This window comes from Mustela nigripes, chromosome 10 (assembly GCF_022355385.1).
Source record: "Mustela nigripes isolate SB6536 chromosome 10, MUSNIG.SB6536, whole genome shotgun sequence".
NCBI classification, from domain to species: domain Eukaryota; kingdom Metazoa; phylum Chordata; class Mammalia; order Carnivora; family Mustelidae; genus Mustela; species Mustela nigripes.
Genome location: NC_081566.1, coordinates 47,548,412 through 47,620,500, shown reverse-complemented (window position 1 = coordinate 47,620,500; position 72,089 = coordinate 47,548,412). Strand labels below are relative to the sequence as shown.

General features: G+C 35.3%; 1 protein-coding gene across 1 annotated transcript; it reads left to right on the top strand.

Annotated features, from left to right (window-relative positions):
- Positions 1-28,266: 28,266 nt before the first annotated feature.
- Positions 28,267-52,711, top strand: RGS21 (regulator of G protein signaling 21). The gene is made up of 4 exons (XM_059414108.1): positions 28,267-28,277; positions 33,369-33,445; positions 38,322-38,488; positions 52,508-52,711. The coding sequence occupies exons 1-4, from the start codon at positions 28,267-28,269 to the stop codon at positions 52,709-52,711; spliced, it is 459 nt and encodes a 152-aa protein (XP_059270091.1).
- Positions 52,712-72,089: the final 19,378 nt, after the last annotated feature.

Genomic DNA, 72,089 nt, shown 5'->3' with positions numbered 1-72,089 from the left:
CATCTAGGAGTCCCTCTATTTAGTTTTTTGATGTAATGTTAGTGTTATAGCAGATTTTCTAGTACTACAGTATCATCTTCCATAAATTAATCATCAATGCCTCTAATTCCTTGCCTAGGAGGGCATTAAAAATGATCTCACTACAACAGCTATTTTGTTGATACAAAAAAGGATCCAAATGATTTGGCAGATGAAATGGCTATCTTTTCCTCTCTCTACACTTCAAGTGCATCTTCCAATTCATTCATTTCTTTAAAAAAAAAAATACTACGGTGTAACAATTTCCCTTCTATTTGACTTGACAAAGATGGTGTTGATGCATTAAAAATTATTTCCTGATTAGCTGGAACCATAAAAAGAATATGTAACTTTTAAGCATTTTAAATGACTTTCAGGTAAGCTTTGAATCATTGACACTAAAGCTGATGAGCCAGGCAGATGTCGAATGAAAGATAAGTTTTCCATGCAAACATGTATACCATATGAAAGTCACGCAAATGCTGCTTTCAGAAGAAGAATAAGACTTGTTTTTGTTTTGTTTTCTCAAATTACCTTGTTTCCTCAGAGTACAATTGCAAAGTAAAGTTTTACATATTTTTGACTGAAAAATAATTTACATATCACAAGGTAAGTGACCTCACAATGTGAAGATTTCAGGACACTGACATGTTTAGGTACCAGGTTATTAAAAAAAGACACTCAGATAGTCAAGGTTATTATTGAACTTGATTTACTATACCCTAGGTAGAAATATCACCCAAATCTTTCACACTAAAACTAACTAAAATCTAAATACTTTGAGTATGGAATGGATTCAGTGGTGTTTAGATAATAAACCTGACTTCAAAAATAATGCAGTTATATGAAGGTTATTCAGGGGAAGAAAAAAATATATATATATGATAGGGAATATGTCAATATAGAAAAGTTAGCATCTAGAAAAATATTCATCTAAAAGAAGCACAGATTCTTTCATCCATTCGGTCAACAAAGAAGAAATCAAGAGAGCAAGAAGGAAAGCATTTTCCTCTGTATTTCATCTATGTGAGTATAAAGAGATTTAACATTTGTTATATAAATGAATTTGTTAAAGATTAAAATGATGGCATTTAAAGAAAAAAATGCCAAATATTAGATCTTATTCATCAGACTCAGCAAGTTTCGCATCATAAAAAGAAAAACTTTTACAAGCTATTCATTTGGTAACATTTGCACAAAATAATGTATTGTCACAGATTGTCAGTGAACTGACACTGTGCCAAGTAGCCTTTGATTCAAATTTGTAAAAGAGTGAGAGGAACAAAGGATATCCAACTCCACAGGGAGAAAAAAAAGAGACAAGACATAAGATCATAGAACCCATAGAATTTTTGAAGCCAGACAGAATGTAAAAAACTATCTTATCCTTCTCCTATATCCTATATCTTTTTAGAAAAGCAAATAGAATGAGTAATAATAAGACTTTACTTGAGGGTTGATTACCCTGCTCTAAAGTAATAATTATATAAATAAAGAAAATGTAAGATGTTATATATAGCACACAAAAGCATATTGAATATAAAATTACCCCTCCTATAGTTGTATTTATAGAGAATTGAAATAACTTGGGCAGAACTTGAAATATCCTTTCAAGTCTTACCTTTACAATGTTTGAAGCTTAAAGATATATTTAGATTAGTATTTTCACCATTCTTCAACTCTTTATTTTAACAATACTTTTTAAAAATGCATGCTCATACCATCTTGAATAAAATTATGTCTTATGAAATATTGCACTTTTTTCAAGATAGTTTACACATTTTTGATTTGGAATTTAGGAAGATTTTGGTAGTCAGTGTGCACATTCTAAACTCAAGAAGTGGTGACACTATATTTGTACATTTACTAGTGTATGATTCATACTAGTATATATATGCATGTTAGTGGCTGGCACCATGCTCTAAAATTTATGACATTAAATGCCAACAGTTCTTTTCCTTTGTTTGTTTCCTTTGTCTCTAATATTACCATATTGTAAAATGTCAATAAATATTAATATCTCCACCATATATCTGCTTTTAAAAGAATTCAATGTCTTACTATTTATAGGCACTTTCAAAATATAGTATTATCTATAAAACATAGTCATTAAACTTAAAAATGTCAAGTATGCCTTTGGGTTGTTAAGGGGACACTACAATTTTCCATTTGATTTGAAAATAAATCAAGCAGCCACAGCATTCTCAAAGTAACACTATTAATTACTTTTGCTAATTACCTCTGAGCCGAATAAATGCTTTGTGGGGAAAGACTAAAAGAGTCTTCTATGTGGTTTGATTTGAGGGACATCACAGAATTTCACCCTATCAGCCTGCCTCTAACTTTACCCGTTCTTGGGGCTAGACTCTGACCTTCCCAGAACAGCAAAATCTGTCAGAACTTTTGTGCTGAGCTCAAGTCTCTTCTGGTCCTTCTGTAATATTGTCCTCTCCCAAGATTAATCTTCTGGTGGAAATAAGGGAAGAAAGGCATTTCTAAAAGAAGAGACACTCTTGTTCTAAATGTAATTTACTTCTAAATTTTGGCTAAGTTAGTTTTGTCTTTACTAGTGAGTTTTATCATTCAAGAGACATTTTATTTTTATTTTTAATTTTTTTGAAGATTTTATTTATCCAATTGATAGAGATCACAAGTAGGCAGAGAGGCAGGCAGAGAGAGAGGGGAAAGCAGGCTCCCCGCTGAACAGAGAGCCCGATGTGGGGCTCGATGCCAGAACCCTGGGATCATGACCTGAGCTGAAAGCAGAGGCTTTAACCCACTGAGCCACCCAGGTTCCCCTCAAGAGACATTTTAGAACCTAAACTGATAGAGACTCATTACTATCTTAGCTGCTCAAGCTTAGAAGAAAAATTATCTATTGAAAGAATATGAAACTTTTTGCTCAACAATTTTTTTGGAAAAGGAATTTTGAAAATATCTCTCCCAAGAACTAATACAGACTCTTAATTCCCTGTCATAATGACCGTAAAGACATGCAGATCATTCTCATTTAAAGGTAAATGGAAGAGAGAATCAATGTTTTAACATAGTCATGGTGTCTATCTATATACCAGTAAACCAAGAAGAGGACAGATTTCAAGCTGTCTTAAGAGGACAACAAACTGGGGTGTCTGGGTGGCTCAGTGAGTTAAGCAAACTGACTCTTGGTCTCAATTCAGGTCATGATCTGCGGTTGTGAGATTGAGCCCTACACTGGACTCTGAGCTCAGTGCGGAGTCTGCTTCAGATTCTCCCTTCCTCCCTCCCCATGTTCTCACTCTCTGCCTCTCAAATAAATAAATTAAAAACAGAAAAAAAAAAAAGAGTACAACAAACTTTTTAACATGAAAACTCATTTTCAACATTTTTATCAATTTAGGTTCCAAATGTTTGTTTTCTAGGAAAATGAATCTCAATTTCATATATAAAATATATATATTCTACTTGTGCTGCCTCCTATAGATTATTTAAAAATAAGAAAGGACAGCATACAGAATTTGGTATTTGGAAAGAATTTCACATGAACCTTTGCTAAGGTTGATTATGCAGATGATTTGTGAAAATGAGATAAACACCTGGGTATTTAGCAAATTTGCCTCAATCTTTTTATTTTTATATTTTTAAGAATGGATTCATTAAAATGAGACATTGTGGTTCAGTAAGAAAAGCATGAGCTTTGGAGGCTGATCACTATTGAGTAAAGTTTTCACTCTGCCAGTGATCAGTTTTAAGAATTGAGGCTACTTTTCTGATCTGTTGGAAAAGTCATTTTAGCTATTTCAGAGGGCATCTACATGCATAAAGCTGATTCTTGAACATAAAATTTCTGCTACAATGCCTCACACACAGTAGACAGTTAATAATTGGCAGTTTCTTTTCCATTTCCATTTTTACTAGAGCTTTATAACGTAGTATGTTTAACTCTTTGTTACACAATATATTCCTTATTATAATGCAAATAGGGTTTATATTCATGTATTAGTTGCTGAATTATTCTGCTTAAGCTATGTCCTAAGGTCAAAGTTGAGACTAGTGTAGTCCTTATGGAGAAAGCCATCTGGAGTGAACTGTAAAAGAGCTGTACATTGCTCTAATTACTACTAAATGAAAACAGTGCGCTGAAGGACCTAAGCTTGCTAGGGAATCAGGCAGCGGACTGTGAGCGTTGTAATCCCAACTATGCCATCCTGGTAAGATTACTCAACTCTCCAAGCCTCAGTTTTCTTATCTAAAAAAATGTGATAAAGAGGAGCTGTTGGAGGATGCTCAGTTGAGCTGTACCTGTGGTTTCTGGGAGGTGGAAGCCCTTGAGTATAGGGAAGACAGGGTAGACAACCCATGAAGTCTATCACAGCAGAGAGAAGCAAAGAACACGTAGGCTTTGATGGATCTTTTAAAAAAGCACAATGCTGAATGGAAGACATTAAGAAGCAGAAGCACAACACTATTTAAAATACATGCATACAAAATAGCATTTTGCTGGACTAGATACACATGAAATGTTTCACATTACCATGGTTGAATGAGAAGCTGAGCATCAGAGGAGAGCATATAGTAGAAACTCAGTAAATGCTAATTATTTAGCCCAAACCATAAAAAAGTAAAGAAAAGTGAGTGAAAGAGACTGTTTTGTAATAAAAGCTCTTTCTGGTAGGTAAAACATTTTCCACTTAAAACAAGGGCTACAAACAGAGGACTAAAAACTTCATCAGAACATATTTATGATTTACTACACTGTTAATTTAATTTCCTACTGCCACATTAGTAGTTTAGGGAAAAAAAAAAATGAGAACAGGAAATAGCATGAGAGGAAAGAAAACAAATTTAGGATTAGCTAATTGACTAAAGTACTGAAAAAATCTTTTTCAGCTTGGCTGATTTTAAATTAATTATTTGTATGCTTTTAAATCTGGCTAGCCAAAAAAATCATAAAGGCTAATTACAATGCTCAAGGATTTACAAAGATTTTAATCTCTATGTCATTTATAAAGCCTGTAATTAGCATATTTTCAAAGAATAGACTTGTATAGCAGGTAATATTATCATGACTCTGTCTTTAATTCATTTGATTAAATAGCTAGTTTTAAATTGAAGTCTCACATAATGAAGAAAAAATCCTAATATTTAAGTTTTAAGCTAAGGATTCACATTTTAAAAATAAGTATATTAAAGTTTACTAATAAAATCAAGTTAATATTCATAACAAAATTATTGTATTCTGTTAGATTTAGATTTCTATTGAATCCATTTTTCTACTAAGCAGTTATTTAGAAGAAGAAGAAACAATACACCTTGATTTTCCAAAAGAAATAAACTCTTCAAAACTGTCTGTCATCTAATGAAACCACCGATTTAATTACTTTTCTCATGCTCAGGAACATAAAATGATCTAATTTATAATTAGTGTTGTTATGACAAGTGCCTAATAAACTTATAATGATTTGACATAAGGACCGAATTTTCATTGGAACTAGTGGAAAGTTTCATGAGTTGAGGCTTTACTAACTGCCAAGCATATTGATGAAATCCAAGTCTAATAAAAAAAATCATCCTGATCTTTGCCATTTTCTAATTAGAACTTTAGGTACTAAACAATAAAAATATAATATATATAATATATAAATAATTAATGAAGTTATTGACTCTTTATCAAAAGGAACAAATCCTTATTGATTTTATTTTTATGCCTTGTTACTGCTTTTTTATTAATTATTTGCATAGTCATATAATACAAACATGATAATAAATTGACAGATGAACAGTATAGCTGTACAATTAGTATAAATCAAACTATTTTCTCATAAACCCTACCTACACACACTGATAAAATAACAAGAGCCCAAATCTGAGGATTATAATGTGCTATTGAATGTAAATTCTTCATTTTCAGTACTTGGAACAAATCCTTCATTTTGTGTAGCACATTATATTACTTTAGAATGGAAAATCTGATTCCCAAAACAACCAAAACACAAACCTGCACCCACACATTCAGATTATAGCAAGTAAATCTTTTGTAATGTCTCATTTTTGAAAAGGAATTTAATGCAGATTTTTTTATTACAATGTCTTTGTAATCACACAATATGTTCCCCGGAAATTAAAAGTGGAACAGCTAATCCAATATCCTGCCCCTTGCAGGGGTCTACAACTGATGCTTCCAAGACAGTTGACAATCACGAAGACATTCTCAGATTCCTATGTAGGTAACTTGGCCATAACATTATATTTGCTTCTTTTAAAACCTCAGGTGATTTATTTGAATATAGAAACATAACGTTCAAATACATTAGATCAATCATAAATTTTCTATCAGCTGAAGAATACTCTCTCACGGCAAGACAGAAATCAAACTAGTTCATCCAAACCTCGGAATACCTTTTCCCATCTCTAAACCAGTATTTCCTTCGAATGCCACACACATGATCTCTTTAAAAGAAATTGGTAAATTGGTTATTCTAGTACATATACTTTTAATAGAACATATGCTTTTATTTTTTTTCCAAATATTTTCCTATTCTGAGTTTGAATTCATAATGATTCAACCACTATCTATGTAACCAATAAATCTTATTTTCAAACAAACTTGCAACTGAAATGTTTGTTTGTCATGATTTTTTCTATTCCTTTATTCATTGCCCTCTCCATTTTGCATCTCCTAAATCAAGTGTCCTTAGGGCAGTTCCTGGTTTCCCAAGGTCTCCCACCAATACCCCTCTCAGCCTGGGGTCTCACAGCAGAGCATCCCACTCAGACCCCCAGCACACTCTTGAAATTTCATTACCTATTGCGCTTCCTTTTTCCTCTTCTATACCTATTGTCCCTCCATTAGTATATAAGGAATGATTAGTTATTCTAATAAATTGTCTTAAACTAAGTTTTCCATAACCGCAGTTAATTTTCTCTATCAAAATAAGTGTTGTGTAAATGCATTGTGGCATTGTGGACTGGATCCTGAATCAGCAAAGGGCAAGCAGTGGGAAACCACATGACATCTAAATAAACACTGGGGTACAGTTAACAGTAATACACCAATGTTGGTTTCTTAGTTTTGATAAACATACCAAGACAGTTTAATATGTTAAAGGAGAAAGAGCAGAATGGGTTAAGGAGTCTCTATGAACTCTGTATTAACTTTGCAACTTCTCTGTAAAACTAAAATTAGGCCAAAATAAATAGTTTATTTTAAAAACAAATGTTGCATTTTAAAATAAGACTTCAGGGATGCCTGGGTGGCTCAGTTGGTTAAATCGCTGCCTTCGGCTCAGGTCATGATCCCAGGGTCCTGGGATCGAGTTCCGCATCGGGCTCCTTGCTCGGCAGGGAGCCTGCTTCTCTCGCTGCCTCTGCCTGCCTCTCTGCCTGCTTGTGTGTACTCTCTCTCTCTATCTCTGGCAAATAAATAAAATCTTTAAAAAAAATAAAAATAAAATAAAATAAGACTTCAGTGGATGAACAAACATAAAGAATAAAGAAGATGGAAATTTCAGGTAAAATTATGGTGTTGCAAAGAGAGAAATGAAGGTCAGTCACTCCTCACTTTACCTCATAGAGGGAACTGCCTTCTTCTGGCTTTGCAGAAGGGTTGGCGGTGAAGGAAACTGCATTCATTTGCATGACATCTGGTCAGGCCAGGGCATAATCTCAGATTTGTTTTTCAGAAAGATGAATCTTGTTGCATATAGAGTGTGGCCTTTACGAAGGCAAGAGAGGACACAGGTGAACAGTTAAGGAGTTGCTGCAGAAATGTCAGGCAAAAGCTGTCCCAGACTAGAGCACGCAAAGAGAAGGAGAAATGCTGAATCAAAAGCTATTAAGGAAACTACATTGGATATGCTGAGAGAAAGGGAAGAATCAAAAATGATTCCAAGATTTTTTTTTTTTTGCTTAGGTCACTGAACAGATGACAAAAAACAAAAACAAACAAACAAACAAAACCTGACTGGAAAAGAAATTACAGGAGAAGGAGCCATTTCGGTAGAAGGAGGCAAAGATGATACCAGTGCACATGCTTATAAGGTGTGGAAATTTTAAGTAGGGATGAAAAGATAAACTCAGGAGAAGGGTCTGAGCTGAGATGAAGATTTGAAAATCATCAACCTGAGGGTGACATGAATGAATTTATTGAAGATTATGCAAATAGTTTTTGAGATAAGCCAAACAGATGCACGTTTAGAAGAGAAAAAGTCAAGTGCCATGCCGTAAAAGTACATAGCCTAGAGATTATTAACCAGGTTATTTATTAAGGTGATACACAGCCGAATGCTAAGGAATTTATTAAAAAAAAAAAGTAGCTAGTAGAGAAAAAACTGATTGTAAAAACTAATTTTGCCTCGTGTAAATGTTTATATTGCATTTTCATTATTTATCCCTGAGAAATACCATAATTGATAAAGAAATTTAAATATACAGATAGATAAGTACAGATAGAAATGTCACACATGTAATACTTATTAACTGTTTTTCACAGACACACATTTATTTCTCTGCAGTCATAATGTTAAAAAATCAGCATAGAGAGTTTTCTTTAATATGAAAAGATCTGTAAGTTCTATGATCAGCAATATATATATATAGTTACATTTTGGTTAAAATCAAGTTGGTAAAAGCTAAGAGGATGACAAATTTTACAAGAATAATTCTATAATTATCTATTTAAATAATTTTCTTGCAAGGAGAGTTATCACTGCAGTGCAATTATTGGTCTACAGTTGGTATAATTCCCCCCTCATTTAGGTTTCTCTATAAAAGAGATTTATTTCACAGAAGCATAAAGCATTAGCAGTTGCACTTAACAGAGATTTCATGTTGCACTGGTTGTGAAATTGAACTAAAAGTCAAAAACATGATTTGTTGTTCCCTTTGGAATAGTACTTCATTTTAATGAGAATTTCACATTGGGAAAATGGAAATAATGATCGCATTGCACTTGGAAATCTGCACATAAAAAAACAAAAGTATTCACAGAGGGATATATATACATATATTTTAGACCTCTACCCACAGAAAAAAATTATATTGGCTTTATGTATATTTATTAAACACTACTTATCTCTTCTACTTAAATGTTGAAAGGTAAGTTATATTGAATCTCACCAAAAGTAACCCTACAAAGTTTATCCTATACCAACAAATGTCTTAGTCACAATGTAATTTCAATTCAGAAGCTGAATTGAAATAATAAAAAATGGGCATTTCTAAAAGTAGACTGGAAAAGTGAGACTCCTTAAGCTATGAAAAGCCATTTCCCAAGAGAATAAAGAAACAAGCTGCAAAGTGGGGGAAAATATTTGCAAAAGACATACCTGAAAAAGGATTATTGCCTAAAATATACAAAGAACTCTTAAAAGTCAATAATAAGACTTATAATAAATAGGCCAAAGGTCTTAATAGATACCTCACCAAAGAAGATATAAAGATGGCAATTAAGCATATAAAAAGATGTTCCACATCATACATCACCAGGGAAATGCAAAGTCAAACAACAATGAGATGCCACTACACACTTCTTAGAAGGGCCAAAATCCAGAACACTGACAGTATCAAAGCTGAGAAGGACTGGAGCAGCACAAATTCTCATTCACTGCTGGTAGGAATGCAAAATGGTAAAGCTACTTTGGAACACATTTTGGTGGTTTCTTATAAAACTAAACATATTCTTACCATATAATCCCAAAATGGGACTCTTTGATATTTACCCAAAGGAGTTGAAAACTTACATGCACACAAAAATCTGCATGGCTGTTTATATCAGCTTTCTTTATAATTGCCAAAATTTTGACACAACCATGATATCCTTCTGTAAGTCAATGGATAAAATGCGGTACATTCACATCATGGAATATTTTTCAGCACCGTAAAAGAAAGAAGCTATCAAGTCATCCAAAAACATGTAGGAAACTTAAATACATATTACTAAATGGAAACAGCCAATTTGAAAAGTCTACCTACTATACTACATGACATTCTGGAAAGACAAAATTATGAAGATAGTGAAAAGATTAGTGGTTGGTGGGAAGCAGGGCAGTGGTGAGGAATGAACAGTCAGAACACAGATTTCCAGGGCAGTGAAAATACTCTGTATGATACTATCATGGTGGACACATTTCATTACACATTTGTGCAAACCCATGGAATGTATAACACCAGAGTGAACCCTAAGGTAAATTATGAACTTTGAGTGATTATGATGTGTCACTGTAGATTCATCAGTTATCATGTGTAACATATATAGCACTGTAGTGAGGATTGTTCATGAGGGGGGAGGCTATGCATGAGTGGGGACAGGACGTGCACCAGAAGCCTCTTCCTTCTTTTCAGTTTTGTTACAAACCTAAAATGCTCTAAAAAAATAAAGTTAAAAACAGTTTGTGATGACAGGGATGAATTTTGACTCTTTTGCCTTTAACTTGCACTGTCCCTGAGACTGTAGGTATTCTGGCTTGACTCTCTTCCTATTTTAGTTTCAAATTACCTTATAATACCAAGAAGAATTTTGCTCTAATGAACTGAAGACAGATCCTGCAGGAAGGATATTGATCTTTTTAGGTTATTTTGTAGAAAAAGAAGTAATATGCTATGTGGAAGATTGTAATGAAATTATTGTATCATAGAGATAAAATATGACTATTATATCACTAATAATTAATACTCAAGGGTATGTGCACTGTAATTAGTACAATTTAAGTGCAATGAATACGGAATGGCTGTTGTCTATATGGACTGACAAATCTGGATAGGCTTTAAAGGACAGGATTTTGAAAAATGCTAAGCATGACTTTAAAATAATGATATTCTGGGACTCCTGGGTGGCTCAGTCAGTAAACATCTAACCTTGCCTCAGGTCATGTCTCAAGAGTCCTGGGATTGAGTCCCATATCAGACTCCTTGCTCAGTGGGGAACATGCTTCTTCCTCTGTTTGCCATTCCCCTTGCTTGTGGGCTCTTTCTCTCATGAGACAAATAAATAAATAAAATCTTTAAAAAAAAGGATATAATAATGATAGTCCTCTTTATTTTATATCACCTTATGGTATAAAAGTGACTTTAAAATCCATTAACAAGGTTATGAGATAAGCAATGGCATTGTAACCAGAGTTACTAAATTGGATATGGAAAGGAAGAGACCACATTAGACCCCCCAAAAATGTTTAAGGGAAACTGGTTTTCAATTTTAACTCTATACCTTACTAGTTTTATGATCTAAGTGAATCATTTTCCAGACCTAAAAAATTATAAGTAATAATAAATACCTCAAAGTTATTGTTAGTAACTTTTGAAATTATGTAAGAAAAATAATTCTTTAAATACCAAATATGTGTGAATGCTTATTATTTTTAGTTGTATTTCCTAATCAAACAAAATCAACCAAAAATGTCATCCCTACTTTGATGAGTAAAATTCAATAATTGGCAATGTGAATTTTTTCCCACATGCAAAATGAAATACAAACTTTCACATTTTAGAAAATGAAGGCATTTTCTAAAATTCTAAAATTTCTAAAATGATGTAGTCCCGTTGAAATTAACACTAACACCATAGGCAGTTTATATGAATAATATACATAACAACTACTTTTTCTTTTCTTTTTTTTTTTTTAAAGATTTTATTTATTTATTTGTCAGAGAGAAAGCGAGCGAGATCGAGCACAGGCAGACAGAGTGGAAGGCAGAGTCAGAGGGAGAAGCAGGCTCCCTGCGGAGCAAGGAGCCCGATGTGGGACTCGATCCCAGGACGCTGGGATCATGACCTGAGCCGAAGGCAGCTGCTTAACCAACTGAGCCACCCAGGCGTCCCACAACTACTTTTTCAAAAACAGTATTTCTCCTAAGGCTCAGAAATGACACCTGGACATGTCTATATATCATTCAACATTTAAGTCAAGAAGAACATCAAGTGTGCCAGCCACTGGCTCAGAGCAAGTGAATGATGCCAATAAATAGATATACTTCCCTGCATAATGACAGACAGTAATAGGAAAGACAGTAAAGTCAAAAGAGCTCTCCACAGAGTTCATTTTTTTTTAAGATTTTATTCATTTACTTGACAGACAGAGATCACAAGTAGGCAGAGAGGCAGGAGAGAGGGAGGGGAAAGCAGGCTCCCTGATGAGCAGAGAGCCCAATGCGGGGCTCGATCCCCGGACCCTGAGATCATGACCTGAGCCAAAGGCAAAGGTCTAACCCACTGAGCCACCCAGGCACCCCATCTTCACAGAGTTCTTGCAGACACAAGGCTCTAGTAACCCTTGCTTCTGTTTTAGAGTATTTTCAAGGATGGTAGGATAATCAAAACTTGTTTTGTTTTCTGAGGAAATGGTTTTTACAGTAACTCTTTCCAGAAAAGTTTTCCAATGACTCTTTTTAACAATGATTCTTTCAAGCATTTCCTTCAAAAAATAGTAAGAGAAACTCTGGCAACGCATAAAATCCCTTTTCAATTTGCATCAAATCATAGAGATGCTGTTAAACATTGTAAAAGAACTGGCTTAAGAAGTTGTTAAGAGGGCGCCTGGGTGGCTCAGTGGGTTAAGCCGCTGCCTTCAGCTCAGGTCATGATCTCAGGGTCCTGGGATCGAGGCCCGCATCGGGCTCTCTGCTCAGCAGGGAGCCTGCTTCCCTCTCTCTCTCTCTGCCTGCCTCTCCGTCTACTTGTGATTTCTCTCTGTCAAATAAATAAATAAAATCTTTAAAAAAAAAAAAAAAAGAAGTTGTTAAGAGTCAGCCAAAAAGCCTGCAGCCTCAATAAGGAGGTGGATGGGCATTACTAAATGGTAAAGAGCAAGGTGTGCAAAGAAACTAAATGCAATATAAAATAAGCAGAGCCCGGGAAAATGACACAGCCTTACAGAGAAGGTTAGTTAGAAGACTGACTCTCTCAGCAGCATGCAGATCATATAAATTCTAGGATGCAGGAAACTGAAAAATAAATAAAAATCCAGAGTTTTATTTAATTTAAATAATTAACTGTTCATTTGGGGAATATAGAAAATCAGTTATATCCTTAAATGATGAAATGAAGAATAAATACCTTGACAGAAAATTGAGACTGACCTCAACATCTGTAGCAATAGAGTATTTATAATTTCTTATGAAATGCTTATTATTTTTAAGTTGGATGGCCTAATCAAATGAAAACCATGAAGATTGTCTTAAATTAGCAAAGTTCAAGTCATTAGCAATGTGACTATATCTCATATGCAAAGTAAAAATGTAATATTCTCAATTTTTAAAATAAAGGCATACACAATGATGTAGACCTATTGAAATGAACAGATTCCATATGATGTATACATATTATGTAATATACTATTTATTAATTTATTAGATTGGAGGTATAGAAATTAAAAATAAATGTTAAACAGGATCATTATCACTTACCTGAAATTAGTTGGTTTTATTACTGGTAATGTGCTTAATAAATTCCATTAATAATTTGTCTCTATAGTTCTTTTTTAAATCAAATATACTTGCAAGTTCCAGATAAGAATTTCAACAAAACAGAACAGTTTCACTACTTATGCTATGGCGTTTTATCACTTGATTCAATCAGAAATGGCAAATGCTTCAACTCACTTCAAAAGTGAGTTGAAAGATGTGTGTAAATGCAAATTAGTAAAAAGTTTCTAATGGGTACTTTGACAATAAGAATAAAAATATATACTGAGCATAAAATTTGACCTAACAATCTTATTTCCAAGATTTTGCACTGACATAACTACATAGTAAAATATGTGACCACAGAAATGTACATCATAGTATTATTTACAATAGTGAAAAAAGGAAAACAACCCAAACTTTAGTAGAGGATTGACGAAATACATCATGACGTCATTTGAAGACACGAGTTACTGTAGTCAAGAAATATATTAACTGACACAGAAAAATTAAAGGTCAGTATTGACATGGTCTCATACTTACACATCATAAATGTGATTAAATTTAATTAATTTGAAAATTACTATATAGTTTAGAATAATTTCAAATAGATCAATTCCTGAAACAATTCTGAGTCATTGTTTTTCCTTTTGAATGACAAAAAGAGGTTTAGAGACATTAATCTCAGAGTAACACAGGTAATAAGCCATTTGATCCAATAAATCACAAATTTAACATTTAACAAGTTTTGTTTGCACATCGAGCGGCTTGGTACTGTCAGGTTTAACTGGAAACAAACTGACAACACTGCACTAAATTCAGTGAAAAAAGTAGATATTGGTTGCCTAAATACATACAGAACTGATCTCACTAGTGTGTGTACAAAATCCAATTACCTATTTTTTTCCTTTGAATGTATGCTAGCATCATGATGAGCATAAATCGTGTATCCCATCATTAATTTTGTTTCTTAAAGCCATTACCCTAAGACTAACCAGGTCTCCTGCTTATCAAAGTAATGTTTTGAATATCTCTGACTCTATGCACCTATTTTTGAAAAAAGTGAAATGTGGAAAGGTGTTTTAATTTATCTGCTTGTTCTTATTAAAGAAAAAAGTTATCTATGCAAAACTGCAGCTGACATAAGAAAAATAAAATTTATGACCACCCGTTACTCTGACTTAAATATTTGTAACTGAGGAATTAAAGTATTAGGATAAATTCGTAGACTGTAAAGGAGAGAAATGTTTCTCAAATGCGGTGTGTCATGCAATTAATGTAAAACTATAGTTAAATCTTTGCACCATAGTCTTGCTGCCTGAGACAATAATACAAATGAGCATTGGAGGTCAGCAAAGACAGGAAAGAGTAAAAAAATGGTATCATGCTCCAAACCCCCCAAAAATCTACGTATACAGATTTCAACATTTGAATGGGATTAGGTGCTGGAACTTATTTATTTAAACAGCAGTATTCTAACCCAAAGACAAATTCCATCTTGCAGGTATGTTCATGGCGAGGTAAAGTAACGTTACCTTGAAAAGCTATTAAAGGAGGACATAGAGTATTAAAGTCATTTTTAATTCCATCTTACTTATATTTATACCTGTTATTAATATTCTATGTCCATCAATTTTGTTGTTATGTATAAAGTAATGTGCTAAGTATTGAGAAGGAAGTCAAAGCTGAGTAAAAATGTATCTTCATGGATAAGAAATCTATAAGGGAGAGAAGACATGCTCCTACACTAGCAGTATGCAAGTTAAAAAGTGATAAAGCATCCTATAGATGTGATGGAAGTTCAGAGCAGTAAGAGACCACTGCTAGCTCTGTGGTTGAGAAATGGGAAAGCATGCGAGCCAAATTTTAATTTATGGGAGGAATTTAGAAAATTAAACATGATGAGGTTAAAGCAAATCTAGAGGGAGTTTAGAGTCTGGACAAAGATACAGGAGAGATTAATGAGAGTTATGTGGGAACCAAAATAGTTTTCCTAAAGTACAACCCACTTTGAGACAATAAACTTTGGAAGAAAAAAATCTAGAAAATGGGGTAAGAAGCAGATTATGGAAGATGAAGAAAGTCATCTTATGAGGTTCACACATAATTTAGTAAGTAACTAAATTATAGTTAAATAGATAGGAAACTAACTATTTTCTTATGTCAGCTGCAGTTTTGCATAGATAACTTTTTTCTTTAATAAGAACAAGCAGATAAATTAAAACACCTTTCCACATTTCACTTTTTTCAAAAATAGGTGCATAGAGTCAGAAATATTCAAATAGATAGAAACTAGGACAGAAAACAGTGAGATCATATATGTTTTCAGTAAGCTCTTCTATGATATATGGGATGATTTGGAGAGAGAACAATCTGGAGAGAGCGAATCAGTGGAGACAGAGTGTTAGTCTTACTAAAAAGTGAGGGCGTGGGATTGGCAGACCCGGGGAGCTATAGTTAAATGTGAGATATCTACATGACATCTGACAATATATTATCTTTGTGTGAGATAACATTAACGATAACTGCAAAGCTTACTTCAGAGTGACTGAGAGTATAGTTTCGTAATGAGCAAATACAAGGAATGAATGCTAGAGGATGGAAAATGAGGAAATCAGTTTTGACACACTGAATTTGATGACCTGAGGGATAACCAGGTTGAGGTGTTTAATAACTGGTAATGTGGCACTGAGGCTTATTTTGATAATTAACAGGGTAATTACAATATAGCAGATTATAGTATTGATCCCTGTGTATATGTTGTAATAGCCTATACTTATGGTTGATGTATACTGTTTGGTCGTGACAGTCTCTTTAATAAAGATTGAGTGGTAGAGTACATGTAGCCTGGGTATATAGGAGCTCTGCATTCTTGTTTAGATCTAGCTGCACATGGCTGTACAAATTTTGCACAACTCACTTTCTTCCCCTCTACTGGATCAAGAAGCTATAGAATAATTTTTTTAAATGTATTGTTTTAAATAAACTGATGTTTCAAGTTTATTGAGTTGCACATGATGAATAGGAATTATAGACATTTAAGGTATATACTTGGTGTTTTGATATATGTATATATTGTGAAATAATTACCACAATCTAGCTCGTTAACATAACCACGGCCTGACATAATTACCATTTTCTTTCTTAGTGATTGGGTGTAGTAGGAATCTGTAAGTTCTACCCTTTTAGCAAATTTCAAGTACAAAATAGAGACCATAGTAACCATGCTGTATATTAGAGCTCCAGAACTAATTCATCTTGCATAACTGAAACTTTATACCTTTTACCTAACATGTCTCCTTTTTCACCTAAAGTCCACCCCTGGTAACCGCCATTCTATTCTGCTTCCATAAATTTGACTATTTTAGATTCCATGTATAAAATAGATCATGCATTATGTGTCTTTCTATGTCTGCCTTATTTCACTTAGCATAATGTCTGAAGGTTCACCCATGTTGTCATAAATGGTAGAATTTCCTTCCTTTTTAAGACTGAATCAAAATCCTGGCGTATATGTGTGGATATAGATCTAGATATAGATAGATATCACATTTTCTTTTTTCATTCATCCACCAATGGACACTAAGGTTGTTTCCACATCTTAACTAATGTGAATAATGCTGCAATGACCTGAGAGTGCAGATATCTCTTCAAGACCAAAATTTTATGCCCTCTGGATATATATCCAGTTATATCAGAGTTTATTTTTGAGAAACCTTCATGCTGCTTTCCATAATGGCTTTACCAGTGTACATTCTCGTCAACAGTGTACAAGGGCTCCCTTTTCTCCACATTTTCATCAACGCATGTTATCTTTCTTTCTTTTTTATTTTCCTAACAGCCATCCTAACAGGTATGAATTGATAGCTCACTGTGGTTTTAATTTTCACTTTTTGATGATTTAGTAATGCTAAGCACCTTTCCATGTACCTATTGGCCCAAATATATAAAACATAAAAAACATAAAGGAATTTATTGGTATTAATATAATCATAGTAGGGGACGTTAATATGCCGCTTATATCAATGGGAAGATCTTCTCAACAGAAAACAAACAAGGAAATACTGGCTTTGAATGACACACTGGACCAGATGGACTTAGATGTATTCAGAATGTTCCATCCTAAAAGAGCAGAATACACATTCTTTTCAAGTGCACATGGAACATTCTCCAGAATAGATCACATATTAGGTTACAAAACAGGCCTCGACAAGTACAAAAAAGATTGAAATCATACTATGCACCATTTCTGACCACAATGCTATGAAACTAAAGGTCAACAATAAGAAAAAATTGGGAAAGACTTGGAGGTAAAACAATATGCTGCTAAACAATGAATGGGTCAACAGGGAAATCAAAAAGGAAATGAAAAAATACACAGCCATTTGTGTGTCTTCTTTGGAGAAATCAGGTCCTTTGCCTATTTTTTAAATTGGATTACTTGTTTTTTGCTGTTGAGTTGTAGGAGTTCTTTATATATTTTGGATCTTAACTTCTTACCATATGTATGATTTGTAAATATTTTCTCCCATTCTGTAAGTTACCTTTAAGTCTGTTAATTATTTTCTTTGCTGTCCAGGAGGTTTTGGTGTAACCCCAGTTGTCTGTTTTTGCTTTTGTTTCATGGGCTTTTGGTGTGATGACGGAAAAATAATTGTCCAGACCAATGACAAGAAATTTTTGTCTATTTTTTTCCTAGTAGCTTTTTTTTTAAAAGAATTTATTTTAAGTAATCTCTATACCTTATATGGGACTCAAACTTACAATTCCAAGATCAAGAGTCACACGTTCTACTCCGTGAACCAGACAGGTGCCTCTTCTACTAGTTTTAGTGTTCCAGATTTTATGGTTAGGTTTATAATTCATTTTGAGTTAATTTTCATGTATGGTATGAGAGAAGGGTCCAATTTCATCCTTCTGCGTGTTGGTATACATTGTTCAGAAAATTAGACATTTAAATACCTAATTGGTAGCCAATACCTAAATACCTAATTGGTAGGATAAAAATTAAGTCATAGTTATTTGGCAAATACCTGAAATCATAAAATTCCATGACAGGGTAGAAAAATTATAATTATATAGAAATTTAAAAATAATAATAAAAATATTTAATATTTTAAGTAATTATTTAAATTAGATGCAGAAGAATCTATAATTTTTGTTGAAAAATAAGAGTTCAAAAATACATTTATCCCTCTCCTCAATAGAACATTTTTTTTTAAAGATTTTATTTATTTGACAGACAAGAAATCACAAGTAGGCAGAGAGGCAGGCAGAGAGAGAGAGAGAGGAGGAAGCAGGCTCCGTGCTGAGCAGAGAGCCCGACGCAGGGCTCAATCCCAGGACCCTGAGCCACCCAGGCGCCCCTCAATAGACCATTTTGAAATAACATTAAAAGAATAAATATTATGTATACCCACAATAACAAAGATATCTGGAGAAGGGTTTTGAGTCAAAAAGAACTTTTTAATTTGGAAAAGTTCTTTGATGCAAAAAAAATTATTGATATAGCAGACTTAGACTAATGTTTCACAATGGAGAAAAAAGGTCAAATGTAGAAGTGAAATTCAATATGTTCGTAATCTAATTAATAAACTGAAGTACAGGAAAAAAAAGCAGAATTATAAAGAATATATTGAGGGGTAAACACCCAACTCTTGATATAGCTCAGCTCATGATTTCAGAGTGATGAGATTGAGCCCCATGTCAGGCTCCACACAGGAGTCATGGAGCCTGCTTAAGATTCTCCCCCGCCTTCTCCCACTGCACCTCACCATCCCCTCTCTAAAAAAAAAAAGAAAAAGAAAAGAAAAAGAAAAAGAGAGAGAGCGTGAGAGAAAGAAAGAGAGAGAGAAAGACAGAAAGATTGATTCTCAGATCTGAAAAACATCAAGCTCCGTATTGAAAGCATCAGTCATGTGTACAGTTCAGAGAATTTAACACACACACACACACACACCCCTCAAGGAAAAGAATCAAAATATTAAATAATGTCAGCAACAAAAAAATATACATAAATGTGAATTACATGGGATTATTCACAGCATCATTGGAGGAAGGCAGACATTGGAACAATACCATCAAAATTATAGGGGAAAATGAGTTTCAATTTTAAATTCTATCTCAAAAAAAAAATTCTATCTCAGACAAACTAGCAATTGTATACCCATTAGCAAAAATAAATAAATAAACGTAGACCTAAACTTCACACCTTATGTAGATATTAACTGTAAATTGATCATATTCTTAAATGTAAAATTTAAAACTCTCAATTCTAGGAATATGAAAGGGGACAATGTTTAAGACCTAGGATTTGAGAAAGAGTTCTTAGAAATAACATGAAAAGCACATCCACAAAACAGTAACAACAACAAAATGATGCATTGGACTTAACCAAAATTAAAAACATTTGCTCTTTGAAAGACACTTGTAAGAGGACAAAAGAGTATTGTAAAACAATATTTGTAAGCTTTGTATCTGACAAAGAACTTCAATGATATACTATATATATATGTGTGTGTGTGTGTGTGTGTGTGTGTGTATAAAGACTTCTAAAAAACTCAACAGTTTAAAAAAAATAACTAGTGTTCTAATTAGTAAATGAGCAAAACTCATGAAGAGATACTTCACAAAGTGGATATCTACAGGTAAAATAAATACATGAAAAAATGTTTCCCCTCACTAGCCATAAGGGAACTAAAATAAAACCATGATGAGTTATCATTACATACCTATTAGAACATATAATATACAAAACAGTGACAAAACTAAAGCTGGTGAGAATGTAGAAATACTGGAACTCTCATAAATTGCAAGAGGGAATATAAAATGTTAGTGTCTCTGGAAATATTTCATCAGTTTCTTTAAAAATATGTATGTGTGTGTATGCATATACATATATACATACATGCACATATATACACACTTACCAGATGACCCAGCAATTACAATCCTCACTATACCTTCCAGATAAATGAAAACATGTCTACATAAATAACCTACACACAACTGTTCATGACAGCTCTATTTGTAGTAGACCAACAACTCTAAACAACCAAAATGTTCCTCAGTAGGTGAACAGTTAAACAAACAGTGCTACATGCATACTATGGAATACTAGTCAGAAACAAGAAAGAACAGGCTATTCACATACAACTTGGATAGATCTCAAGGACATTATGCTAAGAGAAAATAGTCCATTTCTAAAGGTCACATACTGCATGACTTCATTTACATAGAACTATCAAAAGACAAAAAATGGAGAGAAGAGAATAGATTAGTAGTTCCCGGGAGTTAGAGATGATACAGGAGACTATCAAGGAGAGGGATGACTGACGAGGTGGAAGTGGTGGTTACAAGAATCTATACATGTGATAAAAGGACAGAACTATGTACTGTGTATAAAAGTGTCAGTTTTCTCATTTTTAAATATTTGTGTTTATTTATTTATTTTTAGAGTGGGGAGGAGCAGAGGGAGAGGCAGAAACCTAAGCAGGCTTAATACCCAGCATGGAGCTCAATACGGGGCTCCATCTCACCCCCCACCTGAGATCATGACCTAAGCTGAAATGAAGAGTCAGATGCTTAACTGACTGAGCCACCCAGGTGCCCTTCAATTTTCTCATTTTGATATTGTGCTATAATTTTGTAAGACGCAACCACTGAGAAAGACTTGGGAATATATGAGACCTCTCTGTCCTATTTTTATGATTTCCTATGAATCTATAATTATGTCAAAATTTAAAAAAAAGCTTTAAAAAGGTAAATAAAACATATTGTATGGCTTAAAATATAAGTCAAAATTATATCATTAATTCTGTGATAAAAATGAACTACTTTGACATATGGCTCTTTAAACACATTGTGGTTATAAAAAGATGGACTCCCTGTATATATAACACTGTCTTTGGGTCTGCATGTCCTTTACTAAGCTAGGCGTTATTTTAAGACTCATCAAAGTGTAGTAGAAAGCATATTTGGATTTAAAGAGATCCGAGATTCTATCCAACATCCAGAAGTTGTTAATTTAAGAAGTTTACTAACTATGTAATCATAAGTAAAAATCTCAGTTCATTTTCTGAACTTCGGTTTATCATCTTTAAAGTGAAGATAATAAATAGTGATTGTATAGCTTTGTGGTCAAGAGAAAATACAATTTATAAAGTGATTTCTACCAACATTATTCCATTTTAGTTTTAAAATTGAATTTGTCTATGTTGGAAGGAACTTACATCCCTTCACAGAACAATGAGTATAACCTACTTTTATAATTGTATCATGACAGTCTACTTAATATATGTTTGTTTCCAATTTAGAAACTTCATGAAATAAAAAGAACAAGCAATGTCTAAATTCTGCTGCAATATTTGTAGGAAGCTGAGGATCCCCCCAAAAAAATTCAGGGAAAGACAAATGCTGAAGAGGAGGAGATGGACAAAAACTGAGCTGCAAACAGATACTAGGGAGTAATAATGTACTGCTTATGTGTGTGTATTTAGCTTGCTAAGACAGCCCATGTAATAAAGGGCATAAAGTATGTGAAATAGCTGTAAAATTTGCAAAAGAAAAAAATTTGCAAAAGAATATGTGCTCTCTACCCCCCCCACTTCCTTTCCCTTCTCCCACGGATTGGGTTGATGCTAGGGTAGCACTTCTTTTTAAATAAATCAGAATGTATATTCTACTTATATCATTACAACTCTTGAACCTGCCTAATGAGTTTGCACAAACCTTACTTTTAAGTTTTATTTCATATAGTTTTCCAAATAAGTATTTAAGACATATTAGAACCTATACCTAACAGAATTAAGGTAGGATCCTGAACAAATCTGTTCATGATATTCTCAAAGATGTGTCTCCTACTTAAAAAAATAATAATTTTGTAGGTCATCAGAACAATGCCTGATGCATTTGTTCTTTTAAACTTAAACCAAATATTTTCACATTGAAGGACATACATAACTCGAAATTTTAAATTATATGCAAGTAAAGAACATAGGTTCTGGAATCAGTTAAACCCATTTTGAGTCCTTACATGAATCCATACATTAGATAAAAGAACAGAACAATGTACCCTGTGCAAAAATGTTGATTTTCTAATTTTAAAATTATTTATTTATTTATTATTTATTTTTAGAGTCGGGAAGGGGAGGGAGAGAATCCTAAGCAGGCTCAGTGCCCAGTATGGAGTTTAATTCAGGGCTCAATCTCACCACTGTGAGATCGTGACCTGAGCCAAAATGAAGAGTCACTCAAACCGAGTGACGTTTGGAAAAAAGAACTGACTTTTTCAACTTGTTTCCTTACATATTTAATGAGAATCTTAGAATTTGTGGAAGAATGAAATTAAAAATTCTATATAAAGCTATCTGCAGTATATGGCACATAATAGAGGCTTACTACTGGGGATCACTCTCATTCACTAGATTACCTATTAACCTCTTTCTCACTCTTGTTTGTTTTTGTTTTTGTTTTAGTTTTACATGTACTTTCCTACCATATCCATCTCATTTAATTCCTTCTGTAAATACTCACTGGACATTCTTCCAGAACAAGGTACTATGCCATGTGCTTTGAGATGTTACAAGGTTCTCTCTCCAATCCAGACAAGAAAATAAAACTAGGACACAGTATTACAGCAGCAAACAGGCTATTAGTAACTCTTGCAGTGACTACTTTCTGAAGGTTATTGGTAGGATGGTCTTTGGAGAACACCAAAGGTTCCTAAGAAGAAGGAACTTTTAAGCTATGCTTTCGAGGTATTTCAGAAGACAAAAAATGGATAAAGAATTCCAAGTGGGGAAAACAAAAAACAAACAAACAAACAAACAAAAACCATGCGCAAGATAGTTCAAATAGTTTCCCTAATGTTATGCTAAGGATTTTGAACAGACCAAGGAAACAATGGGAAACCAGTGAAGAATTTTGTTGCTCAGCAAAGTACACATTGTACCAGTATCTAGGTTAACAACTGTGTATAATATCCTTCTGTGAAAAGCATATTGTCTAAAAGTCAACTGATTGAAAATTAATGTATATAAGACATTTCTGAATTTCCTGTAGCCAGTCTATAAGTCAAACCTAAGCACCGCTGATCAGAAGATTAAAAGGATTAAGTAGTCAAGAAATGATAAATGATAAATTCAATGGAAGACAGTACTTCTGTCTGATTCCCGGCAGTGCACATATTTGATGACTTCCTGCCTTCTTTATATGTTGAAAAGAGAGTTCTTAAAACAGTAATCTACAAATTAAGAGAAACTCATTCAGCCTGTCAAAAAATTAAATGGTTGAATGTCCCTAAGTCTCTAGCCAATATTTTACTCATACCTGCTATAAAGAGTGAAGAGTTTTTCATTGCCTCTCTCCTCCTCGGTTCTAGAAAAATGATTTCACAAGTTTAAAAGTTATATATATATGAATGTATTTTTTATTTATAATACATATTTTTGTATCTATGAAAACAATTATTGTGGATGGGTAAATGCTACGTTATGAAGAAAAGAAATGAAAATAATCTTGTCATGTGTTAAGGAAGAAAGGTGACTGACTTGGTGAGAATTTTATTTGCCTCTTTCCTTTTCCATTCTGGCTAACTAAAAAGTAGAGAGAGCCAAATTGTCCTTAGTCGGAGTTTGGATTTGGTTGAAATAATATAATTAATATTTTTTCATTTGTATCATGGCTTGGGTAATTGATTCTAATAGTAGATAATAAAATAAATAGAGCTATTGTTTTATAAAATAGTAAAGAATATTTTATGCTGTGCTTGAAATATATTTGGATGTACCAGAGAACTTTAGGCACACATCGTGTGAATTGTGTCTCATCCTTTCTTTTTAAGGATTACTGCTCTCAAATACATGGAACACCTTCGCATCTTCTCTCTGTTGTACATTTTAAAAAGCTACAATGTACAAAGAACTAGTCACCTCAATATGTCAAAAAATTCCACTACTCAGACTGTGGCATTTTATTCCCTATCAAAATGTCTTGACTATTTTCCTGGGCCACGAAAACTGATCAAAGTATTTTTGACCAGAGATGTATATAGATTCCAGTGCCAATTGTGTTTTAGAAATCATATTACTGATTTTATTAATATCTCTCATGACAGCCACCTCGCCTTGCATGTTTTTGCATTGAATAGGGAGTGCTACCAGATAGTAAAGCAAATAAGTTCAGCTTTGGAGAAAAGTCAAATCGTTGCTGTGTGTACAAGATGGGAACACAGAAATCTGAATGTGAAAGAGAGAAGTCAATTAAATGGTTATTTACCTCTATGTTGTTAAAAATCTCAGTTAGAGTAAAGAAAAAGTGCAAGGAATCATTAAACAGTTATTATGAAGACTATGAGATTATAATGCAGATTTAAACATTTTTTACTAAAAAAAAGAGAAAAGCTGATCTTTTGATTAAATAATACTTTTAGCTCTAGTCATTTCAAACTATCCAAATTTAATTTTAATTAATTAATTTAGGTATATGAATCCATTAAAATGTAAAACGGTATTTAACTTTTAAAACATCAGAGACATTTTTGCTTGCGTCGGAAAGCTTGTTAAACTTCTAAAGTACTTCACTTTACTGAAGCAGATGTTTCTTTGACTATCAGTGACTTGGTATTCTAAGATAACACAAAGAAAGTGCATTCAGGACATATAACATGAGATGTGACTAGCAAGTAATGTGACTGATTTGTCAACAAGCATACTAAGGACTAAACATCCAAATGAACATCGTATTTCTAAGCAGCCACTTTGGGAGATCAGACACATTTCAGTGGTGTTGCCACTGCTCAAAACATTTCAAACTTCTTTAGAATGCTCCCAGAAATAATTTATGAGCCATACAAAACTCGGGCTCATTGCTTTATAAATTGCACTCATATAGCAGTAACTTGAAGCAAAGCAGAATTGAAAAATAAAATTTTCCCTTTTGTTCACAAAAAGAAACTTACATTTCTTTTTGCTTTTCCTTCAGAGCGTCGCCCTCTCATGCTCACTCTCTCTCATTCTCTCTTTCTCTCTCTCTCACAGATAAATTAATAGCAAGTCTTAAAAAATAAATAAAAGCTTGTATTGCCTTGGAGTCGGCTGTCAAAATGCTATGAGCTCTGTCCAACAGGAAAGTTAATCAAACATGTCTAATAAACATTCTCATACCTCTAAACTTTCTTTTACTTATTGACTTCCCCAAACCTGCTTTTCTTTTGTTATTACTGTGATCACTAGTGGGAAGTCCATCTTTTCAAAGTATGAGCTCTGAAAGCTACTCCTTTGACACTCCCTACCCTATCCCTTTATTTTGATTCTTCCATCCCTCTCCAAATGCTCTTGACTTAACCTGACCACCACCCTATACTTCGAATACCCCCACCTTCCTGTATTTGCACATTCTTCCAATTCATTGCACACACAACTCATCATCTAATATTCCAAAATTACCTGCTTTATACTGTCTGATGAACTTTTGTAACCCTATGCCACCAATCACAATTTTTTATACAATATAAAAAAATTTTTTTTATATCCTTATACAGAAACCCCCATTGATTGTATGATAGTAGTGTTGTCCGTAAGAGTCCCATACTACATCTTAACTATGGTCTGTGAATACCAAATGAGGCAGAAAGAAATTTTTTTTTCTTTAAAGATTTTATTTATTTGACACACAGAGAGAGGAGAGAGATCACAAATAGGCAGAGAGGCAGGCAGAGAGATGGGGGGAAGCAGGCTCCCCACCAAGCAGCGATCCCAGTGCAGGGCTCGATCCCAGGACCCTGAGATCATGACCTGGGCCGAAGGCAGAGGCTTAACCCATGAGCCACCTACGTGCTCCAAAACGAAATTTTTAAAACATATATAAACAGCACTCTCTAAGACTCTTTGGCTTAGTACCTTTCCATTTAGTCTAACACGATAACCTGTGAGAAAAGTACTATCTCAATTTCAGTAGCAAAAAGGCTCAGAGAAGTCAAGATGACTATTCAGTGGGAAGGGTTCCTGCTATGTAGGAACTCACTGCTCTACTCTCAAAATGTGTGTCCATTTTAATCCATCCTGTCTTCAAAGGGACTAAGAGGTGATGATATTTAGCATTACAATCTTTCGTCAAGATGTATTGAACACTAAGCATGATACGCTCTAGTTCCATCCATGTTGTCGCAAATGGCAAGATTTCAATTCTTTTGATGGCTGCATAGTATTCCATTGTGCTGTGAAATGTGTAAACCTGGTGATTCACAGACCTGTACCCCTGGGGATAAAAGTATATGTTTATAAAAAATAAAAAATTTTAAAAAAAGATGTATTGAACACAATAGGGAAACATTCAGCCCAGTTTATTTACTCAATCTGCTCCTTTTCTATGAATCCTCATGTTGATAAATAAAATCCAATTCTTAGTTTTTCCTGAAAAATTAAAAGAAATTTGTAAGAAACGAGCAGTGTATAGTACACAAATAATAAGTGCATGTTGTGTGGAAGGATGTGGGAGAAGGAGCATGCTTCCTACTGCATTGAACTCAAAATAGAAATTTACAGTTTTTGTTTTAAAGTTTTAATATAAAATAAGCCGACTCCTGGCTTGTATTTCTTACAAAGTTAGCATGGTTTTACCAAGAGGGTCTTTAAATTTTGACAGTTTATTTTTCCAAAACGGATTTGTTCAAATATATATTATAAAGTTTGTACTTCATTATACACCCTCAGCAAAACAAAAAGTCTAAATATGCTTAATGATTCTGTTTTTGCATAACATAAGAACATTACTTAATCGTGCTTGAATTAACAAAATGAATTGAGCTAATTGATGACACCCCTTCTTAATGATACACTGACTTTCTGAGTCATCTCTTCTACTTCTGTCAGTCTCATTAGCCCAGGGCCACTTGCCTACCAGGTGCCCTCTGGCATTTCTATAGATCAACTAAATGGGCCTGCTTCAATGCTTAGTCAAGGAGAAGCAGATTTTTTGCAGTCTTCTGACTCCTTTCTTTCGTCCGCCCTGAAAATCATCAGTCTTTACTCAAATTTACTTTGCGGGTCATAAATATATACTGGTGGAATTTTACAACGGAAGGACTCTGTTATATTGTGATAAAAGCTTGATGAAGCACCGGGTTACATGTTCAACACTTTGACTACAAATAAAAATACCAATATATGGACTTTATTTTAAAAATATATTCAAGCATTATTACCTTCAACATCAGCATTGCATTAAGAAAAACTGGCAGAACATGCCATGAGATTCGTGGTTAAAAGAAATAAATGTGTGCTATTAAGCTATGAAAAATACATACATTTTGAAAAAATATAATGCCTTGTACTAGAATGTTTTAGTCCATGAGTAAAATTGTAAAATACCTAGACACACATAATTGTTGAAGATAAGTGTATTAAAAGTAGATTTTTCCTTGGACTTTCTGCAAAGAACAAAGGGGAAAAAATGATCTTTTAGACAGAAGAAAGACCTAAAGGTGAATATTAAATTTTATATACGTCTCTTTCTGAGTTGATTTCACCTCATGTGAACAGTAGTTGTCTGGTGAATGGATGTATATGAACTTTAGAAACCAAACTTTCAAATGGAATTTATTTCAGTTATGCCACAGACTCCTAGAAATGTCACATTTATTCAAAGAGTTATTTGTTACTTAGAAGTTTAAGTGTTTTGACCAGTGAAAAGTTAACAACAAAACGAAAAAAGCTGAGCATAGCATGATTTAAAGAATGCCAATTTGTAACCCAGGGGAGAGGTATTTGCATACTAATTGTAATGTTCCTGCTGTCACATTACCTTCAGCTTGAAGATCAGTCAGAAAAAGAAATTCGGCATCACCTGTGACAGTCAGACAGTGGAACGAAAAATGCCAGTGAAGTGAGTTGCTGTTTAAAGCTATTTTTATCTCGGAAGATGTACAAATGAAACATTTGAGCCTTCATTAGTCTTGATGTTTTATTTCCTTCATTTATGATAAATATGCTAATTGTTGTCTTTCTTGCTGATTTATTTTTCCCCTTTCTCTATTGATTTCTTCTTCGTTTTTAAAATATGTCAACAATTCATGACTTGCTTTTGCAGTTAATTGTTTCATATTTGCTAAGATAAAGGAAGGTTATGCAGGGGAGAAAAAACAGTAAGCTTTTTTTTTTTTCGTGAAGCTTTTCAAAATTATTAAATGTTAGAGTTTGTGACAAAAGATATGTATGATCCTTGCAAAAATTATTCATTATTATAATATTTATTAAGAAATTTGAAAACAGATATTAAATGCTGGGTAAGTTAGCAGCTGTCACTTCCTGGAGCACATGGGCTCCTTGCTTGAATTTCCCATTCTCCAGCACACTGCTAATTGAGTGTGAAGAGCTAAGTTGTTGGATTCCACATTTTTTGATGCAACTGGTTCTAGCTGGCAAAATTAGCAAGATAACTGGTAGCTTTCACGCAGTTCCCATCTGGCCTGGCTCTTCTCTGGACACATAATATGGGGACTGCTGGCCTTGATGGCACTCGCTTAATGAAGGAAACAGAAAGGAAATCAGCCAAAACCCCATGAAACACTAAGTGCAATTTTGGCTCCAGATACATGGTGAATTTTCATGGCAAATCATACACATATGAAGTTACTCTGATTATGCATCACAATTATACAGGAAATGCACACGCACAAATGAGAAGAGTCAGACAAAAGCTCTGTTCGAGTTACAACCAAAATCAAAGTAAGAAAGAGAGAAAAAGAAATGATAGAGTGGTGCATTATCCACTTACTTTAGGGACCATGTATCAAGTAAAATTTAGCCAAGTCAGCCACCTTCTTTTTTTCCTCCAATTTGAATTCAATAGTTTCTTTCTTAACATGTATACAGTTGCATTTTTTAAAACATAAGACACATTTCTCACTCACATCTAACATGAGAACTGTCCTATTTTCATTTGATATTTCATTTTCATTTGACAATGAGATTTCAGAATCTCTCTTCTGAAAACTTTCCACTGAGTACTCGATTACTGCAATTTAGCTATTATTTATAGGAAATATTATTTGTGTGAAATTCAGTAAACTCTATTACAGGAAAAGCATTTTTGAAATATTTATTATCAATATTCCAAAACATGAGCATATGCTTATTGACTCATTCATTCTAGGAAGAATTGTAAGAAGAGTTTAGGTTATAAGGAGACACAACTGTGTTTGAATTCTAACTGCCCATTAGTACATGCAAGATACTGCACCAGTCATTAGTATCTCTGAGACTCCTTATTCACTGGTGAAGTAGGATTAAAACAGACTGTCATTTGCAAGATTAAATAAGATAAAGTACATGACCTGCCTAACACAGTGTGGTATAGACTATGAACATTTAATGCATTGTTGAACATTCTGATGCTAGGAAAAATATTATTTCTCTTATTCATATATAACAACAATTTATTCTCCCACAGAATTATAAATATACAATCAACCCAGAACTTAAAAATTTGAACAGCTAATTAAGAACTTATTCCTTTAAATAGTTGCATCTTGACTAGCTCCAGAAAAGTGAATACTGCATTCCCACCGGCCCTTCCATCATATCAGGTCATCAAAATTGAACCTTTCAAGTCAAACTTGAAATTGGTTAGAAAATAGTGAATTGAGAGCACCCCAGGATTTATCACACACCAGCAGGGGTATTTGTTCAGAGAGCTGAGGGGCAAATTTTCTTTTCATGATAATGGAACATCTTGGGGGCCTTAAGAAATACTAGAACATCCAAGTATCTCTAATTCTATTCTAATAATCTCTAGCTATAGAAAATAATATTCTAATATATCTCTCTAATTCAAAACATTGACATTCTTCTTTTGTTCTGAGTTTTACATCATTTCCCACATTTTGTTTTCTTCTTTTGTTTTTAAGGTTTCCTACAGTAATGAAACTCACAAAAATAGCTACAGTTCATTTAAATGTCTCCATTCCTAAAAGACTCCTTTACATCTGATAAGGACCTCCCTGAATATTCCTTTTGCTTTTGGTGTAAGCAAATTCTGGCTCTCCCTGAATGACATGACTTGCCTTGATACCTTCCAGAATGGATATTATCCATTTCCCCCAATTTCACCCCCCCCCCAGGGGGGAGAGAGAGGTCCATGGTCTGTCGCTCCCCCATGATAATTTCACATCCTGCCTCCTCTTCCTTTCACCATTAATTACACCCTTTGAAGCTAATGCAATTCAGTTCTCACGTTCAATAACCTTACCATGGTCACCTACCACCATCTTGAAAGCCATTATTCTGCTTCCATTGAAGGTTTTAATACTTCAGTCATTCATTCATTATTTGATTATATATGTTCCACAACGTTTTTGGACCAGACATACTGTTCTTGGTAGTGGAAAATTATTATGCCTGAGTTTTGGGGTCCGAGAGACCACCAAGGAGCCAAGCACCGATGCAATCACACGAGGGTTTATTTGACAAGCTTAAGCATGGGCTCAAGTATACCCAACACAGAGGAGTAGGGACTTGGACCCTGAGGTGACATGCTTAAGCTTGGGCCCAAGTATACCCGACACAATGGAGTAGGGACTTGGACCCTGAACCAGATTACAGTCAGAGTTTTTAAAGGCAGAGTAGGGGTGGACTCGGCGGTGGGTGAGGACAAGGGGATTATGGATGATGTAAGTCTCCAAGGACTTTTGGAAGCAAGGTCTCCAGGACCATGAGGGGCTAGCTATTGTTGGGAGAAAGGTTATTTATTACCAATAATAAAAATCTTCTCGTGAGATCCTTTAGATGTATAACAGTGGGTCATATACTTGGGAATGATTCTCGACACTATCTTGGAGGTTTAGAGATAAAGGAATTGTTAAAGTAGACTTATAGGATCCTGGTCAGACCTGTTGGGGTAGGGGGTTGGTCAGGCTAGGATTGTCCTTAGCAAAACCTCAAGGTGAGGGCAGTTGAGTTCCCAGGGGAGAACCACTCTGCCTGTTTCAAGGGCTTGTCAGTAGGTAAGGAATTTTAATGATTTTCTTCTGCCTCTGTTTCCCACATCAGCTAAACTTGAGATGGGATGGCCTTAATTTTCTCGGCTTCCACAAAATAACAATATTTATTCCTATCATCAGAGATCTTACACAACAAGGAAGTGTATGTTCACCTCCGAATCCTTTCTGTCTACATTGTTTCTCAGGGTTTTTTATTTTTGTTTGGTTTTCTATGTGCTTTTTCTGGTGCCTGTTCCTCACTCAGAATTGTTGTACGGTGTGCCCAGGTTTGGGCTCAACATTCCTCAGTGCCCTGTTCATTAACATATATTTCACTCATACTAAGTAGTTCGCAATCTGATTATCTGTTAACCACCAAATATCAATCTTCAAATAGAGACATTTTTAAACATGTGTATTTTAAGTGATCATATGATAATTTTAGTGTATTCAATAGGACTCCTTACAAGACCTAATATTTGAATCATGAAATATAGCATAAGCTTATTAGTATAACAGGTTTTATAGTGCACAAAAGCTCTTCAATGTAAATTTAAATCTAGGTTTGGGTCCCCTTCTCCATTAATGAGAATAGGAATTGAACAACCGAAATTATTTAAATGTCCATTAGAATGAAAAAACTACTATTTAAAAATGGTTTCATGGAAAATCTTGTGTGCTAAGATTTAGCAAATCAAGGGAGAAAGGAGTATCAGCTGCCCACTATCAGGGAAGAAAGTTTCAACAGGAAATGGAAATAATGGAAAGTAGTAAAATGAATCTCCAGTCACACATCTTCCTCTATGTGTTCTGTATAAGGACACCTGTTATTATCTGAAAACACAATCACATCTGCAACAGCAGAAGGGAGCACAACAAATCCCAACACAAATAATAAAAACGGCAGCAAATTACAAGAAGTAACACAATATAAAAGTATGGATATTGCTTCACATAGCATATTTAAGATCAGTCACCTTGATATGCAAAGATTGAGTTTTATAAGAATGACTCAGTATGACACTGTCTCTATTTTATCATCAATCATTTTAATAAAAACTTTCAATTAGCTCATCCCTTTCCATAATAAGTAAGTCATTTGCACATCACAGCTATGTAATCTTAGTGGGTTTTTTTTTTTGTTTTTTTTTTTTTCTGGGTAGCAGATGCTTTCTATGGATGGGAGCTTATCTCATCAGGATCTTAGTTTATTAAGGCAAATAATGCATGATGTACTCGTATCTCAGGAAGTTTATATCTTAAACCTGATTTACCATTTCTACATCACATCCCCAAAAGTATACCTTCTTCAGGAGACTTAAGTCTATAAATTTTTGTGACTGCTTTGGAAAAGATATTACTCTGTCCTGACAGATTGCTAGATTTAAATAAATCATTCCAGAACTGGAGGCATACCAGTCTAAGGAAAAATAAAGCCTGTCTCGAAGTGGGGCAAAGGTTTCTCAGAACACTATAAATAAACACTTTTAAGATCATCACATATTAGAAATCCTTAATTGAAACACTTCAAAAACTTTTTTGAAATACTTAATTATAACATGGATAATTTTATATACTGTGAAAACTTAGAAAATAGTTCATTTATCACTATTGCTATCATGATAAGTTTTTGGGAATAGACCAGAGTGATGCGACATAAATTAACAATCAATATATTTACAGTTGAGAAGAAATGCACTATACTTCATAGAGCCATGATCAATCTCTCTCCTATGCTTTTATTAAGATGTAAGAATTTGCAAATATTAATAAATTGTAATCTAGATTAATAAATAATTGCGGATGCTGAATTATATCCCACTCTATATTGCTGTTGCTGTCCACTGTGGAAAACATTATACAATTTTTGTTGACCTTTTGCAGTTTGATTAATGGCACAAAGCTCTTTTAAATTATGTCATTCAACAAATACATATAACTCAAATATTACTATAGGTTACGGAAGAAAAAGATCACAATGCTATTGTCAAGGGTAGATGTTGTTTCTACAGGTCACAAACAACAGAAACAATGGCGTGGTCTGAAAATATGGACACACTTTTAACCAACCAAGGTAAGATCTGATGAAGCTAAAAAATAAAATGATTAAAAGTAAGTCTTTAAATTGTGAAAGTTGTAGTCATTATAAAATATGAATTTCATCAATATTTGAAGCATAAGAGTCCCAACAGTCACACAAATCTAGGTGGAATAATAAGATCTTTAAAAAAAAGTTGAAAATTTAAATAAACCTAAGTGGCATTAGGTAGAACCTAAAATAAGACATGATTATAGAAACTTCAAACATTGACACAAAATGAAAATCCCAAATAGGAAGTAAGAAATCTGTCATTTTCTTAGACTCATTATCATTATATATATATGTACATATATATGTGTGTATATATATATCATTATATATATTATCATTATATATATAATTAAAATCAAATTACCTTCTGAGCCAATATTAAGTAATATAAATACATATACATATACACACATGTACATATTAATACATTTAAACTTTTTTTTTCCACTAAAAATTAGAATTGCAGTTGAGATAAATGTTTTTAGCCTGAGACATGAATATATATATATATATATATATATATATATATATATGCTATTCTTGTTACAAGCTGAAAGAAACATACATACTATTAAAAAATTGAAAATTTAGGGGCGCCTGGGTGGCTCAGTGGGTTAAAGCCTCTGCCTTCAGCTTGGGTCATGATCCCGGGTCCTGGGATCCAGCCCTGCACTGGGCTTTCTGCTCAGCGGGGAGCCTGCTTCCTCCTCTCTCTCTGTCTGCCTCTCTGCCTACTTGTGATCTCTGTCTGTCAAATAAATAAATAAGATCTTTAAAAAAAAGTTGAAAATTTAAATAAATCACTTGTTTTTTTCATGTCTTGAGGCTAAAAACAGTTTTTAAGTATTTATTTCAACTGAAATTATAATTTTTAGTGAAAAAAACATATTTAAATGTATTAATATGTACATGTGTGGATATGTATTTATATTATTTCATATTGACTCAATAAGGTAAGCTGATTTTCAATAAATAATAACTCCAAAATTTAATTCAAAGTAGTCATTTGGAACTTCTGTTTCTGTTATAGGTAATTCTGTTTTGCAGCAGTTTTATCTCAGTTGTATCTCATACAAGAAAAAAATGGCTCTGCAGAGCCATGTATTAAAGAATGTTTAATAATTAAAATCATTGATAATAAATGGAATTTCTACTTCAAATTTACAAAGTAAATATCAGAATATTAGAAAAGTTTAAAACGTAATAAAGTTGGGTGAATTCTTCATAGTTGTTTATTCACATGCAAAATTAAATTGAATTAGACAAAACTATTTTGTTTTTATAATTCTTAAATGATTAATTCCTAACCCATAGACATAAAATAATCCACATGACTCCTAGAATTCAACTAAGGACATATACTAAGACATCAAAGATATGGAATTGCATTTTTGTAAGTTTGGAAAGGCATGTTTCTTTTTTACTTAAGTGTATAATGAGTGGGACAGATCAGGTTTACCAGAAACCTGAATTCTGGTGAATTCTTCATAGAAACCTGCAGGTGGTAGGGGAGTAGGGAAGCTCTAGGGGACAGCGCCACAGAGCAGAGGCATGGAAGATGTTGAGCCGAAGACAAATGGTCTCATCTGCATATCTCCTGAGCTTTTCTATTTCATGCCCACGTAAAGTAGAAGAGTCCTAGTTTCATTTGAGTAGATGTTTGTTTTTTTGCTTTTTACAACACCAGAAAAATAGCTTGGAAATTTTTTGAACAGCTAAATATCTCACCAAATTATGTTTCTCATCAACTTGGGGTTATGTCCTGTACGTACTGAGCTTCAGCTCTCATGTAAGTTTCAACACCTAGGGCTTAATCCGTTTGTCAGCCCCGGTTAAGCCTAACCAGTAGCCATTCCATTCCGCAGAGAGTGCCCTCAGAGACCATCATTTTAATTGCATGTAACATATTATTCCAAAGTCCCATGACATCTTGTGATCATTCATATTGTATATAGAGAATAGAAGTGTAGTTCAATAAAATAGTGTGTTCAACACCGAGATAACTAGCTCATTTTAGCTGTTGATTCTATTTCATTGTGTCCCAAACTGAGTGATGGGAGAGGACAATGGTTATTATCTCCAAGTAGTCTTTCATTAAAATTGCTGAATGTGAGAAAATAGTAAGTTTCTTGATCTCTAGTTTCCCATCTCTCGGGGATACATTTAGATAATCCTCATTGGGAGGAGGCCTCACATGCCTTAGCGACACACATGTAAAATACTGTCAGACAGGAATCTACAACATTCTTTCAATACCATTAAAGTGTACTTTGTCCTCGCTATAAAATAGATTTCAGCATAAATTCTGTTTTGAACCCTCAAATTCATCATCGTTCAGACAAAACTCATGGAAATTTTAACTGGATGTTATTAAGGGGATTTTTATAACCTAAATTTGTGTCACAGAAGCTTCTTAGATGTATTTTTAAATGCAATAAATGTGTAGTTAATTGAATTTTTTATAGTGTTCACAAATTAACATCATCCACACTCTCCAATATTTCTACTGAGAATTTTAATTGGTACCTGATAACCTTTGGTAATGACTTGTTATTTCAACTCTATTTCAAATGATAAAAAAATATATTAAATCTATTTTTAATTTCCCAGTGTTTTTAGATGCTTTTATCTGGCTCCCTGAAGCCTTTTCTATTTTCTCTTACTAAAATCACTTTGCTTCCCACCTGCAATAAACTGCAAATAGCTGACTTTGGCCCCTTTTCCATAAACTTTCTCTTAAAATTTTCTTTTCCACAAGTTTATTCCCTTTCCCCTGATTCTCCACAAGCTTATTCACCCCTACTTTGGAACAAGAAGGGATCAGAACTCTGAGTATGCAGTCAGGGAAGAGCTGCTTTGAGCAAAAGCAAAGGGGCCCTCATGGCAGGTGGAAGAGAGTCGCCAGTGTTTTGGAAGGCAAATCCTTCCCAAGGCAAAAGCGCTGATGTATATTTTCCTCCTCAGAGAGATCCACAGTCTGATTTATAAACAGATACTCACCTCAGACAGGTGCAATCTGTGAAACCAAATGATACGAACTCAAGGTACTACCTTAGTCCATTCAATTGTGGAGATGTAATAATGACCTTTCTAACCTGCTATCTAAGTAGAGGCACAATCCTTTTTTAAAAATATATATATATATATATTTATTGCATGCGACAGTCAATACTTGTGCTACCAAAGCCCTCAAAATTACACTATTTTAAAAATTCCTGATGTTAAGCTTAAATTTTCATTAGTCAAGCGAAGACTCATATATTTTTCTCACTCTCAATTCTCCCCAATACTTTTTGTGTTAGAAAAATAATTAGATAACCAAATTTTTTTGTTCCATTTTTGTTGGTTTGATTTTCTTTTCTTATTTAAATTCAGTTAGCCAACCTACTCATCCCTAACTGATTTAGCAAGAATTACCTTCTTCAGTGAGCTCTAGATATATTTTTTAAAGATTTTATTTATTTATTTGACAGACAGAGATCACAAGGAGGCAGAGAGGCAGGCAGAGAGAGAGGAGAAGCAAGCTCCTCGCTGAGCAGAGAGCCCGATGAGGGGCTCGATCCCATGACCCTGAGATCATGACCCAAGCTGAAGGCAGAGGCTTTAACCCACGGAGCCACCCAGGCGCCCCAGCTCTAGATATTCTAAAGAATATTTCAGGGCACATTTTGATGAGGAAGGTAAAGAAAGGAACAATATTAATCTCAGATAGGAATAATACCCATGTAAATTTGGCTGAAAGTGAAATAATGGGGAGAAATGGGACCTAAGGGAATCAGAGGCTGCAAGCGCTACCGGTTGTTATTAAATTTAAAGGAAATTACATATACTAATTAAGGCAAAGTAAACAAGCCTGCAAATAAGTAGTCTAAAGTTTCTGGAGAAATGCATGCTCAGAATACCTGGGAGCAGGAGAACAATACAATGCACAGGCTAAGTTAGAGCAGGTAGTATAAGGGAGAATGGGCGACAACAGGGTTTTACTTAAGGCAACGCTGGAGAAAAGCTCATTCACTTGCTTTATGGACTTAAAATTGTGTATCACCACATAGAGGGGAGAGGAGAAATAGTCACACCAAGTATTTTGCTGGTTACTTTCTTGGTCTGGAGATTTGAATTTGCCGATGTATTCACTCAAGATTAACCAAATGTCAGTCCTCCCATCTTTGCTTTGAGCCCAAATGCACATAATCTAACTCTTGAGCATCAAATTGTTTCCTCACCAACTCACCGCAGCAAAGCTATTCTTACTCTGAAGTCAATATAACATCATTACTTGTTTTGGGCTTAGTTCATTGGGTATAGGACGTTAAGCCCATGGATTTCCCATGAAGTTACCATCATCAAGACTTTCCTCTAGACACAACTTCTTGATATTTAAGATCTAGAAAGAAAAAGTACAGTTTTTCTTTGTTAATGGAGCTAACTGGAGAAATAGAGTCAAGAATATTTTATATTTATGGGGCACCCAGATGGCTGAGTGGGTTAAGCCTCTGCCTTTAGCTCAGGTCATGGTCCCAGGGTTCTGGGATCGAGCCCCGCATCAGGCTCTCTGCTTGGCAGGGAGCCTGCTTCCTCCTCTCTCTCTGCCTGCCTCTCTGCCTACTTGTGATCTCTCTGTCAAATAAATAAATAAAATACTTTAAAAATATTTTAAAAGAGAATATTTTATATTTATGATTATTGATCTGAAATAAGGTTTCTAAACTTAAAAACAAAAACATACCACTATATAGAGAGGGATGATAAATATTTGCCACTGAACACTCAGTAAATGCTCATATTATACAATGTATTCCTGTTGATTATGTATACTGCACTGCCTGATATACAAAAGTTTTTCTTTTATATTTTATAGCTGGTTTGGATGCTTTTCGAACATTTCTAAAATCAGAGTTTAGTGAAGAAAATGTTGAGTTCTGGCTTGCCTGTGAAGACTTCAAAAAAACAGAAAGTGCAGAAAAAATTGCTTCTAAAGCCAAGATGATCTATTCTGAATTCATTGAAGCTGATGCCCCTAAAGAGGTGAGGAAAACACTCCAGGATAGTGACTACTCACCTGCTACCAAATCTGCTCCCAATTATAAGACTTAATCCATCTAAAGGGAAACAAATTGTCACTATGTATTCAAGTAGAAATGTCATAAACTCCAAAAGAAGTGCCTTTAAAATGATCCTATCTTTTACTGATTCAGCAAGTATTTTTCAACACCTACTATGTGCCAGATATGACCAATATTTTTGTTTCCTTAGCACAACCTGCAGATTCCTGAAAAATTGTGTTCATTATCTCAGGTTAAATCACTCTCAAGTTTACCCTATAGAAATGTTACTTCAATGTGTTCTTGCATTTCAAGTTCACTTTCGTTTTCCCTTTTATAAATCATGGTGGTCAAGATGGAATAGAATTCTAGAAGAGAATAATATATATAAAAATTTCGAATAATATGTGAGGGAAAATAGGACTGTTACCGAACAACATGAACTCTTCATTTTTAGTATTTTGGATCTCCACTTTATGGCAGGTAATATCTTACTTTCCAAAAGAAGCATTTGCTTACCTTTATTTCTTTGATAGTAAAAATTAGCCAAAGGTATGAAGCAATGTTTCAGGACCCACCTGTGCTGCTTTAAGATAAGGAAAGTAGTGAGTGCTGTGAAGTGTGTAAACCTGGTGATTCACAGACCTGTACCCCTGGGGATAAAAATATATGTTTATAAAAAATAAAAAATTAAAAAAAAAAAATTTAAAAAAAAAAAGATAAGGAAAGTAGAAAGGGTCTTAGAGAGAAACCTGGAATGACTGGTAATAACTCCCCCCCCCGCCAAAAAAAGTGTTCAATGTATGTAACACCTCATTTATATTTGATTTTATTTCCAGAACCAAACCATGATCATCCTCATATACCCTTTAATATTTAAAGTTTAAGTGATTTATAATTTAAATGATTTCAGTTCCTCACTGAATATATCATATAAGCAAGGAATTTTAATGCATAAGTACTAAATAGAAAGCTACATGAATTACTAGTACTGAACATGAACTACTAGTACAAGTCATCTTTCCTACAGAGGCAAAAACACCAATTTCCTCCTATCCTAGGGGATAGTTATTATATTTTCTGACCCAAATTTAGGATTCATGATGTGAGAAGGGTTATTACACTTATGGGGACAAAAAAAAGAATAGGTGAAATGAAAACACTTTCAGAAAATCTAGGACATAAAGTGGCTGTATCAGTAGTTCAAGTTTTAATTGGACATTAATTACTATGGCATACATTGGCTAGTATAACTTTACAGACATATGAGCTACTAAAGCATAGCTTTAAATTCACGAGGCGGGGGCAGGTGAAGAGTGAAGAATTTTAACTGCTGTGAAGCTATTTCAACATTCATTTCCCCGTCACCATCTAAGAATCAATAAATAATTCTGGAAAATTGAAAATATAGTATATGAGATTTGTCAAGTTGATTAATGTGTCATTTCCTAAAAGGGTTTGAAATCAGCTCTAAAGATATCCTATTTATTGTGATATTGATTTGAAAGCCAGATTTTTTTTCTTCTCTATGAATTCAGCTAATTAACAGTGATTGTTTTAGAATAATATTCTCAAACATTTTGCATGAAAAGTCTTCTAATAAGAAATGTCGTCTTTTAATTATAGCTCAATTAATCTTACAATATATAATATAGCTCAATTAATCTTACAATATATAATAATTTATCAATTTTGACAAAATAGCTTTGTTTATCTTCCTAATATTTTCTTCTAAAATAAATTTATGTGGTAATAATTTAAATAAATAACACAGTTATTATTTTAGCATATAAAAGTTGTATGGCTTTTTATACTTTGTCCATCTAATTAATTTGACCAAATAAAATATAATTAAATTTATGGCTGCTTTTCAAGTAATAATTATATTTTCTCTTTGAAGTATCTAAAAATGTTATTATCAAATATGACAAAATTCACTGAAAACAAAGAACTATGTAGATGTACATTTGAAATAGTCATTATCTTTCCTATTATTTGCCATTAATTGTTTCCAATTCAACAGATTACTAAATTTCACCTTCCCAAATTACTAACGGGCATTTGCCTCTTATATTATATGTCAGTCTTCAAGGTATTTCTCTGTCCATCAGCTGTATATTAAATATAATACAACTGTGGGTATGTTGACTCATTAAACTGAGTGCCCGTCCCCACAATGAAGTCACAAAGCAGGAGAGACTGACATGTAATAAAACCAGTCAAATACACAATAAACAATATAATAATAAAGCCACATTTGAAGTTCATTATTAGCACACTGGAAAAGTGATTAAATCTGGAGAGTTAAGGGATGCATTTTCTGGATGACTCACACATGAAAAATGTATGTCATGAAAAGAGTAATATCAAGACGTAAATGAAGAAAGAATATTTCAGACGCAGGGCACAGTGAAATCACATGGAAGTACAAAGCTCCCTAATGTTTCCTGAAAGTTACAAACATTTTGATATGGCTAATGGAAAGTGGGGGGGGGGGGGGGGTGAGGTTGGATGGGCAGTAGTATAGATAAAGAAAGGGTGGGAAGTATTTTAGATTTATCTAGTAGGCAAACTTATGAAGACGAGTTCATATATTTGATATAGAAGCGGGAAAACATGATTTTCACAAGTAAAAAAATTAATTCAAAAAAAATTAATTCAAGAGTGACATTTATATGAGAATAGTCTCCAGTTTTCCATATTTGATTATAGTTATATAAGCGACTCTTATAAAGAATCAAAACTGGGGCTCCTGGGTGGCGGTCATTAAGTGTCTGCCTTCAGCTCAGGTCATGATCCCAGGGTCCTGGGATCAAGCCCTGCATGGAAATCTCTGCTCAGTGGGAAGCCTGCTTCTCCTTCTCCCACTCCCCCTGTTCGTGTTCCCTCTCTCGCTGTCTCTCTCTCTCTGTCAAATAAATAAATAAAATCTTTAAAAAAAAATTAAAATTCCTTAAAAAAAATTACAACTGATCTTCTTGGTAGAAAATCCTACAGTAAAGAAGAATGGCAAAATCATGTTATGCAGATGTCTATTAACTCCTATTTAATTTCTCTTTAATTTCTTGCATCTCTATTTCCTCATCTATGAAATTGCTAGCGTAACTTAATTTTCAATTGATGCAATTAAACAATTTATAATTAGATTATAATAAATTTACTAAACAACCCCCGTCTATAAATTGACAGTACTAATGGTTCTCCCTTTCCTGTTCTAACAGGCAAAGACAGCACACTGAACAAAACAACAAAAATTGAAATTTTAGGTCTTGGCGAGAAATGATAATAATCATAACTAGACTTTATGCTCTCTCTCCCTTACAGCGTTACCTTTTCTCTAGTTTCTACGCTAATAGTGTGATATAGTGGAAGACTGGAAGTTGAGAGCTATCTAGACCTAAATTAAAATCCTGTAATCTTGTGGTGAGCTGTTCTCTCTCTCTAAGCCTCAGTTTCCCATCTCCTCATTCACCTATAAACCAAGCACATAACAACCACACAGGACACATGAGAATGATGAGTAAGATCACATGTCTATGGTTTGTATCATGTAATCCCTTTCTTTTTTTCAACAAGTCTCTATTAGGGCTATAGTTTCAACCTGAAAACAACCATTATAAAAACATGTTAGCAAATCACTAGTTTGAGATTAAAAAGAGCTACTCGTTGAATGGACTATACCTAGACAATTTCAGAAGAAAATACTGAGGATAAAAAGGTATAAATATAGCCAGACATTTTAACTAAGTGATTTAAAAATGAGAAAATTGTTAGGCAAGCAATATTTTTAATTTTAAAAAAGATTTTACTTACTTATCAGAGGAAGAGTGACAGAGCACAGGTAGAGGGAGTGGGAGGCAAAGGAAGAAGCAGGCTCCCTGCTAAGCAAGGATCCTGATGTAGATCCTGGGATCATGACCTGAGTGAGCCCCAGGCAGACCCTTAACTGACTGAGCCACTCAGGCATCCCGACAAGCAACTTTTTTTTTAAGCAATTATTTTTTAAAGTGCCTCTACTTTGTACACAATAAGAACCTATAAGTGTAAAAGAAATTCTTAAACGTTCAGGTATTCATCCTTCAATTTGGACCACTCATTTCATAATATTTGGAAATTTTAAGAAAGTAATTTTACTTGGTTTCAAGAGAATGGAACTCTTCAAAATATTTTAAATAATATTTTCTTTTTTAAAAAATTTTATTTATTTATTTGACAGGCAGAGATCACAAGTAGGCAGAGAAGCAGGCAGAGAGAGGAGGAAGCAGGCTCCCTGCTGAGCAGAGAGCCAGATGTGGGACTCGATCCCAGGACCCTGAGATCATGACCTGAGCCGAAGGCAGAGGCTTAACCCCCTGAGCCACCCAGGCACCCCGAAATATTTTCATATTACTAAAAACACTGACAGATTTTAAATATTCATGTTATATTTATCTCACTTATGTATATTATATTTGTGTCATTCTTTTTATTGAAAAAGAAATTACTCAGGATGGAAAATATGTGATTAGAGAGAAGAATGTTTATGCTTATGTTGGTTTTCATTTTGAGATAGTAGAAAATGTCCCAAATCAGACAACAGTCTAATATTTAAAATTATATAAATTCAACTGCATATTATCACCAATCCAGGAAAATACATTGGCAGTTTTTTAAGTCAAAGAATATCAGTATGAAATATTTAATTCTTAAATGTATTTATTAAATGGGACACCTGGGTGGCTGACTCAATTAAGCACCTGCCTTCCTCTCAGGTCATGATCCTGGGGTCCTGGGATAGAGCCTGGCATTGCTGCTATTGGGCTCCTGCTCAGCAGGAAGTCTGCTTCTCCCTCTCCTTTTGCCTCTCCCTACAGTCTGTGTGTGCACTCTCTCTCTATCTCAAATAAACAAAATCTTCTAAAAAAAATAAATTAAAATGTATTTATTAAATGTGAAGACACCACAACTCATAAGACAAAGAAGAAACTATAGTCACAGGGGAGAAGGTATCTTCATGGGTGCAGGAGACTTCTTAAAATATCTATGTCTGGTGTTTTGCTTTTCTTTTGAAGTCAGTATAATGTTATTTGTTGATATTTTATTTCACATCAGCAAATACTCACTCTGTGTCTACTGTTCATCCCTTTATAAGACGAAGTATCTCCATGGAAGGGCAGCTCAGTTTAGGCAGGAGAACAGATTAAAAAAACGCTGAAGTATAATGCAATATGCTGTGTGAACTAGGCAGCTTGATAAGGAAATGCAAGAAAATAAAATAGGTTGAAACTACGGTTTGGGTCCAAAGAAACTTTGAAGCGAGTTGGGCTAAAAAAATGAAATTTATGGAAGTAGGGGAAAAAGCAAAGCAACAAATGATTAAGTGAAAAAAAAGTTACAGAGGGAACTCTTTGCAATCCTCGAAGGATATAATGATTGAATAGTAGTGAGACAAGATACTGAGATAAGGTCTTTATTATAAATAAAGTTAGCTTTAAACAGAATCCCAAAGAAAGGAAATAGATATATGAACTATTGGTAGAGAGAGGCCCATGAAAATAGGCATTTGGAACCATGTCTTGATATTACTGTCATTCCAACTTTGTCTTCTCCATCTTAGATTCAAATGTTTTCTTAGCATTTTTAATGCCACTTCCACCAACATGTTGATGTTTTTGTCTGGCCCCAAAAGTTGCTGCTTATCAACAGTGTCCTCCAACTCTAGGATCATCTCCAGATATAATGAGTTTGCCTCTTTATTAATTTCCTAATTTTTTGCACACTGATTATGAAGTGTCTCGTATATGCCAGGAACCATATTGGAGCAGATAAGAAAAAAGACAAGAGTCCCTGATTGGGTAAAGCTAACCATTTTGAGGGGAGGACTCCAGTTAAAAAATCATTAACAATAATCTTTGATGAGAGTTGTGGTAGGAACACAGGTGATATGTAGCATCAACAGGAAAATCAATTTCTAGGGGGAATGAGAAAATGTATCTCAAAAGAAGTAATACATGAGCTTTGACCAGAAATGGGGGCAGAGGGGGAATTAGACATAATGGGAGAGAAGGATAGGAAAGAAAGACGAAGAAGTCAAAGCACCAGGCAGTGCCTAGAAGGCTAGAACAGCTGTGAAGGAAGCCTAGCACAGTCTGTGTCAGAGAGCAGACTGAAGGAACATCACCCCCTGGATGCCAATAATTTCTTCTTCCTTATTTATTTCACCTTAAAAAGCCTCTGAAAATGTAAGAGAGAGAAAGAGGAGCAAAAGGAGGTGATCAAGAATCATGAGAAGGAGGAGGGGTAGGAGGCAAAGGGGAAACAGAGCTAAAGAAACTACAAGTGACATCTCTGCATGATGCTTTCATGTGGACTATTGTATCCGATCATCATGGGCACTATCTTAGGGAGGTATTATAATCACCCACATTGCACAGGTGAAAATGATCTGAGCCCTAGAGAGAAAATAACGAGTCCGCAGTCATGATGATACAACAGATCATGAGAAGAGAGGTCTACAGCCCGTGCTCTTAGGTTCCAAATTCCATTCTCTAGATCTACTATTTATTTTAAATGTTTGTAATAAAGCTGGGAACCTTGATGTTTATGCTAAAGGCAAAAGCATAAAATTATCTTGGCACATAGCGTCTGTCTTCTTTTCTATCAAAAGCTTTATTTAAACTCTTCTCATATTCTCTTTAATTTGTATAAAACTTCTTAAACCACCAAGTATAGATTCATTATGGCATTAAGAGGCGAAAGAGTTGCAGGAGTACTTCTTCTAAATAATTTGCAGTGTCATTTTGGCCCTCTGAAAAACAGGCTGCTACGTTTTAACTTGAAAAGAAAACACTCAGATGTTTTTCCAATTTCCATGTGTCTCTGTGCTACTGAAATTAGTCTTAGATTAGCATGTTTGGGTTGGTGAATGAAACGAGTCAATTGGACTCCCTCTCAACTATCCAGATAACTTTTGCTTATGTACATCTATTTTTAGCAATCATATGCGTTATCCATATACATTATGTCCATCTATTTTTATCAACTTATGTGTTTGCATGTGTTATCATTTCTTCTGCTTCCTTTGCCCGATTTAAGACATTAATACTACCTCCCAACACGTGTCACTGATTTGTGTCTCTAAAACCGATAAGGACAAAAGGATCAAGTCCTGTGCAGGGATGGATTCCTTCTAGGTGTTACAAACTCTGCTATTCTCAACTTTAATAGCCACCCTTGAGAATATATTTCAGAATATTCATTTTCCTTTAATAATGTCAAAAATGAAGTAATACAAGAGGAGTTTGTGGTGATTAAATAGAACTATGTAACCAAAAACATGACTAGAGGCGGCTTTAATTTGAACAGTAATTTTCAAGCTCTGTTGTGAATGAGGTCTAAGACGCCACCTGCTCTGTTTTAGTAAGGTGCTTTCCATAGGCAGGAACACTCTCTGTGCTTAACGACAGTCTCCTGCTCCACTCGACTTTCTAGATGAGGAAAAGACTATCTAATTTGAATGCAAGAACACAATTGAAAATTTTCATTCAAATTATGTAAAAATAGAGAAAGCGGAGTGGAGGGTCACAGGAAAGCCAGCTGGTACCCTTTAAAATGTATTCTTCCTGATAAAATGATTTGTGGAAAACTAAAAGGATTTAAAACTGCTGGCATAATAAGGGGGACTTTGGCTGCCATATCTGAGGGTTAACAAAATCCCATGAGTATTAACAGATTCTGGGTCTTTAGAATAAAACTGTTTTTAAACAACTGCCCCAAACATCATTCACAAAGTAGTCATTTTAATGCAGTGGATTGCTTTCATTGTCACCTATGTCAAGGCCTTTTCAAAATTGACAGAATTTAAAAGCCTCTAATGGTTGTGATGACATCTCTGCTGTCAGAGATTCAGTAAGAATCACAATTCTTTTCTGAGACTGACAGTGCAGCGGGCTCAGATATCTAAGATAATTCATAATCTTTTGAAAAAATAAGCAAAAGAAATATTATATTTCTCAGAGTCCTTGAAACTGAACTCTGTATCCATACAAACGAAATGCAAGTAGCTATCATATTAGTAAATAATGTGAACTTTATTTCATTAACTGATACACTGTTTAGCCCAGCCTCTTTTTTTTTTTTTTTGTTAAGATTTTATCTATTTATTTGACAGACAGAGATCACAAGTAGGCAGAGAGGCAAGCAGAGAGAGAAGGGGAAGCAGGCTCCCTGCTGAGGAGAAAGCCCAATGTGGGGCTCATCCCAGGACCCTGGGATCATGACCTGAGCTGAAGGCCGAGGCTTTAACCCACTGAGCCACCCAGGCACCCCATAGCCCAGGTCCTTGACCTAAGAATTTGACCCTCTCAGCATAGTCAGAGCTTCCCCCTAGCTCCCAGGCAGTTCAGGAATGCCTCAATATCCTCCAGCTGGAGAGGCTCCATCTTTAGAAGTTCACTTCCTGATGGGACCTTACCTTTGGTCTACTCCAAGCTCAGCATCTCCTGCCTTACTCTTTGAGATAAAAAATTTATCCATGCATCTTCTGGTAGAACCCAACCAAAAATTATAGCTGATATTTAAACAAAGTAGAAGATGCAGCTCACAGACATGCCCCCAGAAGTGATTTTTTTTTTAAGGATTTTATTTATTTATTTGACAGATGGAGATCACAAGTAGGCAGAGAGGCAGGCAGAGAGAGAGAGGAGGAAGCAGGCTCCCCGTGGAGCAGAGAGCTGATGTGGGGCTGAATCCCAGGACCCCAGGATCATGACCTGAGCCAAAGGCAGAGGCTGAGCCACCCAGGCACCCCCAGAAGTGATTCTTTTAAATCTATCTATCTATCTATCTATCTATCTATCTATCTATCTCTGTATTTGAGACCTAATATTTTCACTATTTTCCCAGTTCACTGAAAATTTCAAGGGATTAGAGAGGAGAAAAGACAAGACACTTTCTATAACTTAATTCTCATACTACTTATATTGACTTCTCAGGGGGCATTTAACAAAATTGATCACTCTCTGTTAATTGAAATACTGTCTTCAGTTGATTTCTAGTACTCGATTTCCTCCTTCCTTACTGACTGTATTTAGCAATCTCTTTTACTGTTCTGACTCATAACCCAACAGAAACTATAATGAGGGAAGGCAATCCCCTTCATTTTCTGCTCACAGTCATTCTCCCAATAATTTGTCTGGTCCCATATTTTTAAATATATTTTTATTTTATTTATATATTTGCGAGAGAAAGCACGCATGAGTGGAGCAGGGTTGGGGGGGGAGAAGCAGGCTCCCTGCAGAGCGGGGGATCATGACCTGAGCCAAGGCAGACACATAACCACCTGAGCCACCCAGGCGCCCGTATTTTTAAAAGGGCAGCTCAAACTTAACAAATTCAAATCTGAGCCCTGATCTTCTGTTCAAAACGTTCTTCTACCTGAGTCTCCCCATCTCAGTTAATGGCAACTCTGTTTTTCTATTTGCTCTGGATAAATAATCCGTAGTCATCCTTTATCTACTTCCACCCCATCAGCTCTTCTGTGATCTCATGCTTCAGAATACTGCTAAAATCCAGCCATTCCTCAATATTTTGTCCCTCATCCTAGTGCACTATGCAATCACAAGTTTCACCCATTCTACTTTCTGGATATCTTTAAAAGCTATGCACTTCCCACCATCCCCTGTGACGTTTTACAGCCAAATTCACCATCACTACCCACCTGAACTTTTCGTAAGGTTTTCTCATTTTTCTACCTTTTTTTAAAAAATATTTTATTTATTTATTTGACAGGCAGAGTTCACAAGTAGGCAGAGAGGCAGACAGAGAGAGGAGGAAGCAGGCTCCCTGCTGAGCAGAGAGCCAGATGTGGGACTCGATCCCAGGACCCTGAGATCCTGACCTGAGCCGAAGGCAGAGTCTTTACCCACTGAGCCACCCAGGTGCTCCTCAATTTTGTACCTTTTATCCACATCCAGCCATTATAACACAGGGAAACCAGTGATACTTTTTTTTTTTTTCAAACATGTTCCTTTACTAAAATTTCTTCCCATTGGTCTCAGGTTAAGTAAAAATTCCTTAACAGAACTATACGGTCCCACATAATCTGGTACCTTCATTCCTTTCCAGGTTCTTGCTTTTCCTGTTCTCAAAATCCACTGGGTTCCTATTGGTTTACCTGCCCATGTGCAAGTTCCTTCCTTAATCTATCTCTTCGTGATAATAATTCAAAGATCTGCTTACTATCTCATTTCCTTCAGAAAGCATATTTTTTCCTTCGGATTATGTACAGAAGGAAAAGACATGGTAAGACTAGAAATTACAGAATTTGGGAAAGAGATTCCATTATAAAAGGCTAAACAAGAGAAATAAGAGTGAGAATGAGGGCACCTGGGTGGCTCAGTTGGTTAAGCAACCGCCTTTGGCTCAGGTCACGGTCCCAGAGTCCCGGGATGGAGTCCCACATCAGGCTCCCAGCTCCATGGGGAGTCTGCTTCTCCCTCTGACCTTCTCGCCTCTCATGCTCTCTCTCACTGTCTCTCAAATAAATAAATAAAAATCTTAAAAAAAAAAAAAGAGTGAGAACGAAAAGAGCCATTGTGAAATTACCAAATAAAAAGGAAATGAGGGGAAAAAATAGAGAGATCAGAGAAATAAGAGGTGTCAGAGATGATTCCTACATTTCAAGCTTGAAGAACTTTGGAGAAAAATAATGACATTTATACAAACATGTGGGTGTGATATTTTGTCACTGACATTAAGCTGAATTGCCAAGACACAGCCTCATAAGACTACTAATTATCTCCTGGGATTAGTGTATCTCTCATCAGTCAGCTATCATAGCTGATGTTGGCAGTTCCTTGGTAGGAGAACAGACAAGTCAGAGAAATGAGAGAGATAAGTCAGAAGTACAAGCTTCATCTATCTTAATAAATAATATTAATTATATGTTGGAATAGTTCCCTTTAAAATTTAAATGTGATATTTTTTAACAAATAAAGAAACATTTTTTTCACTTTATTTATGCAGTCTGTATTTATGGAGTCCTTACATGGCACAAGGCATAGAGAAGGAGGCACAAAATGTAAATACGATCTAAGTAACACAAAGTCCTTTGACGGGCCCAAAGGAAGCAATCCACAAGTAAACTTCACAGGGTAGATATTACTTGAATGTAGGCTCATGGGCATAAAAGACTTGGTGAAGAGGAGTGACTTTCAGGTGAGTAGGATGGTATGAAAAAATGTTCATAGGTGGGAAAATACCAGGAATTTGAGGTGGGGGGGTGTCTAGCTTGGTAAAAATACAGGGCACACATAAAGGAGAAAAAAAAAGTGAAGTTAGGACTCCATTATAAAAGCCATGAATGCCAAAATCAAGGCTTTGAATGTTTTAAATAGGAAATGTGGAGTTATTGGAGGTGTTCAGTTCTAATTAAAATAATAATAAGAAGCCAACACAGGCACACCAGGCACCAGGCACACACCAGCCCTGCTGTGAATGAAAACTCCCCCCAATGAGTGAATGCTTCAGTGAGATAAATTGCTATATTTACTATTACGGGGAATACAAAGTTAAGCAAATTGCAGATGATGTCTTTTAGTAATTAATGGTATAGTTCAGTTGTCTTCTTATTATTTCTAGTAGAAAAATAAGAGCTCCTTATACTGCACTTAAGTGCTACAAGACTTGTAGGCAAATCTCATTACAGGAACTTTCTTTCTCACACCCTCTACCCCAGCCGTCCAGACATGTGTCTTTTCAGAACATAACCAATTGTTTCTCGCATCAGAAACTTGGCATTTGTTGTTTTTTTCTGCTAGAAATGTTTTTTTTTTTCCCCCACACTCTTAGAGGACTGGCTTCTTCTCATCCTTCAAGTTTATTTCTAAAATAATGCTATTTACTTAGTTGTTGGTTATCATTTCCCAAGTGTAGAAAGCATTTGGTACATAATAACCATAAATAACTATAAATATTTGTGGAATCAATGATTGTAAGGATCATTTTATTTTAATTCTCATAAAAAAACTCCATCAGGAACTACCTAGCTTAATGACGAGGAAGCATTGCTCGGAGATATTAAAACCTCAACCCGGGTCACCAGGGTACTAAGTGTTAGAGCACAGAGGAGAAATTTATCCCAAAGTCTTTCCACTGCCCTCCACCATCTTCCTATATAAAGAAGGAGATATTGATTCCAGATTTGAGGCCTTCAGAGAGTTGTAGCGTTTGGCCTGGAATTTTCAGGCCGAGGACATAAGAGGATGATCAGAGAAATAAAGGTGCAAATGTAGGATCGCCGAACAGCTGAAATCCCTCAAGAAGGAAGACATCTGTGAACAAATAGTGACGTCTTTCTGGTTCTTTCCAAATTAAAAGTTTTTTCTTCTTCTCTTCTTTCTGGAATAATAATATTAAAATATTTTGATATCACTTATCTCATTTAGTCCTTGAAACACTTTAAGATAAATGCTATTACTCTTCTCTATTATACCATGAAAATGAAAGATTAAAAGAAATTATGGAATGTCCTTCACTCATATGAATAGCAAGTAAGTAGCTGAGGAAAGGTTTGATTATAGGTCTGTCTGCTTCTTTTAACCTCAATTCAATAAGCACAAATTGTCATGTGTAGTCTTTCTTTCACCGGACCCCTACATTATGGAATTTTTACAATCTCCGCATTTTGCCAAGAGACATTTTAATTCTAGTCAACAAATATTTATTGATTGCCTAGTATGTGGCAGATACTCTGCTAAGTGCCAGAAAATAGAAGGATGAATGAGATGGAGGGAGCACCTGCCTTCCTTGAGTTTTTAATTCTAAGATTCAAATTTCTTTTGCACTTCATGAATGTTTTTGATTTAAATTGGACACCCTGGTTGTGAAATTTTCTGCTTTGCAGAGTATATCCTGGAATATGTGTAGAGTTGAATAAGCATCTTCCAAGGGTTTGGGGCATTTTACAGATTTGCTGATGAATGGTGTGTTCCAATGTAATAGATCTCTCTTAGACCTTGCAGAAGATACTCATGTATGATAGTTTTTTGGGGACAAGGATACACACACACACACACACACATATACAGGTATACTTTGTGGAAGGCATGGGAGTCATTGAAGAGGGGGATGTTATTTGGTTTATTTTGGCAAACAAAAAGAAATACAAATTAGAAATACAAAAAAAGAATGTTGTATGGAAAATAGAAATAAAAGTATAGAAATACAAAAAAGAATGTTGTGTGGAATACAAGGGGAAGTATAGAGAATGGGAACGTGTTGGTAGTAGCCAACCTGCTATATCCTAGTAATTGTTCTGCCTATGGAAAGTATATTATTGGAATTAGGTTTAAAGTACTAGAAAAAAAGGATTTATGGGAAAATATATTTAAAATCACAAAATACCTTGATTTTTTGCCTTTGTTATTGTTTTATAATCTCAAAATAAGGCTTTACTTCTCTTCTCTGTCAATGCCAACCCTCTCAAACTAGGAAAAATAATGATTTTTTAAAGACATTATTTATTTATTTGAGAGAGAGAGGTTGCACAAGAGAGAAATCGAGAAAGTGAGAACCAGCAAGGGGAGAGGCAGAGGGAGAGGAAGAAGCAATCTCCCTTCCAAGCAAGGAGTCTGATGTGGGACTTGATCTGAGGACTTGATCATGACCTGAGCTGAAGGCAGACACTTAACCAACTGAGCCACCCAGGTTAGTTTTTAGCCTCTGATTGGTCTCTTTGCAACCAGTGTGCCTTAGTTTGCTATTGGCTCCTTCCCCAAATGACCACCTTTCTACTGTCTTCCCATTAGAAATAAGAAAAGATCACACAAAGAAAGAGAAATAATTATACCAAACGTGTTCTGCATTCCAGGGGGGAAAAAAAGTATGACTTTTTCTGCTGTTTTGCATCAGATTAACTTTGTGTTTAGAAAAGCAATTCAAATAATATGTGCATCTACCAACTGTATAAAAGACATATTCCTTGAGTAAACTAATATAATGATATGCAAACTTATTTCCACAGATCAACATTGACTTCAGTACCAGGGACCTCATCTCAAAGAATATTGCAGAACCAACTCTCAGATGTTTTGATGAGGCTCAGAAGTTAATCTATAGTCTTATGGCCAAGGATTCTTTTCCTCGATTTCTAAAATCAGAGATTTATAAGAAACTGGTAAATAGCAAACAGGTTGGAAATCATAAGAAATGGTTCCCTTTTTTGTAGAGAAGGTAAATGATAAACTAATAACCAGGTTACAATTTGGAGAAAAACAAGTGACAGGAGAAATCAACTTTTAATCACCATACTCAAGGCTAAAATTGTTTAAATATACAAAAACAAGTTTTTTTAAGGTTTAGAAAATATTTTTTCACTCCAGCAGAATATATATATATATATATATATATATATATATATATACACACACATATATGTGTATATATATGTATAAAGCTTTAGGGTTTAAGTCATTTGTTTAGAATTTTTGATTTTATCAGGTACTTAGAAATCTCCTACTAGAAGAGTACAAGGGAGTTAATAGAGATGTAATACACTCTTAAATCGTAAGTGGATATTCCTATGACATTATGAATTCAAGAACTATATATCTTCATGTTGCTGAGTGGGAGCCTATTTAGCACCATATACATGATTTTAAATACTATTTACATTGTTCAAAACTTACTTCTGTAAAACAGTAAATTCTGCACCAAAACACAATCCTCCCTTTAGTGTATTCAGCTATGTCCTTTTAATCAAGATCTGCCACATAATAATATGGTGATTATCTAAATTGCCATGACCCTCAGATTAATTAAAAAGAAAATTACAAGAATGTGTGTGTGTGTGTGTGTGTGTGTGTGTGTGTGTGTATGGAACACTGTGGATCAAAGTTTGTCAAAATACATCGTCTGGTTCAATTCAATGGCATTCAATTTTAGGTATATGCGTAGAAAGAGCTCTGAGGGTGCAGAGGACTGATTTTCTTGGATTTACAAGAATATAAGGAAAGAGAAGGAATGAAATATATAATGAACTGCGTAATCATAATTGTCCCACAAAATAAAAAATTATTGCATTATCTACTTGAATTGGGGGGTTAAGTATCTGTTTACTCATTCAGTACTGGAACTTGTTTATGAAACTCAAAGAAATTTTCAAAATGCATTTTTGAGATGTTCTTGAAATTGTTTCTTTCTATGTATAAGTATGAATAGTTTAATGTCAATATGAGAAGCTATAAAGATTCACAGATCATCTATGTTTCCATTTTATTTGTAAACATTTATATATTTTTGTTAGTATCTCTGATTTGGGGATTATTTCAATATTTAAAAATAGAGGACATATACCATGGCTTACTTCGTGTTTCCACAAACTGTTCATTTGATAGACAAAATTCTGTTTCCCCTTTGTCATGAAATATAAACACTTAAGCACATGCAAATGGAATATTTCCTGTATATTTGCAAATTCTTTAAAGGAAAGCTTCACACAAACTGACTGTGAAGTATTCAGTGCCACATTAAAGGGACACTTAGTGAGAAATCGCTACATACTTCTCACCATTTACTCTGAAGTTTCCAACCTTAAGCTAGTCTCTCTTTCAATATGAAATTTAAAAATTATTCCGGGGGAGGGGGTGGAGATGATTCCCAGAGATGAAAAAGAATAAAAAAGACTTTACAAGTTAGAAGGACACTTAGAAGTTAAAAATCACATCCTTCCTTTTAGACACACAACACAGGAGCTCTTTCCTTCAGTCTCACAGCTGGTAAGCATCAGAGCACTTTCTCCCAAGGTGCCACACTGCCTCTTCCCACAGCAGCCATGGCGACTCCTTTCCTGCTGGAACTGCGTTGACTCCTGGCAGAAATACCCAGGCACTGCTCCTTTCCCTGAGTACTCAAATTGTTTTTTTATACTCCATGTGCAGCTTCCTTCTTGTTATCCCAGAGTAAGAAAAGGCTTAATGCCTGTCTCTCAGGTTTTCCCTAACAATGCAGAGGAAGCCACAAGTCAAACGTACCCTACCCAGAAGTAGGAGATGGTTGATAATGAGTAAAAATATGGTAGGTGTCAAAACACCTTGTTGAAAAATTGGAAGCGGAATGACCCCTCATTAAAGAGCTGTGCTTTCCTCCCACTTCCCTGACTCCTTCCTCATCCCAAACTATAATTGTAGGTTTTCTGATTTAATAGGACAGAAGAAGGAACAATGGCAAATTTACAGAATTTTAAAAATATCAGGTTTTTGGAATACTTGGTAGTAAGGATTTTCAGTAAAATATCAGATATATAACTTCTACATGTGGCTCTGTGTATGTCTCTTTCACTCCATATGCTGTTTGATTTTATCAGTTATCACTGATGAGTGATCTTATCAATGGAATTTTTAAATAAAAGAGATTAGCTTGCAAAAAATGAATAACAACATTAACATCTCTGGTAAAATATTTAAATATTCATGAGTATATCATGGCATTTTCTAAAACTATGTCATTGGCGTTAAGAAATGAAGTGCTTATCTCGGGCGCCTGGGTGGCTCAGTGGGTTAAGCCACTGCCTTCGGCTCAGGTCATGATCCCAGGGTCCTGGGATCGAGTCCCGCATCGGGCTCTCTGCTCGGCAGGGAGCCTGCTTCCTTCTCTCTCTCTGCCTACTTGTAATCTCTCTCTGTCAAATAAATAAATAAAATCTTTAAAAAAAAAAAAAAAAAAAAAAAAAAAAAAGAAATGAAGTGCTTATCTTAAAAGCTAAGCTAAGCAGTAGAATGATAACAGAATTACAAGATACTGATAAGGATATAATCTTCAAATTATGAGTTTTCTCAAGCACAAGGTTTTCCATTTTCTAACAGTTCCTACAGAATATATTTTAAAGCAATTCATGTTTGACCTCCATTAGGTCAGACTAAAAAAATTAAGTTATATATTCCTTAAAAAATCTTAGCTTTTTAAACAATCCAATATGGAACTAGGATTCATGAATTTAATCAAAACCCCTTTGAATATACTTGACTATCAAATAACAATAATTTATTAATGATGATTACTTATTCCCATAAGTCTATGTAAATGTGGTTTCTTAATATTTGGTAAGAAAGGCCCTATTTTGGCCTTAAAATCAACAGTCTTGTTTTTTGTTTGTTTGTTTATTTTTGTGTTTTGGTTTTTTGGGGGTTTTTTTTTACTAATACTATATTGTAAGATTCTAAGACCTTTAGGGCATTGCAAACATGAGGTAGTGTCAAATTTTATCATTTCCAAACTTTTAAAAATTTGTCTATATATAGAATTCACTATACTCACCTTCAGTGTTTTACTGTTCTCTAGAGTTTTCCTAATTTTTTGTGGTGCGGTAACTATGTCTGTCTATGGTATTCCTGATGGAAGTACTATTGATATAGTAAAGGCAGAGAAAATTTTTTTCTGTTTCCTTTCTTAGAAACTTAGTATCATCTTGGCTTTTAAACAACAGTAGCACTCTGGCCCATAACTTTGGAGAACCGGTTTGATTTCTTTCCTGGAATTTCAAGAAAAGTTCAAATCCATTATTTTGCACTTGAAATTTAGCTTGAATTGACTTTCCTTTTCAGTGGATGCTGGCCAGCTCATCTTCCCAATCATATATTTTCTAACATCAGCAATCAGTATGAATCATTGTTGCAAAACCTACCAAAAAATGCATTCATGAAAAAAAAAAAAAAGAAGAAGGTTCTTTTCCTCTTGAAAGACAAAAACATACTATTTGGTCTGACTATCACTAGTACATTCAAGTGCTATGCATAAATTCTACTTTTGGCCTTCACCCACACAATTTCTATATAACAGTTTCACCCCAATTCTATCTAATGTGGGCCTGATTTGCTTCCGAACAATGCGGTCATGTAATTTATTTCATGGTGATGCCAATTAATTTAAAGTGAACTTTTCAGAACCATGTGAAAAAGGGTGGATTTTTTCACAATAACAATCAATTATTATACGAATAAAGAGTCGCTTTTTCTATGTTCTCTTACTGTTTTGTCAGATCTGCCATTTCATTTTAATGGGACATCATCAGGAAAGAATATCAAATGACAACTATTTACTTTAGCTATGTCATTTCAGAAGAATTTTTATAGTTATATACAATTACTGTTTATATTGTATGTCCAACTATAAAATGCATATATGTAATTAACTCTAACAATAAATGAACAGACATTGGTGTGTTTCCAAGTATAACAGAGGTGGGAAAATAACATTTTTTTTTTTAATTTTTTTTAAAAGATTTTATTTATTTATTTGACAGAGAGAAATCACAAGTAGATGGAGAGGCAGGCAGAGAGAGATAGAGGGAAGCAGGCTCTCCGCTGAGCAGAGAGCCCGATGCGGGACTCGATCCCAGGACTCTGAGATCATGACCTGAGCCGAAGGCAGCGGCTTAACCCACTGAGCCACCCAGGCGCCCGAAAATAACATTTTTTAAATGACCTCATTTCTTTGAGAAACCACATTATTTTTTTCTCCTTATTTTAAGATGCAAAAACAGGATTGGATGTCTGGTCGAAGAAGAAAGAAAAAAAAACAAAGTTTAATGAGGTTATTGTTTAGCTGTTACATATTTATGCTTTGTATTATGTTATATCTAGATTAAAACCAGCTATGAATATTTCTGAGAAAACCAGCTTGTTGAATTCATATTCTTTTCTTGAGTAATGAGCATGTAAGTAACTATTTCAGGATATCTCACATAAAACCTTATTGCATTGACATATTTTTATAAATAAGAATTTTGAATTAGTAAGTTCCTTACAAATATGATGTATTTTTTTGTTCTAATAGTTTCAAGTTTTTGTGCATTTAGGAAAATAAACTGTAATATTTGGATCATTAATTTGCAAATAATGATGGGTCAGATACAAAATATAATACATATCTGACTCTGTTTAAAAACTGATTTAAACAGTTAAAGTTTTCATAATGTAGATATATTAAATATTCTTGTATTTTTTCATATAGCTTTTCATTACTATGTCTTATTTTTAAATTACTCTTTTAGGCCTTTAAAAAGTAAATATTTTTGTTCATGATGCTTCTGAATTACTGTTTTTGTTATACTTTCCAAATATGTCATGTTTATCATGAAAATGTAATCATGAATGCAAAATCATAAGACTGGTTTTCTTTACTTCTTATAAACAGGAAACACAGGAGAAATTTTTATTATTTAGTAGGAAAAGTGGCTTTTAAAATTAATCATTCAAAGCAGTGTTTGTTTCATATCTGAACATAAATCTTTCACGGGATCAGACAAAAATCCATTATTAAAAACCAAGAGCACTTCAAGGGAGATTTGAATGTGGAATTTATGATTGGTTGATTACAAATTTGTTTTAAAGTGTTGTTTATTGTCCAGCAATTCTATAGATTCTTTTAAAGGATTTTCTTTTTGCTAGAAGCAGTCTTTTAAAATGAGTAAATAAGCCCTAACACTGGATGGTTAAAGATTGATTGGAAACTTCAAACCGTGAGCCTTAACTGTGTGTTAAGCCAGATAAAAAGCCATTTTCCCAAATATTGTTTATATATTATGTGGTAGAAGTCAATGGAGAGTAAAAAGTATCATTAGGTAGTGATTTTAAGTACACTTAGAACTTCATTGAGAATCTAAGGTTATATGAATATGTGAACATATGCATATATCCACTAAAGGAACTCTTTCAAAGTTTCTGTCCTTTGAAAACTTTTGATTATTACAATTGGTTATTTTTAAGTCCATATAAATTGTGTTCATAATACTCTATTTCAAATAGGAATAAAGACTTGAAAAAAGAAAATGAAAGCAAGTTTTAATCAATTCTAAAGATTTATTTTCAAAATCAATAACTTTGAAAAAAGGCTAAATATAGGCAAAATACATTTACTTTCTCATCAATTAAAACGAAATCATTCTCCCTGGAACATGGATGAACATTTCTTAAGTCAGTGTTGAAAACCTATAATTGTATATTCATAACAGTTTAATAACTATCATCTGATCAGTTGAGTTTTTAGAATTTCTCACTGTTAATAATTCTGAAGCAAACATTATAGAAGACAAAATTTTTTTTAAGTCTTCCCAAAAAAATGCCATAAACTGGAAAGATAGCAGATTTGTACGACAGGTTACAAAGTATTTTCACACAGAAAAGTAATTGTTTAACCTGTGTAAAATATACGATTAAAAGATCTACAGCATACATGGTAATTACAGGATAATATGTGTCTACAAATATTGATAATTAATGCCATTACATATAACATACAAAAAGACAAGGCTAGTTAAAATGGGGTCAGCCAAGACTTCAAAATTGAGAATCGATGTGTGAGAAACGCAGTGACCATTCGTCAGAGAAGAGCCAGAGGAAACGTGAACAAAGCATGCAACAGCGTATGAAAACCATAGGTAGGGGGCCCTGTCTGACACGGAAAGAAACTGCAAAAGAACTCCTTGTAGTGGTTCTTTGGGCCTTGGAAGAATGGAAGAATAATGCTAAAACTAATAGAAATATCTTGTTAAAAAATCAGAATGACTGAAGTAAGATCCTGACTTAGGTTCACGTTAAAGGTATTCAATGTAACAATAAAGCTGTGGGGCTGCCTATGTATGTCCTGTGGTTTTGACTAATATAAAAGAAGTCCATGTTCCCCCTCAAGGAGCTAAAACCTCTACCTCCTCGCTTCCAGGAGCAGTTACAAATGCTCGGGTCTTCCACTTTTAGTAAAAAAGCTGTCGCCACACTCAGACCCTGCTCTGTTTCTCCCATGACGTATCCTCTTCACAACCAGGCATCAGGAACATTTTGTCATCACTTTGTCTTCACCCTAAATTCATTATTTAACTTAGTACCAATGAGGCTTTACTCTTCGGTTCTCACTTTTCACCGAAACTGATATGGCTATTTGAGACTAAATCTAGTGACCAATTTTCAGTACTCTCATTATGGTCATTCCAAGGTGTTGAATACTCTTGACCGCTTCCTTCTTAAAACTCGACTCACGTGGTCTCTGTGATGCCCTTTTTCACTACTGTCTTCATTCCAAGCTGCCCTTTTCTGTCAGCTTCATGGGCTCTTCTTTCTCTGGCTGCTCCTTCATTTCGCAAACTTTGGTTTCTGTTCTTGTTCTTGTTGTCCTGTCCCTCAGTACACTCTCCCGGGGGATCCCTACTCCCTGGTCTCCACCACGATGAGTATGTTGACTCCTGGAATGATTCAAGACCTGTGGGGTCTGCAACATAGACAACATGGAGGTCCCTCTTTAAGAAAAGGAACACAGAATTCTGGATACAAAATTAGGTTTAAAGAGGTAAAGACATACTTAAAAAAAATCATAATCTTTAAAAAGCTGAAAAATACCACAGCGTTATAGAATCCAAAAAACTAACATATTTTCATTAAAGTCTGGCATGAGTTTACAATTTACTCCGTTTCCATTATTTTGTAACATTATAGAAAGAATGGAAAGATAAATCAGTCTTTCGTCTAGTGTGGTTTACCAGATGTAGTTTTTTATTACTGATATATGGAATGCAAAATACTTGAGAATAATCATACAGATAAACTTGCTGTATGTGGTGTTGATATACATTTGTGTCAGACAAAGGAATTCAGACAGTTTTTGTTTTGTTTTGTTCCTAAAGATTTGACTTATTTATTTGAGAGAAAGAGAGAGTACAGGAGGAGCAGAGGAGGAACAAAGGGGGAGGGAGAGGGATAAGCAGACTCCACGATGAGCACAGAGCCCAGCACAGGCCTCCATCCCAGGACCCCAAGACCATGACCTGAGCCAAACCCAAGAGTTGGATGCTGAGCCAACTGAGCCACCCAGGTACCCCTCAGGCAAATTCATCTCTAGCAATACCCTTCCAAAAAAGGAGACATTTGGGACATCTGGGTGGCTCAGCTGGTTAAGCCTCTGCCTTCAGCTCAGGTCATGATCCCAGGGTCCTGGGATGGAGCCCCGCATCGGGCTCCTTGCTCGGTAGGGAGCCTATTTCTGCCTGCCTCTCTGCCTGCTTGTGTGTACTCTCTTTCTCTCACTGGCAAATAAATAAAATCTTAAAAAGAAAAAAAAAAAAAGGAGACATTTATAATTTTGTATTTCATTATCAAATACAAGCATGAAAGAAAAGAACTTCTGTCTGACCAAGCATTAGTAAGAGCCAAATTTTCCACTAAGGTTTTACACATCTGGGTGATTAGAAGAATTTCCCACAGAACAACATGCGGTTCCATACATTCAGACTTTGTTTCTCCTCCATGACCCACATTCTTCTGTGCCAGGCACCTTGGGTCCCTTGGCCCTGTCTCTTCCCATTATTTAGGATGAGTCAGCACACGGGGAGGAGATGTGTTCCTACAAGCCTTTCCTGCATCAGGGTGGCTAGCAATAGCATCCTAAGTCCTTCCTCCTCAAGCTATACAATTGCATCTTCATCACCTTTCAGCTGGACCCCCAAAACTCACCCAGCCATTGTGGAGACGGAGAATGTGTGTGTGTGTGTGGCCCGGGCGGGGCAAGGGGATGGTCAATGAGTCAGAGTGGAAAGGGACATTAGTCTTAGAAAATTGTGGTTAAAATTCCTTATTTTTGCAAATTTTACAAAAGCATATGACCATGTGAGCCCATTGTTAGGGTCCCTCCCAGAGCCATGCTAGTTCATGCTAGAGTTCATCGAATGCAGATGGACCTCTCCTCCTGGCTGTTACACAAGCATCTTAAGTTGGTCATGCTCAAGGAGGATTTGGCAAGCTTACCTCCGGGTGACAGCACCTCTGATATCATGTGCTATTTTTTCAGTTATCAGTCACCCATCACCTAAGTGCCTTAGTCGAAATCAGGGAATCTTTCTAACAATTCTCTTTCAATCTCATATTGCAAAAATTGTTAACTTGGCACCCAGCTGGCTCAGTTGGAGGAGCGTGCGACTCCTGATCTCAGGGTCTTGAGTTCAAGCCTCATGTTGGGTGTAGAGATTACTTAAATACATAAAATAAATAAACTTTGGAAAATAAGTAAATAACTGTTAACTGCAACTGATTCCACTTATTTCCATCAACACTGCCATAGTTGTGCCTCAAGCCTACTTCAGAGACTCACCACTACTTCTGCTTTTCCAACAGCCACCTAATTGGCACCTTCTGCGCTGGCCTTACTACCCTGCAATTCGCTTTTATGTTTTGCCAGGCTTTCTGAACTGAAAATCGTGTGAAGTTGCCCTCTTGCCTAAACCCTTAACGGACACTCATTATGCTCAACGCAATTTCCAAACTTCTCAGTGTGGCCTATAAAAACCTTCACAGCATAGTTTCTGCTGTTCTTTTTTGAGCCACACCTCTTATCTATTCTCTACCCACATCTCTGCCCATCCTATAGTTCGACAATATTAAAAGACTGTCGTCGGCTACCCCTGTGTCAGGTATTTACGTCTGTTGCTCTTTCTGCCTGAAATATCACCACCTAAAGGAACCGCTTAGATTCCTCTGGTCTTTGGAACTCTTCCCAGTTTGCCTTCCGTGACCATGGCTGCTCTTCCTCCAGCCTAGATCAAGGTTTCCCAGGTAAATCCATTCTGTGCCTTAATTAGGGTATGAGTCAGGTATTATAACCGATATCACGTTCATACTAAAGAAACGCCTTGATGTAGGGCATGAGCCTGACTCAGTCTACAGAGCAAGCCACTTGTAATCTCGGGGTCCTGAGTTCAAGCCCCACACAGGGTGTGGAGCCTACTTAAAATAAATAAATAAACAGGCAAATAAAAATATCAAAGGTTTCGTGATTACAGGGGAAGTGCTTAAGTAAAAAACACAGGACACAAATATTACATATAGAATTATCTCTGCTATTTAAAAACAATGCACTAATTTATTGGATAAGACTCTGATACCTGAAGGGTACTGCAGTGATTTCTAGGTTTGCCATATTTGTATATGACAACATGTGGATACCCTGTTAAATGTTCCATAAGAGTTGATAATAATGTAAATTTCCCATTAATACAGACACTATTAACTGTCATAAAAGCTGAGATATTTTTTACTCTCAAGAATCATCAAAATACCTACTTTAATATCTTTATGGTTTTAAAGTAGTACGCTCCGTATTTGATCATAAATCATCTCGTGAAACATGATCAAGAGCAATTAAAGTGAAGAATCATAAAAATAAGTCAATATATAAGAAAATAAGGATTAACCTAAGATATTTTTTCTCTATGAATCTATTTTTTGGTTTCAGCTTTTTTACCTTTGTCTTATGACTCCATACCCACAATCCAAATTCTTCAATTTATAGGTCAGTTTCTTTAAAGTGAATGGGAACGTCAAGAAATTATCTTAGTGCAGATACTCTTCCAGATTTTTATTTTCCAAATGTAGGAGCCCTGTCTACTTGTTGGGTCAGCAGTCAGACCATTTATAGTAGATCCTTAACTTGGGCAAGGAGAAGAAAGCATTCAGCTGTTTAGAATGAAAGGTACACCTGCTCCCTCATGTCTTCCAAATGTCTCACCAAGTCCATGCCGGGTTATAAGAGAAGAGTCTCTCTGTGACTGGGCTCTTCACCTCAGTTAGTGCCCACCCACACTTAAGGACACATGACTACCTTGTTATCATATCATACAAAAGATAATAAACTTTCTAGTTGTTACCGTGCCATGAGGCATAAAGATATAAGAGATATTTACATAGAGCATAGAGATTTTCAAAAGTAGGCACTTCCAAACAGGGGCCGGATCACAGTCAAGCACACCAGACTTTTGTTGCTGCTTCACTCACTCTTCATTGCTTGGCTATTATTTAACAATTCACCTTTGTCTAGGCTTCTCAAAGCATTCAGTGTGGTCTTCATTGAATCAAATCTCTCTCCCTGCACTGATTTTGTTTGTGTATTATTTAATTAAATCACGTTATTAACGATAATGAGTAAAACTTACATAAAGAGAAAAAGAAAAAAAAAAAATTCCTTGTCTTTTGATAAACATACAATTCTACTGGTAGTAGGAGAAGAGCACTGGCTATGAGGATTCAGTATCGCAGAACCCAAACAGTATGTTAACAAAAACATGGAAGGGCCACCTGTGTGACTCAGTCGGTTAAGTGTTTACTTTCAGTTCAGGTCGTGATCCCATGGTTCTGGGATCAAGTCCCACATTGGGGCAGGGGGCAGTCCTTGCTCAGAAGGGAGCCTGCTTTTCCCTCAGCCTGTGTGCTCTCTCTCTTTCTCTCTCTGACAAATAAATAAATATAATCTTTAAAAAAAAAAAAAAAGAACGAAAAGAAACTGGTTAATGTTCTAGAGAGTAATACAACCATAAGCTTAGGATATATTTTCTGCCACACATAAAAACATTGCTTCTGCAATGGACAAAAGTCATTTACAACTTATCAATTTATAACTTATCATCTACCTTCATGGAGTCTGAATCCTGATCAATAGTAAATAAATAGCAAATCAAACAATGGTTCATTCCCCTAGAGCAGGAGTTGGCAAATATTTTCTATAAAGTGCCAGATAGTAAATATTTTAGTATTTATGGGCCACATAAAATCTCTGTCACATACTAATCTTTGTTTCATTTTTTAATAACTCTTTAAAAATGTAAAATCTATACATAGCTCAAGGACTGAACAAACACAGGCCTTAGGGCTGATGTTACCTTTGGGCCATAATTTGCCAAAACACTGCCCTGGGCAATAAAGTAATCCTTGGATAAGTCTGTTGTACAAAGTCCTAGTATGACACTGAAAAAAACTTGCAGTCTTCCTCTGCCTTTTTTCCAGGTTTGGGGTAACTTTTTAACCATACCAATGAGGAAGCAGAAACAAAGAGAGTAAATTGGCTCAAAATTCTAAAGCAAGATGTGTCACTAGGACTGGAGTTTGATTTCAACGCCTTGTTCTCTCACCTCTTTTAATCACATATATGCATACAGACACAGACACACACAGACAGTTGTCACACAGTTTGCATGAACTACTTTAAAAAGAATTTATTGGGGCACCTGGATGACTCATCCGGTGAAGCATTGGATCCTTGATTTCGACTGGGGTCATGATCTCTGTGTCAAGAGATCAAGGCCCCAGTCGGGTTCCACGCTCAGCATGGAATCTGTTTGGGATTTTCTTCCTGCGCTCTCATGCATGGGCTCTCTCTCACTCTCTCTCACTCTCTCTCTCATATAAATGAATAAAATCTTTTAAAAAAGTATTTATTGTACTTACTAATTCTTTTTATATTGTGAAACATAAGGTGTGTGATAAGAAATCCAGTCAACATTGTTTTTCCATATTGTTTTGTTGGGTAGCTGCAATCATAGAATGTTCTAGCTGCAAAAAACTCAATGTCAGTTGAGGAGAAGAAGTTAAAAGAGAAGAGAGAAGAGCCACGAAGGAAGGAGCAAAAGAAAATGAAGAAACTCTGACTACCAAGGGCAATAAAGATCTTTATCAATTCAAGAGAGTTGTCAGGGTCCAGTAGGGAGAAGAAAACCATTCTGGGTATGTTACAGAGAAGACATTTAATACACGGAATTAGTTATAAAAGTGATGGATGAGCTCAGAAGCTAAGAAAAGGATGGTGATGAAATGCAGAGATTAACATCAGCAGGAAGCCACTTCTGCTTTTCAGGCTAGAGAAACACCAAGAGGAGAGGGTTTCAGAGGAGCTCAAAAGCCAGAAGTGTCTGGGGCCAGAAAACCCTGGTCGGGGTTGACTGGCAGAAGTTGGAACCACAGAAGGAGGGCTACGTTTAGAGCATTGGAGAAGACATAATCCCTGTTGGAGACACTACCCAAGACAGAGAGGAGGGAAAACACTGTAAACACTGTGGATTCTCCCTTCCCCATGCCATTCACCAGTTCTTGTCTACGGTTCCCATGGACCAACCCACTTACTTAAAAAAAAAAAAAAAAAGGGAGGGGGAAGAAAAAGAAGAAAGCAAAGTAAATATGGAAATAAGAGTAGGGAAGAAACAAGAACCAAAGAGGAATCAAGAAAGAAGGAAGCACAGTGCACAATACAGCATATTGATTCTCAGGACTAAGCTTTCATTTCTGCACAATAAAAGTCGCCAGCCCCTGATAAAAGCACCCAAAATAATGGAAGCATTATTCCAAATATCCAAAATAATGGAACATGTTAAAAAAGGGGGAAAAATCATGAAATATATGTAACTCTCTAATCTCAAATATATTTATTACATTACCACTATAATTATCAGACATTGACTATTTTAAAAACCTCCTAAATTTGCATAATGAAAAAGAACATTATTATCTCACTGAATTTCCATTTTTCAGATAATTTGAAATCTTAAATATAATAATATGGTTATTATGCTGAAACACTTTTATTAACTCTTCAGTATGAAATAAAAAGGTATTTAAATCTTTGTGTAAGTGCTTAATGAAAATTCCAATTTTATGAAATGCGTGGATTAAGATGCTATATTTGAGTTATTTAAAACTGTCGTTTAAATTGGGCTTTTTAAGATTTTTGAGAATGTTATCAAACTTATAATCATTTATAATGTTCCACGAAGTTAAAATAGTATAGTAGTAATTAAATATTTACAAATTTTAAAATACAGACATATTTAAATGTGAACAAACATAAACATTTTTATTAAGGTTGAATATTTCAGAAATGTGCCTTGAGAAAAATATGATTTCTTGGGGACATGAAATGTAAGAAGATAATTCAAGAACCTTATGGTGAAAAGTACCTGAAATTTTTTAAATGTAAAACTTTTAATTTAAGATTACTTTTCTCCCAAGAATAAAATGTTAAGCTTAGAAAAGCTACAACTTTTCAACAAAACGTGCAGTGTACTGGTTGTCGAAAACAACACAATACATTATGCAAATGTAATTTTACCCTTACTGTAACACTGAATAAATGCACATATTGTATCATAATGAAACATGTCTTCTTAGTACTATTCTAAACTTACCACACAACAATTTAGCTATCAGTGAAGGGTTAGTTAGCATATGTTACAAGTATTTGTTAAAACCTAAGCTATAATTAATTCTATATCACAATGCTTAAAATAATATATCTTACCTTACTACTCTCACTTACTGTGAAGAGTATGGGATGTTATCTCCTTTTTAAGCTAACAAGTTAGCCTGCTAAAATTCAATAGATGCTAGCAGAAGACAGAAGACTCCAGAATCTGAGACCAAAAAGTGTTATTACTCATAGCAATAGTAGTAGCAAGACTATCAGAATCCCTGAGTCTTACCTCCCACAGGGCAGTGTGCAAAGGGGCAGGTGATAACCTGCTTGTTCAGTGGTTTGTTACAGAGAGAAAGCCTGAGTTTAGGGATCTGAATCGTTTATAATGAATAGTAAGATGCCTACTCTTTGTTCTGAAGAGAGACAATATTTCTCCAAGGCTGTTTGCTACAAAAACATCCTTGAAAAATTAGACCGCAACAAAATGGTCAGTGCCTCTGTATTGTGTGGATGGAGGTTTCTGTGATTTCTCCTGTGCAACTGACCACCTTAACCAGCACAGATGCAGGCAGGCTAAAGAATGGTGTTTGCAGGGCACCTTGGCTGGCTCAGTCATTTAAGTGTCTCCCTTCCCCTCAGGTCGTGATCTCAGGATTTGCGATGCAGCCCCAAGTTGGTCTCCCTGTTCATCGGGGAAGTCTGCTTCTCCCTCTCCTTTTGCCCTTCCCCCTGTGCTTGCGCACACTCTCTCTTTCTCAAATAAATAAATAAAATAATAATTTAAAAAAATATATATTTTTTGTGAAACTTGTGTGCTTGAGTGATCTCAGGAGACTGATGAGTTGACATTAGCTGGCTTCCAGGTCAGTTTTTGCCCTTCTGGTCTGGATTCTAAGAGATATAAATTTTGCCTTACATCCCATCTGGTTCCAGGCGGACTGCCCCCTCCTCCTAAACGGAATGGGAGGAAGGAGAGGCACACACACCTAGCCCAGGCTCCTTGAAGATGTAAAGACATGGTAACATAGGAAGGCAGCTTGCTCCAAACTACACGGAGGTTCAATATCAGACCCGCATCATTTGCCCTATAAATATGGCCTTTGTGGGGATGGCCAGTTGGAAGTCTCAGCTGAGGGGTGGTCACTCTGCCCAGGCCTCTCAACTGGGACTCCAGCCTGGCCATCTCTACAGGGTTTCCCCAGCTAATTAGGTTGGATGTTACAAGGACCCAATTTGCTGTAACTCTGTCTTACTCTCTTTTACTGCTTACTATTGTCTTCATCTATGCGTAGATTTTCCTTTTCTTCTTCCTGTTTCTATTAGATTTTTATAATGTTAATAAAGTGGTCCCCCCCCCTTCCAAACTAAGAGTACAACTGCCATCAATCTTTTCTTCAGAACAGTCTCTCCTTCAACATGGGCAGAAATGGGAGAGGTTCATGGGAAACTGTCTCCCAACAACCAACCAAAGACTAGGAAATAATTAGTCTTATTATAAGGAATATGGGGGAATGCTCAGACATCTTTGTTCCATTGGCTGTGACTGTAGAACTACGTTTGAACTTGCAGGAAGCCATTCCCTGAGAGAAGGAGGGAAAAATCAAGAGAAGAGGTCACAGTCATCCTTTGCTAGAGAAGCACAATATGTCAAAGTACATTACTTAGTATGAGACGGGATTTTTCTTTCTGGAAACTCTTCAATAAGCTGCCTACAAACGGATAAGAGAAAATGCCTGGAAAAAGAGACCTATATTTTTTTAAGGATGGTAATACTTTGAGCTAACAGATTGCATTTAAAATAAGTGTCATAAGTGAGATGACTCAACTGAAACTTCACTGCTCCCAGATCTGCTGTTTGCCGTCTTCTAAAAAGAAGTCATCACTTCGAATCCTAAATTAACCATATATAGATTCAGTTGTGTCACACCTTGCGGCTCCATATTGCAGTTATGCAATATTGCAGCTGAGCAATGTTGCCCACTTGAAAGTCAGCTTCATTTACTGTGTTGTTTTAGTTCTGAAAGCCCTACGCAGTAGACATCAGTCCCTTTCCATTTCTGCTTCAATCAATTTCTGTCTGTTAGGAGGAATACTAAATTCTGGTATTGTAGAAATTTTTAAAATAATTAAATACAGTTCCCACTATGAGGTGGCATAGGACAGCTCTTTATCAAGTACAAAGATATAATTCATGCATGCACTAAATCAACTACAGTAAAAAAATTTCAAGGAAGGGGCACCTGGGTGGCTCAGTTGTTAAGCGTCTGCTTTGGGCTCAGGTCATGATCACAGGGTCCTGGGATTGAGCCCTGCATCTGGCTCCCTGCTCGGCAGGAAGCCTGCTTCTTCCTCTCCATTTCCCCCTGCTCGTGTTCCCTCTCCAGCTGTGTTTCTCTTGGTCACCTAAACTAATATAATCTTAAAAGAAAAAAAAAAAAAAAAGAAAGAAATCCTTAAAAAAATTTTTTTTCAAGGAAAAGCATAATCAAAACAATGGGTTAAAATCACTGTGTTTTCTTTTCTTTTGGGGGGAGTGTGGTGGTCTATTTCATAAAACTTACTATCTCTCGATGCCAACCCCAACACAAATCTCTGCAAAATAGGGAAATGTCTTAAGTAACTTGATGTAGTGTTGTATAATATAAATGTCCGAGACTATGTATCAGGCTCCTTGTGATATGTTCTTTAATGTATTTTATTTTGTTTATTATTTTGTTATTAATTTCTTCCTCTCATCCACCTAATCTATTACTGGAACATAATAATTCGAGTTGACAAGATAATGGAAAAAAGCAGTTACTGCTCCAATCCCTCTTTCCATCATCCATCCATCCATCCGTCCATCCGTCCATCCGTCCATCCATCCGTTTGTTCAGTCATGTATGTAATCCTTTCAATCATTAATACAGCAAGTAATTAACTGTTGAGCTGCTTCCTAATTGTGGCTCATAAAAAAGTGAATGAGAAGCAGGGACTTCTCTCAATGGGTTAAATAATGTGTCATTTTCACTGATCGAGTTACAGGACAATTATAACAATGCAATGATACAAGGCCCTGTATTAAGTCAGATGAGATGGAGGAAAGAGCTTAAAAACGAGTGTATTTAGGTGACTGTGTATCGGTTTGCCTGTTTGGAACAGAGGCTCAAGAGAAATCTGAGGAATAAGTGAGGTTTAAACCAATCCTCAAAACCTACCAGATAGGATGAGAGAATCGGGAGAAAACGAGAGAGAGAACTAGGAGTTAAGGAACCTCCGTGCCCAGCCCGCTTCATGCTTGTCCTATGTGAATTAGCACTTACTAATCTCATTTTTGCAGTTGAACGTGAAAGTGGGGACATTCTAGTGGGCACCCCTAGAAATTCCACTCATCTCCTCAACCAACACCTAATAAAGCAAGACTGAAGGTGTCCAGACAAAAGAGGAATGAACTTCCCTTGGCTTGGCTTTGCTGCCTGCTGATACGCCACAAGTTCGAGGTGTCCGTTCACACATTCTAGAAATACTTGCTCTGAGGTATGCAATGTACTCTTTTCTAGAGATACAAAAATGAATAGAATAGATGGGATAACTGTCTCTTTGGAAAGTGTGATTTAGCAGCAAAATTAAACAAGTCCAGTGATATTTTATACTCAAGAGAAAGGACAGGGATCATGGAAGAATATATCAAAGTCTGACAGGGACAGGAAGCTCAGATAACGTTCCTTTCCAAAGTTACTTTGGATTCTCTGTGTTGGAGTGAGAAGCAAGCTCTGGTACAAGTCTAACCAACAAAGTAACCAATCAAAATTTTGTTTTAGAAAGATAAATGTCTGTAGTGCTGAAATGCCTTGGAAATGAACAGAATTTCTACTTCTAAATTTTTTTTAAAAGATTATTTATTTGTTTATTTATTTGACAGAGAGAGGGACAGTGAGAGAGGGAACACAAGCAGGGGGAGTAGGAGAGGGAAAAGCAGGCTTCCTGCTGAGCAGAGAGCCCAATGCAAGGCTCAATCCCAGGGCCCTGGGATCATGACCTGAGCCAAAGGCAGATGCTTAACCGTTGAGCCACCCAGGGATCACTCTGCTTCTAAATGTTACATGTTTATGTATAATCTTGTGAATGTAGGAGTGTTTATCAAAATAGTCTATTTCTTCCACCTCCTTTGCACATACAAGTTATAGGCAACTTCAGGGCAAAAAAGCTTCTTTTCACAAAGCAGTGAGACAGTGCTTCATACACAATAAACACATCTCAAATACTCTTGTGATATCTAATCTAGACCCAGAAAATACAAGGAACTGAAGCTGGCAGTGTTTGCTTTCTATAAACTATAAGTAAGTTAAAACCTTAATAGTGGTTACAAATATAGTAGACGTGATTATAAACACCTTGATTTTGTAAGCCTTTCATGTTCTGCATGCCACTGAATTAAAAAAAAAAATCAAAGTTGACTAACTTTCTCTAACCAGTTCTCTAAAAATATCAATTAGCCCCCTCTCTTGCCTATTTCCTTGGTCTACACCCTAGAAGTGTGGTGTCCTGGGTAGGGAAACAAGGGACACTTTTCGTAGACTAAACTAAACTCTTCCCTGAATCCTGCCAGCGAATCTTCACAGGAAATTCCCAGTGGGACCCACATAAGTATTTTAGAATGAGATCACCTTTCTACCTGATCATTTCACATCAAAATTCATGCCATCAGGGTGAAAAATTCACCACTACACTTTCATCCAGTTCAAAGTCTATATATGGTAGGATGTGAAAGACCACTCAGGTGGAAAATTCAACTGCTTGCCACTGATTAGGTGCCTCCACCATCCCCCAAGGAGGGCCAACTAGCTAATGGAGCTTAATGGCTGAGCTCCAGGACCGGGGGTGTGGCCTCTACAGAACTCATGCTGGGACTGTAGGGACTTCATCACCCAGAGCAGGGTTTAAACCCCAAGCTTCCCAAACTAATCTCAGTGACACTTTATCCTAATGTATTCAAGTCAAGAGAGAGGACATATCCCCAATGTTGCCTTATTACTTGAAATTGACCTCCAGTTAGTTTTCTTTATATGAGCTTCAACATATTCCCCAGTCTTGCCGCTTGGTTTACCATATCCATAGAAGTGCAGGAGAAAAATACACCTGTGGGGAAAGATTGCAAAATTATCATTTTAAAACTCAAATACACAATTTAATAAAACATCAGAATTCATTAGATACATATTTTTTAATTTTGCACACACAAACTTATTCCTTGCCTTTAATTTAGGAAATATTCCAAAAATTGTAGTTGTAGGAATCTCAAATGACCTGCAGAAGAATAGATTGCAAATATCCACCTTTGTAAAGGTATGGTTTTCTGTTATTATTCTTTCTCTAAAGTTTTTTTTTTTTTCAGGATCTTGATAACTAAGATTTTTCAGGAGACATTCTCCATCTAACATTGACAGGAGTAAAGTCAAAAACCTGTGCTTGACTCACTTTCTTTTCAGATTTATTTTTATAAGTAAGTTGCTATGCCTCCTAGTCACCATGACAGCTTTCTATAATGCCTGGAAACACACCCTTTCCACAGTGACACTCCTGTCCTACTCAGATTCCACTATTTGCATTTAAAATGAATGAATTATATGCTT

What these genes read in the sequence shown, in the direction of transcription:
- RGS21 (XM_059414108.1), top strand. An exon ending in CACACTTTTAACCAACCAAG is followed by an intron (nt 33,446 to 38,321) that starts GTAAGATCTGAT and finishes TATATTTTATAG; the next exon opens with CTGGTTTGGATGCTTTTCGA. An exon ending in AAGCTGATGCCCCTAAAGAG is followed by an intron (nt 38,489 to 52,507) that starts GTGAGGAAAACA and finishes TTATTTCCACAG; the next exon opens with ATCAACATTGACTTCAGTAC.